This window comes from Lactuca virosa, chromosome 8 (assembly GCF_052849685.1).
Source record: "Lactuca virosa cultivar CGN04683 chromosome 8, Lactuca_virosa_CGN04683_v6, whole genome shotgun sequence".
In the NCBI taxonomy this organism is placed as follows: domain Eukaryota; kingdom Viridiplantae; phylum Streptophyta; class Magnoliopsida; order Asterales; family Asteraceae; genus Lactuca; species Lactuca virosa.
Window position 1 is genome coordinate 76,619,126 of NC_136433.1, and position 72,089 is coordinate 76,691,214.

General features: G+C 37.6%; 1 pseudogene; it reads right to left on the bottom strand.

Moving 5' to 3' along the window:
- Positions 1-32,671: 32,671 nt before the first annotated feature.
- On the bottom strand, positions 32,672-33,455 carry LOC145133449 (pectinesterase inhibitor 7 pseudogene; annotated as a pseudogene).
- Between the last annotated feature and the right edge of the window lie 38,634 nt (positions 33,456-72,089).

Sequence of the window (72,089 nt, forward strand, 5' to 3'; positions counted from 1 at the left end):
TATCCATTAAGACATTGCAAAGGTCCACATTTGAAAGTTTGAGGGATTGGCTTTTTGTAATAAGAGCTTAATAGAGTTTTTGGAATTCTGAGGCTACGCTGAGCGTAGCATCCTGTACAATGAGCGTAGCATCCTGTACGCTGAGCGTAGGAAGGTCCTCTACGCTGAGCGTTGACGGGTATGCTATGCTGAGCGCAGGTCATCCGAGGGTTTATCGTTGACATTTTTTTACCAATTTGACTTTTGGTGAACTGTGCTGGGATTTAGTCTTGGATGGGAAAATGGTATTTTTCCCCAAGGAGGATTAGCTATGAACCAAGACTCTTTAGGAGTTAGTAATTTCCTTAATTGTTCATTAGGGTTTTATTATGCGTTTAGCATAAGGAGACTTGATATCACCAACTCGAGTGTGCGGTTCATCTTGTCTTCTAATTGAGGTGAGTTTTCTTACTATACTTTGTGCGGTTGGGTTGAGGCGGTACGACTTTCTGTTGTAGGCCAACAAACCCCAGGGCAATCCAGTCTTGTGCTGTGGGCCCGGGGCGATCCATGAAGTGTTTTATAGGTTATAACAAAACATGTGATGCAGACAAGATTGTTTTAGTTAGTTGACATAAATCCTTAATATTTTAAACCAATTCAATATTCAAGGCCAGGATCTAAAATATAATTTGAAACTATGAAGAGGGATGTCGTAATCTAATTACAAATTTATTAAGGTAGGTGAAACGATTCACCAATTTCAATCTAATATGAAATTCCTAAATCATCTGAGATTCATTGAATCATACCGATGACATGCTTAATTTTGGATTATGCTTTTCAATTTGTGACTGGGATACCGAGGATCACAAACAAGATGTGAATAACCACGCAAACCCGCTCGAAAACCTCTATGTCATTTATCATCTCAAATTAACGTCCCAGTAAACCACACACGCTCCATCAACAATGATAATTTTCGAGTTATTCCATCATTTCAATTTTATAGTCCCAAATTAGTGTGCTGGTTAACCACACACACTCCACTGACGACTAATAAAGAAATAACGTGCGTTTTCATGGATTAGCATACATTTCACATTTTTCCTAAAGTAACTAGAGTGAGATTTTAAAAGAAGTTCTAGTAATTTATATCATTATACTTTTAATAAGATTATGTCCTATCGAACCCATTCGTCTAACAACCCTCCACCATGCAAATGAGCGGTGGGTGAAAAGGACACCCATTCAACGATCATTCTATATGTCGTTTCCTTATACCCCTCTTATAGAATGGCTCATACTATTGATTCGACTGACTTTTCTTTTACATATAATATTAAACGTTTTAATTTACACACACACACACACACACACACACACATATATATATATATATATATATATATATATATATATATATATATATAAGGGTGTATTTTAAAACTTTTTAAAACACAAGTTTTAAATATTAATTATTTAAATCAATCATATAATTAACTAGTAAATTTAAACCCATCATGGATTTATAATTATCTTATTAATTAATCTTATAGTTAAATTAATTATTAAATCCATAAGGATAATTTTAATTAATATTATAATTAAATATTATCTTATTCATGATTATCTCCTAACATTAACGATTTTATATTAATTATCTAAAATATGCAAAAAATCGGATTTTTGGCAGAATTCAAATTATATAATCACCAAAATTAACAACACAAATCAAATTAGGCAGAAAATCCTAAAATTTGGTTTTGAGTTGAACTCACATCGTGACAGAGGCACTGCCACATGGTGAGAAACAAATTTTCGAAAAACGTTTGTTCAATTTATCTCATGCACTTTCAATGTTAGACAACTAGGTAGCTCTGATACCACTGAAGTGTTTTATAAGTTATAACAAAACATGTGATGCGGAAAAATACACTTAACACTTAAGGGCACGTGTAACCTATAAAAGGATCTATGTCTCAACACCTTTAAGGAAACATACTATGAATAACAAAACTAACATGAACTCCAAAAAATTAAAAAAAAAAGAAATTAGGGTGACATACCTTAGAATTATTATAGCAAATAAGTCTATTGATCCTTTCCTTTGATTCTTTAGAAATCTAGCACCAAAAGTTTAGTGCATCTAATGGCTTGACCCAAACACTAGCAACTAGAAGATAAGAGGAGAGAGGTTAAGAGGAGGGAGAATTTCGAATATCCTTTTGGTGTGAGTAGTGTACGAAATAGGCTACCCAAAGGGTCCTATTTATAGCTGATAGGAAAACCTTGGAAACCTTAATTTGAAATATAATAATAGTATTTCAAATTCAAGTGATTATCCAATATCCTTATTTTTAGGAGGCTTCCAAAAAATCCTATTAAGGGCTATCCAAAACCGTCCATATAGGGAAGGTTCTGGAACCTCTCTATTGTTCAACTTTTAAACAATTATAGCGTCAGTCATCGCACCTTTAACTAATTCTAATTAACCTATAATTAAATCTAAATTAGTTTTGATTAATTCTTAATTAATTATTACTATTTTCAATTAATATATTAATCATATAATATATTAATAAATCATTCCAATTAATTTATTATTCATATAATAAACCAACAAATTATCCTCTCTCTCCAAATGTCATTCTATCCAGTTACTAGCTATGAGGGCAACCCAAAAAGGAATTTGTTTCTAATTACAAGTATATACCAATTTAGTTGTGAGGTTAAACACCTTAATCCAATAGTCTTCCACTTGGATAAGTCTATAACTATAATTGCAAGTATAGCCTTGAACCAAAAAACAAAGTATGCTTTCCGAAGCAACTGCCGAACTCTGGTTCAAATAAAACATTGGCCCTAAGATAAGTTTTCAACTATCCCTTCATTCTTCAAGATATCATATGGACACTAGACATGGATTATAATCAATCTCATTGTCCAAGATTATGTTTCCCGATTTCCCGATTTGTGATGACGTCATTAGACTACCAATTGAACACATCAATTTAGTCATGGTTGGGCCCAACACTATAATGTCAACACCAAATTACCGAGGGGCCCAAAGATATCACTTTTCTTGTTAGGGAAAAAGGAACGAATAAACTTTGACTACATCACTGTAACATTTACTCATCAAACCATACATGACACTACATTTTATATAATCATACTACAGATGCGTTTGCACAACACCAATGCACAACCGACTTGTAAATTACAAATAATGTATCTCTGTTTGAAGAATATAAGATATTATCGTCTTAGAATTACTCATGATTGAATCTATGAAGTAATCTCTAAGCGTGGGTTTATCAAATACTTAAAAATCTCTAATTTCTAAGTACTCATGAATATTGAAGCAATCCTTATGCAATGTTCAATCTCTATGGACAATCTACAATCGATTGATGAAAGTCTTAATTCACTACTTACTTCCAAAAGTATGAGCGACTGTGGAACTTTGAATAATAAATTATTCAGGAAGTAAAACATGCAAATTGAAACACAAGAATAAATAATTGAAGAAGGCGGTATCCATACTCATAAATAATTCTTTATTATTCAATCACCAAAATAAATTAAATTTATTTTGTTACAAAGTTTATCATCTCGTAAGTCAATGCTCCTAGCATGCTGGTTGTGCTTAACCCTACTCAGAGCCTTCGTGAAAGGATCTGCATGATTATCTTCTGATGACACTCTTTTCATCAAGATATGCCCTTTCACAACCCTATGTTTGATGTAATGTTACTTTATGCTGATATGCTTAGATCTCCCACGATCCTTTGGTTCTTTGGTCAAAGCAACCACACCTTCATTATCACAGAGGAGTTCCATTGGATCTTGAATGGTCGGGACTACTCCAAGATCTTCGATGACATTCTTCAACCAAGCCACTTCCTTTGATACCTTACTCGTTATGATGTACCCTGATTCACAAGTAGAATCAACCACTGTTGACTGCTTGGTACTTTTCCAAGTCATCGATCCACCATTCAACAAGAATACCCAGCCAGATTAAGAAAAAAAATTGTATTGGTCTGTTTGAAAGCTGGCGTCATTGTAACCACTCACTCTCAACGTATCATTGTCGCTAAGAACTAGAAACATGTCTTTTGTTTTTCGAAAATACTTAAGAATATTCTTGATTGTTGCCCAATGGGCTCTACCTGGATTACCCTGAAATCGAATAACCATGCACAAAACATAAGACACATCAAGGTGAGTACATGTCATAGCATACATGATCGATCCTATAGCCGAAGCATATGGGACTCGACTCATGTTATCTATTTCTTCCTCAGTACTGGGACATTGAGTCTTACTCAATTTCACAGTACATTGAATGGGCAAATCCCCTTTCTTGGAGTTCTCCATATTGAAACACTTCAATATTTTGTCCTAACATGTACTATGGCTAAGTTTAATAAGACGTATCCTTCTATCCCTCAAAGTTCTTATCCCAATAATATAGGTCGCTTCCCCTAGACCCTTCATAGAAAACACTTCCCAAGCCAATATTTCAATTCTTGCAAGGCTGGAATGTAGTTTCCTATAAGGAGTATGTCATCAACATACAACACTAGGATAGTTACTATACTACCACTAGCTTTTACATATACACAAGAAGCATCCTCACTCCTAGAGAATCCAAACTCTTTGAATTTGTCATGGAAGTAAAGACTCCAGCTGCGAGATGCTTGTTTCAATCCATAAATGGATTTCTTACGCTTACACACTCTATCAGGAAATTTTGCATGTACGAAACCTTCTGGATGACTCATGTAGACTTCCTCAGTTAACTTCCCATTTAGGAAAGCATGTTTAACATTCATTTTCCATACCTCATAATAATAAAAGGCTGCAATGGGAAGCATAATCCTGATCGATTTGATCTTAACCACTGTGATAAGGTCTATTCATAGTCAACCCCTTGGGTTTAGGTAAATCTCTTCGCAACCAGTAGAGCTTTGAGTGTGCGTATCTTTCCATCTGTGTCGGTCTTCTTCTTGAAGATCCATTTGCAACATACTATCTTTCAACCAGGTTCCTGATTAACCAAGTTCCACTCTTGGTTATCATACATGGACTGGATCTCGCTATCTATAACCTCTTTCCATTTTGCAGCCTTAGGGCTTGCCATTGCTTCCTTGTAGTTAGCAGGCTCATCCAAATTCACCAGTGTGGTATCACTAATGAATGTATCTCCATATGCAGTTATATGGAAACCATAGAACTCAGGTGGCATGCTAACTCTACTGGATCGACGAAGAGGTAATGAATTGTCAATCAGCTTAATAGGTGTTTCACCCTCTCGTTGAGTGCTAGTGTCATTTAAGGTTCATTCATTGGATGACTTATGAATTTGTTCCAGATCAATAGAACTCCCACTTGTTGGAGCATAGAAATTATATACAAATTATGAGTGATAGTTAAGCTATTATATTCCCTTTTATTGTTTGTAAGGTACATCTCTCTATAAATAAAGAGGGAGAGGTCATTTGTTTTGTGTGCTCCAAAACATGTAGTCTTTGTCTAGTTAGATAGAATGAGAGAGTTATCTATCCCCATCCAAGAGAGTTCTTCATTTTCATATTTGTAACTCTTTCTTTCTTTATAGTAAGTCATCAGATTACTCATCTTTTTGTGTTATTCATATTTTTGTTATCGTTGAAACGTCAAGATCTTATTATTCCGCACAAGCCGATCATCAAAATGGGATCCTACAATTGGTATCAGAGTCGTACCTTGAAGATCTAAGCGATTATTTCAAGGGAGTGACTCCCGATCGGCTACCTCTATCTTGAAGATTTTTTGACTTTTGGTATAAAATTTCTGGGCTCGCGGCTAGAGATTTTAAGATTAGTTTTCAATTTTTGAGTGTTGATTCAAGCTTTTTTCAAGCTTTCTAGTGTAGCTGTCGCTTCTGTCTCGTTCATGTTTCTATAAAAATCCGGGTTCACAAAGTTTTTTCTTACTGCTGGAAAAGAAGAAGAAGGAAGATGATATTTGTTGTATAAATCATTTGAAGATTTTGCTCCAGGCATCTTTATGCTGTGGAATGTAGACACAATGTCTTGGTTTTTATGGAAAAGATGGCTCTTGAGGAAGATATCCAAGAAAATTTTCAAGTTCATGCAACTTGAAGATTTTTATCTTGCAAAAAGGATTGGAGAATACCTCTTTTTGAAGATGTTATCAACATATTTTTTGAGTTCATATCATCTACATATGAGAAATCATCAAAGGTATGGAGCTCCTGTTCCTTATTTGAAGTTGGTAGATCTTTATTAAATTTCTTGGACGATATGAAGATGTTTAGAAAATGCATATGTTCTTTACTCCACCATTAATGCATTACCCATGCTTCCTGACAAATCCTTGTGACAAGAAACTCACCCTCCATACATTTTTTACTTTAAACCCATGCCTTACCCTTACTTTTTACCTTTCTCTCTCTTACATTCTGGCACTTTTCCCTTTCCCAAAAAACCATATTATCCCCATATGCTTTGAAGAACATTTCCACATTTCCATGGATAATCACGAAGTCATAGCCTTATCGGTCTCAAAATTTCATGAAAATGGCTTTTTTTTCGTCAGCCCTCTCATCCTTGGTGCTCAGCACCGAAGCTTAAAACCAGACCGAGGACCTGACCATATTGAGGAGCTACATGTTATACCGAAGATGGACTTCACTCTTCGCCTGAGCAGCCTATGCGGACCCTCTCACTATGAGATACCGAAGACTGCATACTGCAACCGACTACTTCCTTTGTATTCTGTCCTTGCTAAAGCATATACCTCATACTTTATCCACTCCTCGCAACCTCCCTCCGTCCCACTTTGCCTTGCGAAGACCTCCACTCCTCACTACCCCTCCTCGCTACCCCTTCTTCGCAATCAAACCCACCTTACCCTTCATCGTAGACCTCACCACAGATCTTCCCAATCCATAGGAGACCTCTAATCTTCGGGGACCACCACCTCATCCGCCCAACCAGTCTTCGCATCCTGCCCCTCTTCTCATCCTCTCACACCCTCCAATCTTAACCCCCCTCGCCATTTACCATAAACCTCGATATTCCTCCTATAATACTGAAACCCCTTTTTATAAATCCTTTTATCTTTTATTTTTATTGAACACTCATTTAACCTTTTATTTATAACCAATTTTTTTAAAATTCCCCCCCCCCCCATTTTTTTTCTTTTGCAAAAAACTAAACCCCAATAGATACCATTTTTTTTCTTACACCAATTTTTTAACACCATTTTATTTTTTTATTTTAAAACCATTTTTTTAACACTAATTTTTACCATCACGGCAACCTATGATCTGAAGCACTTTTGCAAAGAATAATTGTTAGAAGACTCGATTTATTGTCTTCGAGAAAGAGATTATTATTAGATATTTACTCAAGCTTCGATCGTCAAGATGGATTACTTCTTGCTGATTATATTTGAAGAATTTTATAATTCTTCGCATGAGGATTGCCCTTTAATCAAGGTCCGTCATCCAACATTCCTTGGATCAGTGTCTTAGGAACATTTATCCTCCATACCGCAGTCGGACATCATATTATTTCTTTACGAGGTTTGCACCGCAGTTGCGTCTGATCAACAAAGTCGCTTCCCAACCTTCGCTCTACAAGGATTTTTTATGAATTATTGCTCTTGATCTTCGGCTAACAAACCATGTGTCTAGAGCAAGTGGACTTTATTTATTGAAGACCACTTCATGAGTTCTGACATTACAGTATGGGTATATCAACATTTTTCAGCAGAGTAGAGATTTTTCAGGCAAAGTTCTTATTGTTACTTTGGTACTTGTTCAGACAATTTTTGCGACAGAATCAACTGGCTACAGATTACCAGAGATTATTTAGTTTACTCTCATTATCGTGTTTTATAGAGACCCTTCTTACATCTAGGGAGAGCATGCGAAGCTCTTGGTATCCGATACTCTCCATCCAAATTTATTTATTTATTATTGATATCCAGGCATTAGTTATCAAAAATAGGGAGAGAATATTATGTTATCATCTAGATTAGATTTTATGATTGTTTGAGATTGAATTATTTAGACTTCTGAAGCTGATGACTTATTTAGTGATGTGTTGTGGCACTGGTTTTTGGTCATGTTGATCAAATTTCTGTCATCAGTAGATGTTTCCCAAATCCAGATTATTTATTATTCAAACTCTACTTCAAGATGTTTCATATTTTTAGTGGGTTATTCTTTTGAAGAATTTTGGGTGTATTATGATGCGAGAACCGGAGATGTTTCAGAATTTTGATGTCGAAGTATGAATTGATTAAGGGACATTCAGTTTAGAAGTTATTGTGGTACACTTTTGAAGTTGACTAGCTTGGTTCACTTAACACATATGTAGATTGGAATCTCACTCCTCAACACCGGAGATGCTTGACTTTGTTGCTTAGAAGACTTTGACTACAAAGATTTCATCGCCCAACTTCCGACATCACAGACACTTTAGAGTTTCAGAGACATTTCAAAATTTTCTTCTCATTATGTATCATTTTATTACCTTAGTTGCTAGTTGTTTACTATATATTTTATCCTTTTATCACTGTATTTCTATCCCTCATCATTTGCGAGAACTTAGGGAGAGATTATTGGAGCATAGAAATGCTCTAGAAATTATGAGTGATAGTTAGGTTATTATATTCCCTTTTATTGTTTGTAAGGTACCTTTCCCTATATATAGAGAGGAAGTGGTCATTTGTTTTATGTGCACCAAAACATGTAGTCCTTGTCTAGTTAGAGAGAATGGGAGAGTTATCTATCCCCATCCAAGAGAGTTCTACATTGTGATATTTGTAACTCTTTATTTATTTCTAGTAATCATCGGATTACTCATCTTTTTGTGTTATTCATATTTTTGTTATCGCTAAAGCATCAAGATCTTATTATTTCGCACAAGCCGATCATCAAAATGGGATCCTACACCACTATTCTGTTTGAATATGATTTCTCTCTCTCTCTCTCTCTATATATATATATATATATATATATATATATATATATATATATATATATATATATATATATCGTGTGCGCGCGCAAAAGACTCTTCTTCAAGCCACAAAGACCACGTTCTCACTAGGCCTGTAGAACAAATTTCCAAAGGAATTTTGTGGGTTGCTAATGAGAATACACTTATCGGCTATGGGTTCAAGTTTTTAATGAGTTTCTCATCATAAGAGAGCTTCACAACCCTAGACCTTGATATGTGCGAGCGAGGGAACTTTCCCAGTCCACATCACATTAGGTGTTTTTGTAACCTTATTTATGGGAACAACATTTAGGATATGCCCGACTGTCTCTAAGGCATACCCCCAGAAAGATATAGGAAGAGAAGCCTGATTCATCATGGAACGAAACCATCTCAAGTAAGGTACGATTACACCTATCAGCCGCACCATTAAGTTGTGTTGTTCTGGGAGCAGTCAAATGTGAAACAATTCCACATTCCTTTAGATAGTAATGTAAATTGATACTAAGATACTCTCCACCTCTGTAAGATCGAAACATCTTTATCTTCCTACCAAATTGATTCTCGACCTCGTGCTTAAACTCTTTGAACCTTGCAAAAGTTCCCGATTTATGTTTGATTAAGTGGATGTATATATATATATATATATATATATATATATATATATATATATATATATATATATATGCTATAATCATCCGTAAATGTCATGCAACATCGATCGACATCCCTTGTGGCAGATCTGAAGGTCCCACACACATCCGTATGGATAAGGTCCAACAGTTCACCTCTTTCACATGTTCTGATGAAATGTGATTTTGTCATCTTGCCCAAAAGACAAGACTCGCATTCATCATTCGACCTTAAGTCAAATGATTCCAACACTCCATCCTATTGGAGTTGGGCGATGCATTTGTTGTTAATGTGCCCAAGACAATAAATAAATAAGCATGCTTTGTCTACACCACAAGACGAATCAATGTGGAATACACTATTGCCTAAGTTATCAAAACACATCACAATTTCATACACACCATTACAAGGTAAAACTTTGAATATAAAAAAAACATTTTTATAGACAAAAATTGAACTACTTTCATTATCAAATGAATATAAAAAAACCTTCTCTAAACAATGCATGAAATGAAATAATGTTTCTTGTCATTTCTAACGAATAACATCAATTAATAAAATCAACCCTAACACCACCATTCAGTACAAGTCCATAAGTCCTAATCTTGGTAACAGGTGAAGGACGCCTATTACCCATGACCATGTTCAACCTTCCATTCTCCACTTCCTCACTTTCGCTTAGACCCTGCATATTAGAGCAAATGTGAAAATCACATCCCGTATCAAGGACCCAACAATGAGAAAGTTGTGTGTTATTGATAAGAATGGTGTACCTAATGAGGATCCACATGGCTTGATTTTCCCCTATTTCAAATCTTGAAGGTACATTGGGCAGCTTCTTCTCCAATTCCTTTTTTCGCCAAAATGAAAGCAAGTGGCCTCCTTTGGATCACTAACAGCAGGAACATCAAAGTTGGGCTTTGCCTTTGACCCACTGCCAGACGCTCCAGTATGGGACTTACCCTTTCAATTTGATTGGGAGGTGGGCTTCCTCTTCTTTCCTCTATTATGACCAATGGCCAGGACAGGAGAACTTGTCGTAGAAGGGACATCATTTTTCTTCATTCACAATTCATCCGTCTGCAACAAGTTGTGGAGTTGGATCAATGTCATCTCTAGCTTGTTCAAATGATAAGTCAAGATGAATTGAACATAACTAGGAGGTAAGGAGTTAAGGAACATGTCAATGGACAACTCCTTATCAAACGACACATTGAGCTTTTCCAACCGCTCCATATATCTCTGCATTCTTTGCACATGAGCACAAACAAAGTCTCCTTCCTTCAACTTGCACGCCATAAGAGACGTGACCACTTTATAGCTTTCTTGTCTTGCTTTCTTCTAAACCTTTAGGCACATTTCACATGTTCAGTAGTCCTAATAGAAATTTTTCAGCTCAGATGCCATGGTTGCAACCATTATGCAAGCGACCTTAGTGGCGTCATCGTGATGCTTATTATAGAAAGCTATTTCATCAGGAGTAGTAGTTGTCTTACAATTTCAATAATAGGTTTCTCAAGAACATAATCATTGTTCTCATAGTGAAGATTCCTCTTCAGATATTGCATCTAGTCCATGTAGTTTGGACCGGTCAACTTCTCTTTTGATAGAATCAACAAGAGAGTGCAATTGGAGTTTTGAGTGAAGGTTTGAGCAGCAAGAGCATCACTGTTTCCAGACATCTATAATAAGAGAGATAATTTTAGTTAGTTGATAAAAATACTTAATATTTTAACCCAATTCAATATACAAGGCCAGTTTTCAAAATACAATTCGAAGTAATCTAATTACAAATTTATTAAGGTAGGTGAAACGATTCACCAATTTCAATCTAATATGAAATTCCTAGATGATTTGAGATTCATTGAATCATACCAATGGCATGTTTAATCTCAGATTATGCTCTTCAATTTATGGGTGGGATACCGAGGATCATAAACAAGATGTGAATAACCATGCAAACCTGATCGACAACCTCGATGTCATTTATCATCTCAAATTGACGTGCTAGTAAACCACACATACTCCATTAATAATGATAATTTTCTAGTTGTTCCATCATTTCAAATTTATAGTCCCAAATTAGTGTGCCGGTTAACCACGCACACTCCATTAACGACAAATAAAGAAATAATGTGCGTTTTCATGGATTACCATACATTTATAATTTTCCCTAAAGTAACTAGAGTGAGATATTAAAAGAAGTTCTAGTACTTTATATCGTTATACTTTTAATGCGATTATGTCATATTGACCCCATTCGTCTAACAACCCTCCACCACACAAAGGAGCGGTGGGTGAAAAAGACACCCATTCAACGGTCATTTTATAGGTCGTTACCTTATACCCTCTTTTATCATGGCTTCATGAATGAGGTCTACTATTGATTCGACTGACTTTTCTTATACATATAATATTAAACGTTTTAATATATATATATATATATATATATATATATATATATATATATATATATATATATATATATATATATATATATATATATATATATCATGGTTGCAGAAATCGCTAATCGGCCGCTAATCGGTGGAGTGGCGATTGGGGATTAATCGGCTAGGCGGGGATTAAGCGGGGACCATTAATTATTAAAAAATTATTCAAAAATTTATAAATCTAACTTTAATCCTACAAACTAAGCGATTAATCGGCGATTAGGTCCGACTTTTACCTGCGTTGACCAAACCCGATTAGGTCCGATTAAGTTCGATTATGTAACGCCTGTGTTTCTAGGCTAGGCATTAATATTGACATAATGGTCTAGGTTAACCTTTGTAACTCATTTAGAAGAAATGAAAAGGAATTATGTGAATTTTATGTGAATTATGTGTTTTATGGTTAATTATTAGGGTTTAATTAATTAAGAATAAAAATGAGCGTCAAAATTAAATATTAGATAAAGCCGATATCTATTAAGAAACTTGTAGTGGGCGTGACAAGGATTACGAATATATAAATAATGCTGAAATCCGAGTTATAACGAAGAAGTTATGACCTGTCGAAGTTTCGCGACAAACCGGCACGGGACCGAATGTCGTAAAAAGTGAGTTTTCGATAAACTACTTTTTGGCCTTAGTGATCTAAAAGAAACTCGTAGTGTTCGTCAAACCGAGAGTAGGTATAAAAAGAACACCCAAATCTGACTTCGTATAAGGAGGTTATGATTTTTCGAAGTTTCAGCTTAGCAGTAGACATCTAAAAACTCGAATTTTAGATCGAGTGATTTTTAGCCGACACGACCTAAACGAGAATCGAAGGTCTCGTCATTAGTAGCACAACGGTAAAAAGTCTGACGAAAACGGACGTCGGATGAAGAAGTTATAAATTTTTAACGGATTTCCTATCCCGGTCTGTTAAAAATAATAATATAAAAATTAAAATCAAAATCAGCCAACGAAGTCTAAACGAAAATTGTATAGCGTAATTTTACCTACGCGTGCATATAAAGAACGTAAAAAACGGAGCTCGTATGCGAAAGTTATGGATTTTAGAAGTTTTGGCGCGAAAACCGAGAAATTTCGCATAGGTGGCTTCGGCCACGTCACCTTCGCTAAGAGCATGCTACGTGTCCGAAAAATGGCTGAGTCATCCGAGCTGCTGAGTCATCCGAAGCGGTCCAATGCCTGCCCGACGCGTGTCCTCCTTCACGTGTCCGAGCCTTCGCGAGAGAGCCACGGATCTCCCCTACTCCGGACTAGACCTCGGTCCAGTAAGAAGAGGACAGCAGCCCCTTCGCACACGCAGACCATGTGCGAGCACATGCGGACCCTCGCCTGCGGACCCCACCACCTGAACCGACTTCGGACCCCTATAAATAGAAGGGGTATGCGAGCCTTCCCGGTTAGATTTGGAATTTTGCCATATTTAGCCCCTTTCTTCATATTTTCTTCATCTTAACATTCCCCAAAGCCCCGGTATCGATTATAACCCCAGGAATACGCCACGAAGAGCCCGAGAAGCCCGGAAAATTTATCTTTTCGGTTTCGAAGCCCGACCCTCGCAGAGCCCGGTTTCTGAATAAAACTCCCGGTTTTATTAGAAACGATCGTTTTAGGAAACGAATTGCTGCCCGGTTATCGTTAAATCATGTGAGTGTGTAGTTACTTTCACATTACACATATATATGAAGTATTTTCTTTAAAATACGTGTTATGTGTAATTATATTGATTGTTTAATTAAGGTGACTGTTGAATAGATGTTTTATATAAGTTTTAAACTGTATATATATATTTTTTATCTACAAATATGTTGGGTAAAACATGGGTAGATGAATTAGATGATGTGTGATGAAATATAAGTGATGAGAGGTATCGATGTTTAAGATGATCTAGTCATCTAGCAGAGTATAGACAACGGCCACCGACTATTTTAGATAATCCAGTGGAACGTTAATAGACTTGTAATCGGTACGTATGTTTGAACTATATGTTCATAAAGTGTTCTTGAACTATATGTTCCTTAGGTGTTTTTGAACTATGTGTTCATCCGTTAGTTCTTCTTTTTGACACTATTACGTGTCGGGGTACGGGAGCGTACGGGAGTACTTTATCAGTATTTTCCCTATACTTTTATTTGGCAGAGCTTTGGAGTCTTTGTTCTTTTATGAAGTGATCGGACGAGCTTCATGAGTTAGTGATATAGATCACGAGTTAAATAATGGGTGTGTGATGAAAGGTGAGTTGGATAGATGAGATGATCAGTGATATAGATAATGAGTTGAGAGTGAGTGGTGAAATATGAGAAAAGCCCTTACTCAAACGTCGGCGTGAGTGGTGCAATATGAGAAAAGCCCTTACCAAAACGTTGACCCCCGTCATTCAGCAGAGTATGGATGACAACCATGGACTGTTCTAGACGGTCTGTGGAACACTAGCAGTCTCGCAACCTGTAGGCGTTAATGGACTAGAGTGTTCATTCGCTGTACTCTATTCCCCTCATGAGTACCTTTAGTGCATGTATGGCTGGGGAAACCCCTTAGTATGTTCATCAGCTGTATGGAAAAACCATTGACATGTATTGCGGGGGGGGGGGGGGGGGGGAGGGGGGGAACCCGTGAGAAATACCGTCAATGAATAAGAGCTATGGACGTAGCATATGGAAAACCCATTGACATGTATTGAGGGGGGAAACACCCGTGGGAAATACCGTCGATGAATAAGAGCTATGGATTTGGCACATGGCAACGATGTGAATTCATGTCTTATTTGACATAAATTGCAGAGAGAAGCAATGTTGTCACTTTATAGGTTGTTTTATGTTAGGATGTCTTGTTTGACATAACTTGCTGAGGGAAAGCAATGTTGTCACCCCGATGTTTGTTTTATTTGACATAACTTGCTGAGGAACCCCCAAAGCAATGTTGTCGCCCTTAGTGATAATCCTTAGGCTAGGTCCCTTGTGATAGTTGTTTTAGGGACGTAAAGTGAGGATAATGGTAATGGGTAATTAGGGTTATTTGGTTGATGGAATTAATAAATTTATTGTTGATTGAGAACTTAATAAGTTTATTATTTATTGTGGGTTGAAAACCCTATATTCTCACCAGGCTCCCAAGCCTGACCCACTCAGTTTATTTGTATCACAGGTATCGATACGAAGTTGCTTTACACTGAGAGATTAAAAGAGAAGTAGATCACTAGTGTAAATGAATGTAAGTTTTGTTTATGCTTATGTTTTTGTATTGACAATGACATCCCAATGGTTTAAGTGAATAAAATACATTTCTTCGGAAATGATTTGATAACATATTTATCATGTTTTTCTGGGAACAAATTCCGCAACACTTTTAATCAAATGATTACTCTGAAATTATTTTAAAAGCATAAATCAAATCGGTCTTTTCTGGCCGTGAAATTGGGGATGTCACAGATTAGGTCCGATTAATTCTGACTTTGACCTGTATTGACGAAACCCGATTATAGTGACCGATTAGCAATAAATTGGCCGATTAGGCCGATTTCTACAACACTGATATATATATATATATATATATATATATATATATATATATATATATATATATATATATATATATATATATATATATAAGGTGTAATTTAAAACTTTTTAAAACACAAAGTTTAAATAGTAATTATCTAAATTAATCATATAATTAATTAATCAAATTAAACCCATCATGGATTTATAGTTATCTTATTAATTAATCTTATAATTAAGTTAATTATTATATCCATAAGTATAATTTTAATTAATCTTATAATTAGATATTATCTTCTTCAAGATTATCTTCTAACATTAAGGGTTTTATTAGATATGAAAAATCGAAATTTGGCAGAATTCAAATTAGATAATCACCGAAATTCACCACACAAATCAGATTAGGTAGAAAATCCCAAAATTTGGTTTTGGGCTGAACTCACGTTGTGACAGAGGAACTGTCACGTCGTGAGAAACAATTTTTCAAAAAAAGTTTGTTCAATTCATCTCATGCAGTTTTAATGTTTGACAACTAGGTAGCTCTGATACCACTGAAGTGTTTTATAGGTTATAACAAAATATGTGATGCGGAAAAATACACTTAACACTTAAGGACACATGTAACCTATAAAAGGATCTATGTCTCAACACTTAGAAGGCAACATACTATGAATAACAAAACTTGCATAAACCCTAGAAAATTAAAAGAAAGGAACTAGGGCAACATACCTTAGAATTATTTTTTCCTTTGATTCTTCATAAAACTAGCACTAAAAGTTTAGTGCCTCTAATGGATTGTACCCAAACCCTAGCAAGTAGAAGATAAGAGGAGGGAGAATTTCGACTATCCTTTTAGTGTGAGGAGTGTACGAAATAGGCTACCCAAGGGGACGTATTTATAGCTGACTGGAAAACCCTGGAAACCCTAATTTGAAATATAATTATAATATTTCAAATTTCAAGTGATTATCCAGTATCCTTATTTTTAGGAGGCTTCCACAAACCCTATCCAGGGATAGCCAAAACCGTCCACATGGGGAATGTTCTGGAACCTCTCTATTGTTCAACTTTTGAGCAATTACAACTCCAGTCCTTGCACCTTTAATTAATTCTAATTAAACTAGAATTAAATCTAAAATAATTCTGATTAACTCTTAATTAATTATTCCTATTTAAAATTAATATATCGATCATATAATATATTAATAAATCATTTCCAATTAAGTTATTATTCATATAATAAACTAACAAATTATCCTCTCTCTCCAAATGTCATTCCATTTAGTTACTAGTAATGAGAGCAACCCAAAAATGACTTTGCTTCTACTTACAAGTATATACCAATTTATTTATGAGCTTAGACACCTTAATCCAACAATCTAGTCTTATGTTGTGGGCCCGGGAGCAATCCAATCTTATGTTGTGGGCCAAGGGTAATGAAGTATTGTGCTGAGGGCTCCGGGCAATCCAGTTTTATGTTATGGGCCCAGTGTGCATGCTTTGTATGTGTATGGTTATATGGGGTATTTTGGGGAACTCATTAAGCTTTGGCTTACAGTTGTGCATTTACATGTTTTTCAGGTACTTATCGGATTGCGAAGGCGGGACTGTACACACACACATCAACGGATTTATGATTTATGATTCTACATCATTTTCCTAATAACTCTGATTTTGATATATGCTTTTTGAAAAAATGGTTTGACTTAATGTAACTTTATAAAAATGAGTGTTTATTCTATTTTAAAAATGAAAAATTTTATTCTAGAGTTTGGGACGTTACATGTTGGTATTAGAACCCTGGTGTGATGGATTTGGATGAACACTCGTGTGATTCCAAACTCAAACTAAGGATTTGATAAATTTGTATAAACTTTAAAAAAATGAACTTAAAAGAAGAAAGGAAGATGCGTTCTGTATAGTTAGCCGGAGCTCAAGGAAGTGGTCTCCCAAAATATTCAGACTGGTTTCATATCTGTTGATATGAGAATTGTTAGAAATGCATGCTAATGGATAGGCTAAGGATCTTCAGGAATTTTATCATAAAATTGCGTGATTTATGATGCCTGATAGCCTAGGGGATTTCGTGTTATGCTATATAAAACTGACATTATTACTGTAGCTATTTATTGTATGCATCATGGCTTTACATAACTAAGATTCTATAGGCTGAGAATGTTTGATTTAACCTTATTTCATGTTCCTTGTTTGGTTGTAGGACTAGGATATAATCAATTATTCGGTTGTCTATTGAATCCGGTGCTATGTATGATTAGCATACACAAGGCGATTGTAGAGTTAGTGAAGGTTTCATGAGTTGGGTGTGGATTTCTAGGAGGCCAGAGTGAGGATCTGATAGTTACTCTTGAGAGTGTGAGTATATGAATTATGTGTACCCTAGTTTCTTTGGCCTTGTGGCCCGAGTAATTCATGGCGATCCTTCGAGACAAATACGGGTAGGTGTGGAAGGTAGTATGAGCCCATACTACTGGAAGCACATGAATCATACGTGTACCAAGTAAGTCATGAGTTCTGAGGATGAGTGGTTGAGTAGTGATATGTTAGGGTTATGGTTATAGCCCATCCTCATGTTGTCGGTCTTTTGGTTATGGTTGCTCTAAAGGAGGGTGAAGTTAGTGCTTGGTCGGGCCCAAGTGGCCATGGCCGTTCATACCTAAATGGTGCAGATATGTATGAGTTAGTTGATCTTGAGGTGTTGAAGACCTTGTTATAATTAGTGCCATGTTGAGTCGCTGGAATCTTTTAGGAAGCGAATATGACAATCGAGCTGAGGATTGCAGCCTGAGGATGGGTGGTCAGACAATGGCTGGGATGTCGTCCTCTACAATGGGGTTATGTTCTTCTAGCCACCCATGTTTTAGAAAGAAGGATTTGGATGTGTGTCAGTTGATAGATGAAAGATAGGGAGGGTGTTCTCCACATTGGTTTCTGCAACAAGGGAGTATTCTTCGGTTTGTAGTGAATCATTTCTGTCTTACAACAAGAGAATATTCGAGGCTAAATTGTTCTTTTGGTCCGGTATCCTAGGTGAAGTCCATTCCGCAAGTCGAATAGGTGAAGCAGTTTTAAGAAGATGGGTGTATCCGAGGAGGGTCGAGATGTTCCTGTTTCGTAAAGGAGAGTCGTATTATATGTTTAGTTTGTCGGAGCTACTATTTGAGCACCTGTAAGGGATTATTTATGGTTTAGAGGAGGATAACGTTGTGGGAAAATTCTTCAAATTCAAGTTTCCATTTCGAGAAGTTCAGTTTGTAAGGTGCCTCTTAAATCCAGTGGTATTCTGATCGATTTTATAGGAATAAGGCCACAATGTCGGGAAAAGTTTATGAGGTCTCCATCTGAGATTTAGAGTTTCCTTATAATTGGTTGATTATTATTTGAAGGATCATCTTGTGTTGCGTTATGCATTCTGAGAGTCAAGGTTGGTATGTATCTGGTTGAGCCGATCTGAGGCTTTGATGATGAAGACGTTTGACAATGATGGTTCAAACCGTAAGTAGGGGAGAACTGGGTGTTCTGCTTAGAGGATCACTGGCTAGTGCGATTTTATGGTTTCACCACAATGGATCAAGGGAATCCACGATTTAAGTGGGCGAGGTTTTTGGTTCAGGGTTATTTTTGCGGGCAAGAAGGAAGGTAGGCTAGCCTTGAAGAGCTTGTGGTTAGGAAGTATTCTCAGTGTGTTCTCAAGGGTCCGCTGGAATCCTTTCTGGATAGGAAGAATTCGAAGGTTGGTCAGATCAAGTGTAGGGCAAGTTTACGTCAGGTTTATGTATTCCAGGACGCATGTGTTGTCCTCACAACAGAAAGCTACTGGGTAAGGAACCCGTTATGGTCAATAGTTTCTTCTAGAAACACCAGGGTCTTGAGAAATGAGTGTTTGAGTCGCTCAGGTTGGGAATCAGTTATAAAGAACAAGGTTGGCTCGCAATATGAGTTTGTTATTTATGGTCATGGGTGGATAGTTGTTGCTCTGTTGACCAGCTTCAGAGTTTGGTATGTGTATTTTCACATGATATTTGTTCAGCGGTGTAGGGGATCATTGGGTTTAATTGTCGATCTGTTTCTGATTAATTTGTTATTTTATTCCTTAGCAGTATCTGGGATTCATTCAAAAAACTCCGAATAGTAATAGTCGAAGGTGCAGTTGGTGTGTCTACCCTTAATCATAGTCTTGTCACTAGTATAACTAGGGTTCCAGGCAGTGTGTACCCTTGATGGTTTGGTTAAGGAACAGTGAGTTTTAACAGGCTCGAGTTTGGCCAGTGTCACGATAGTGGAAGTTCGAATGTTGCAACGCCATAGTTAATCTTCCAGGTGTGACCTCGAGTCTACACATGGTCCAATTATGGCATGTCATATCGACAAGGTTGGTATTTGGATTGATTCAATCAAGGCTCTGGCAACAATCTAGACAATTTTGGGATTCTTCTCCGAATTTGGAAATTCTATTAATTTGATTGCACATTGGTGGATCTGTGCAACTTCATTTAGGGTGTGGGATCTTGTTTTTGTTATTATAAGAATGTTTCTGTTAGCGATTGAGGTTCGTCTTTTTGCTAGACCCACTGCTACTTCTCCATTTGGGTAAGGTTATGTTAAAAAAGGAACACAGCCGGCCTGAGAAGCATTGTGTTTTCCCTTGGGAAGTGTGAATTGTTGACATTCATATAGATAAGGTCTTGTGGAGTGTAGTGGTATTGAGTGTGATAGCCTATGCACAATCGATCTGGTCTTATGGAATAGTTCTTATTTGATTTATTGATTTTGAGTTGGGGAAAGCGTTCAACAATTTATCTTATTTCCTAGTTACATGCGAACATGTTTTGTCCCATGATGCATCAGTAGCAGTTTAGACTGTGGAAGGGTTGCATGTTATAGAATGGTATTGCTCTTGCGGTTATTGGTAAGTGTAACGTGGGATGTTGACTGGGTTCATGTAGGTCGGAGGGATGATGGCCGTGTGCCTATAAGACCACTGGGCGCTGGTCGGGAGTCTTCATATCTGTGATTGGGTGATGGAAAGGACGGTGAGGAACCGTGAGCTTCTCATTCCAATGGTTGGATGGTGTCACAACGTTTCATGAACCATCATGGATTTCACTTATGTGTTGGGCCAATAGTTGTGTCATGGAGATCCATATGTGTGTTCATTGGTATTTGGCATAGTTGGGTATTTTGAACAGTGTGGAAATACTACTAATGGCTCAGTAGCCGATGGGTTTGGGTTGGGCTTTGGTAGGATTTTGACTTGTTGGAAAAGTCACAGTTGTTTATCGGCAGTTCCTTGTAGAGTTTTCTTAGAGGGTCCTTATTGGTTTTTGCAAGAACGGTTTCGAGTTAGTTGAGTTTCTAGTGATGGAGTTTGTATTAAGAATCTTGGATGAGTTGCCAGATGGTTGTACCCTGAGCGTATGAGGGTATGGATGTCGCACGAGATTTTCTTCCGGATTGACCACTATTACGCTCATGGGAGAGGTTGGATAGTGATGAATTGTCAAAAAGTTAAGTATGTATTTGAGAACTTTTAGGTGAATTCTGAATTTGGGATGGGTTGAAATTCTTGATCTAAATGTTTTGAGTATTGTTATGCATGGTTTAGGTGTTCCTAGTCAGAGATTTGGGGAAAGTATGACGAGTGGATGATCATCAACCATTATGTATGTCCCTGGAGTTTTAGGTTGATGGATTTCCGATCTTGTGAGGTATGAATCGGTTTAGTCGCAGCTTCAGGATTTTCCCGGTTTGACTAGTTTCTTTTGAGCGGGTTCATACCATTGGAGGAGAGAGAGAGAGAGAGAAATTTGTTGAAGTCGAATGTTTTAAAGTGTTTGGATTATTTGTTGGCATCAATTGGGTTTTGCATCGTCTCCCGAGTTTTCAATTTGGATGCGTTGATGTTATGAAGTGATGGGAGGGATCATGTGAATTGTGTTGGTTCAGTTTCTAGGAATTCTAACCTAGTCAGATTTCGAGGATGAAATCCAGTTGAAACGGGGGAGACTTGTAACACCTAGTTTTCATGATCTTCTAATTTCGGGACATCGAGCCAGAATTTGATCGAGTAAAGGTCTTGGGCTTCAATGGAATAGAGTCTAGACCCTTTCATATGTTGATAATGTTGGATTAAGTGATTAAAGCCCTCGATTTGTGCCTTGAAGCAAAAGGGTAAAATTGGAAAGGTGATATTTTAGGATTCTTGCTTGAATTATGGGTTTTAGTTCGATATGTTTTTAATCAAAATTAACTAGATATAATGGTAGGGATCATCAATACCTTTCTGTGCATATAAAGACCGTCGAAAACGGAGTTGAAACGAAGAAGTTATGATTGTTTGAAGTTGAAATGGAAATAGCGAATAAGTATGATCGTCAATACCTTTCTGTTGAGCATACTAGATATTTCAATCTCCCACTTGCATAAGACTCATATTAGATTGATATAAACAGTGATGAACATCTAGCAACATTTCACTGCCACAATACCATATGACTTTGTGCCATTCTATCAACGCCCAATTTCCTAGAAGCCCAAGGCTACAATTTGTGTGTAAGGTAAGTTTATCAGTTATCCCTTTGCTACAGACATCATGTTGAACATGAGACATAGATCACAATCAATCTCATATAAGTGTTCAACTTTACATCAAACATTAGATGTCTAACTCTCAACGAATAAGAGGAACAAATACCATCTTGACTACATACGCCTCTTGCATGGTTCACATCATACCTAATAATAGATTTTATAGCTTCCTGTTTAAAGAACAACATTTGACTACATCAAAGAATAACACTCCCCATACTCAAGTCCCATATATGCATCTTAGGTTTTCAGGATATAAAGATATTACCTTTTATCAAGTATCATTCATGACAATGATCCATGAAGTGATCGTGAACGGGTCAGTGCAATAGTTTCTCTCTAGAAAGTACCTATGAAATTGTTTACAACACTTTGTCAACCATTCCAATTCATATTAGTCTTATTTTATTACTGCACCCACAATAATAACCGACTATGGATTTTAGAGTGAATAAATTTACTCAAGGATTAAACATGTTAATAAAGAACATATCAAATATTTAATGAAAAGATCATATGCCATATATAGCATAGTCATTACAAAAGATGATGTTACATAATTTTCTAATACTTAATACTAATATGTATATCAAAGCCAATCATTAGAATATTGAAGTCCAATGCCCTGAGCATGTCCTTCAAACTTTGCTTAAGGAAGGGGCTTCGTGAAAGGTTCCGCCAAATTTTGATCAGTGTGAACTTTGTGAATACTGATTTCACCTTCTTCAACTTTATACTGAATGAAGTTGAATCTCCGGCTAATGTGCATGGTCTGCTTGTGTGATTTGGGTTCTTTTGCCAACTAAATAGCACCATCATTGTCACAAAAGACTTCTAGGGGATCCTGAATGAAAGGAACCACGCCTCGATCTCCAATGATTTTATTCATCCAAGCAGCCACTTGTGCAGCTTCTGAAGCAGCGATGTATTTTGACTATGTAGTGGATTGTGCAACAACACTCTGCTTGGAGATTTTCGAAGAAACTGCACCCCGATTGAAAATGAACACATATCCGGATTATGACTTGCAATCATCTCGATCTGTTGTGAAGGAATCACCAGTGTACCGCTTTACATTTAAGCTTTCTTCCACGCCTCCATTGACGAGGAGCATATCCTTAGTTCTACGTAAGTACTTAAGGATTTTCTTCACAGCTATCCAATGAATCTCCCTTGGATTTTGTGGGAACTTGCTTGTCATGCTTATAGAATAAGCAAGATCAGGTCGAGTGTAATTCTTGGCATACATGATGGATCCAACTGCCGAAGCATATGGATCATCTTTCATCTTGTCCAACTCAGCCTTTGTGCTAGAACATTGGGATGAACTTAGTACTGTGCCATGTGCAATGGGTACAATTCCTCTCTTAGAGTTTCCCATCTTGAACTGTTTCAAGACTTTATCAATATATGTACTTTGGCTTAAACCTATTAATCATTTGGACCTATCTCTATAGATTTTGATTCCAAGAATATATTGAGCCTCACCAAGATCCTTCATTGAGAAGAACTATCCTAGAAAAGCCTTTACACCTCGTAAAGTTGGAATGTGATATCCTATGATAAGTATGTCATGCACATACAGGACCAAGAAGGTCACCGAGCTCCTAATAGTTTTCATGTAAACACAAGATTCATCTTCGTTTCTAACAAAACCATACTTTGTGATTTCATCATCAAATCGATGATTCCAAATTTGAGATGCTTGCTTTAACCCGTAAATGCATCTGTTGAGCTTACACACTTTATTAGGATGATTTTGATCGACAAACCCTTCAGGATGAACCATATATACATCTTCTTCCAAGTGTCCATTTAGAAAAGTGTTTTTGACATCCATTTGCCATATCTCATAGTCGTGATATGCGGCTATGCCAAGTAGCATCCTAATTTATTTAATCAAAGTGACTAGTGAAAAGGTTTCATCATAATCAACTCCTTGGGGTTGAGTGAATCCTTTTGCAACAAGTCTTGCTTTAAATGTGTGTAAATTGCCATCCATTCAGTCTTCTTCTTTAAGACCCACTTACTCCCTAAAGTCTTACATTGGGGAAGAAGTTCAACCAAATCCTAGACTTGGTTTTCTTTCATGGATTTCATCTCTGCGTTCATTGCTTCTAGCCATTTGTCAGATTCAGGATCTGCCATTGCATTTCGGTAGGTGATGGGCTCATTAGCATTCATCATCATGAAGCATTCGTCGATGAGAAATGCATATCTCTCAAGTTCTTGACGAATTCTACCAAATCCGGAAACGCCTTGTGTTTATACAAGTTGAAGAGTAATGATCTCTTCATCTTTAACAATCTCTTGTTAGTACTAGTGCCAAATTGAGTTGCATCGGGTTGTGGTTCTTAATCTTCTTCAAGTTCCATGCGCCTCCCACTTGCTTCATCCATTAGAAACTTGCTTTCTAAGAATTCAGCTTTTCATGAAATAAAGATCTTATTCTCACTAGGGATGTAGAAGTAATATCGTAAACAATCTTTTGGATATCCTACAAAGATGCATTTGGTAGAACTAGGCTCGAGTTTGGTGGAAGCATCTTGTCTAACATAGGCTTCACAACCCCAAACTTTCATATAAGATAGGGATAGAGCTTTTCTATACCACATCTTATAACGTATATTGTCTACGTTCTTAGTTGGTGCAATATTCAAGATACGATTTGCGGTGAGTAAGGCATAATTTCAAAAAGATAAAGGGTGAGTACTCTTGCTCATCATGGATCGAACCATATCAAGTAAGGTCTGATTTATCCTCTTAGACACACCATTAAGTTGTGATGTTTTTGGTGGAGTAAGTTGTGAGATAATCCCACCACTCCTTAGATGATCTTGGAACTCTTGGCTTAAGTACTCTCCACTTCTATCCGAACGAAGAATTTGGATTGTCTTGATGAGTTGATTCTCAACTTCACTTTGAAATAATTTAAACTTTTCAAATGCTTCATGTTCATGATTCATCAAATACACATATCTAAAACGACTGAAGTTGCCAGTGAAGGTGATGTAATATCTCTCACCATATCTTGACATTGTTTTGAAAGGACCACATACATCGGTGTGTATGATTTCTAATAAAACACTTGCCCTTTCACTAGTGCCAGAGAAAAGGGACTTTGTTATCTTGCCACATGAGAAAGATTCACATATGCCAAATGATTCAATGTCATTTGCCCCCAAAAGTCCACTCTTTTGGAGTTCGGATATGCGCTTCTTGTTTATGTGTCCAAGGAAACAATGCCATATATATGTTTGGTTCAAACCTTGTTTGATCCTTTTGGTGTTAACATGATAAAGGGAATTATTGTTTAAAGTGTCATTTAGGCTTAATTCAGAAATTCCATTTATTGGTCTAGCCTAAAAATAGAATATTCCATCCAAGAAGGTATGAATATTATCATCAACAAATTGAAAATTAAAACCAGATTTTCTTAAATGGGAATCGAACATCGCGGTCCGAGACCACAGATACCGACACTCCGTGCCTGACCACCATTTCCCGCGCATAAATATATGCTAATTTCTCGGCGGAGATACTCTCGGAGATCGGAATAAAATGAGCACTCTTGGTCAACCTGTCCACAATAACCCAAATGGAATCAACACCCTACGCCGTCCTAGGTAGCTTCGTGATAAAGTCCATGGTGATCTCCTCCTATTTCCACATGGGGATGGGTAACGGCTGAACCTTGCCGTGAGGCCTCTGATGCTCGGCTTTAACCTTCCTGCAGGTCAAACACCGCTCAACAAACCAAGCAACTTTCCGCTTCATACAGGGCCACCAATAGCTCGATCTCAAGTCTCGATACATCTTCGTGGACCCCGGATGGATAGAAAACTTGGAATTATGCGCCTCTTCCAAGATCTTTTGCCTCACACCCCTAAATGCCGAAACCCAAATCCTGCCACACTGTGTCAATAATCCCCGACCGTCTCGAACAAACAATGGAATCTGCCCTCGGATTCGCTCAATCTTCCAATTTTCATTTTTCAATCCCTTCACCTGTGACCCCTTGATCATATTCATCAAAGGTGAGGTGACCGTCATCCTCAAGCAAACATCTCAGATCGGAGCACTAGCCGTTTTACGGCTCAAAGCATCGGCCACCACATTGGCCTTCCCAGGGTGATACAAAATCTCGCAGTCAAAATCTTTCACGACATCTAACCATCTCCTCTTCCGCATATTCAAATTCTGCTGATCCATCAAATACTTCAAACTCTTGTGATCAGTGAAGATGGTGCATCGAACTCCATATAAATAATGCCTCCAAATCTTGAGGGCAAATACCACCGCCCCCAATTCCAAGTCATGAGTATGGTAATTCGCCTCATGAGGCTTAAGCTACCTCGAGGCGTTAGAAATCACATGCCCCATCTGCATCAGAACAGCTCCCAAACCTGATATAGAAGCGTCACAATACACTATAAAATCATCCAATCCCTCGGGTTGGGCCAGAATCGGGGCCTCGCGTAATTTCTGTCTCAAGGTCTCGAATGCCAATTGCTGATCTGGACCCCACCGAAAGGTCACACTCTTCTTGGTCAAACGGGTCAAAGGTACTGCAATCTTGGAGAAATCCTGGATAAACCCGCTAGAACCAAGAAACTCCGGATCTCGGATGCGTTCTTCGGAACCTCCCAACGCATTACCGCCTCAATCTTGGCCGGATCTACCAAGATACCCTGTTGGTTGATGATGTGCCCCAAAAACTGCACCTCACGCAACCAAAACTCGCATTTGGAGAATTTGGCATATAGCCTCTCCCTCCTCAAGGTCTCCAACACCTCCCTCAAATGCTGCTCGTGCTGCTCCTTGGTCTTAGAATAGACCAAGATATCAACAATGAAAACGATCACAGATCGATCCAGCATCGTCCTGCAAACGCGGTTCATGAGATCCATGAAAGCCACTGGAGCATTGGTGAGCCCAAATGGCATTACCATAAACTCGTAATGACCATAACGAGTTCTGAACACCGTCTTCAGTATATCCTCAACCTTGATCCTCATCTGATGATACCCCGACCGAAGATCAATCTTGGAAAACCAAGATGCACCCTGAAGCTGATCAAATAAGTCATCAATCCTTGGAAGTTGATAACGGTTCTTCACCGTTAGCTTGTTCAACTCCCGATAATCAATGCACATCATGTGTGACCCATCCTTCTTTTTCACGAACAGATCGGTGCTCCCAACGGGGAACTGCTCGGATGAATAAATCCCCTGGCTAGTAGCTCCTGGAGCTGCGTAGACAACTCCTGCATCTCAGGCGGAGCTAGAAGATACAACGCCTTGGCTATCAGAGCCGCACCAAGCATCAAATCAATATGGAACTCCACCTGCCTCTCGTCAGGCACCCCATGCAACTCCTCTGGAAATACATTAGGAAAATCTTGCATAATAGGTACCCTGCTCATCTCTGACGTGGCCTCCACACTCGTATCCGCTACATAAGCCAAAAACCAAGAATAACCCTGCTGAAGGAGTCTCCTAGCCCTCACATCCGAACAGAGGGTTGGACCATGCGAGGCTCTCTCTCCATGGATGACCTGTTCTCCCCCACTTAGGGCTTGCACTCTCACCAGCTGACGGTCACAATCTATCATGGCTCCATTGGGCCCCAACTAGCCCATCCCGATGATTACTTTCAATCCTCTCAAAGGAATCGAGACCAAATCAATAAAAAACCTCTCGCCAAACAAATTCAGAACATTCCCCCGAAATACCCTCGCAATGCTCACGGTGCGGTCATCCGCAATCTCCACCTCGAGTGGGGAATCCAAGGTCCTCGGAGCATCTCGAAACTTCTTGATGAGTGCAAGAGATACAATTGATCGGGTAGCCCCCGAATCAAAAAGAACATGATCCGACAATCCATTGACCAAAAAGGTCCCTATACAAGATCATAACAATATAAGCATCACAATAAAATAAATCAGACATAAATAGATTGCATACCAGTCACGACATCTGGTGCTGCTCGGGCCTCCTCAGTGGTCAGCTGAAATGCACGACTCTTCATTGCAGGAGCCTCGTCCTTGACCGGGAGGCCATCAGTAATCCTCATTGTGGCGGGCGTAGGCGCCGCCACTGCTCCTCCCGTCAACCTCGGACAATCGGCCTTTTTATGGTCGGTCTGGTTGCAGTGAAAACAAATCAAGCCCTTCTTGGGGCAATCCGTGTTCATGTGGCCCGACTGGCCACAAGCATAACATGTGGAGCCTGCCACCCGACAGGCTCTACTGTCTAGCTTGCCGCACTTGGCACATCGGCCACGACCCTGCTGGCCGCTGCTGGGAGGATCGGAGGTCTTAGGCTTCTTAGCGTGACCCACTGCTGCATGAACCTGCTCTGGCTTTCGCTTCGTCCGGAGCTCCAACTCAATTTCTCATTACCGGGCCTTCTCCACCATGTCCTTCAGGGTCTTGCGCCCTAAAAGCTCATAAACTCACAGATATCATCCCTCAGCATGGAATGATACCTCGTCCTCTTCATCTCCTCATTCGCAGCGTACTGCAGAACCAATAGTGCCCTCTCCCGGAACTTGGCGGTGATCTCCTCCATAGTCTCTGTAGTCTGCTGCAGGTACTGGAACTCTCTCACCAAACGATGCACCTCAATGGCCGGTGCAAACTCCTGATAAAACCTCCTCACAAACTCCTCCCAAGTCATCTCAGCCACACCTGCTGATCCCACCTCGCGGGTAACCTCCTCCTACCAGTATCGTGCCCGGTCACTCAGCATACAAGATGCGAACCCCACCTTTGTCGCCTCGGGGTAAAAGCTCGTACGCTGGGCATTCTCCATGTCTGCCACCCAACGTCGACTAGTAATGGCGTCCCTGACCCCAAAGAACTCAGGCGCACCACACGCCTTGAACTCCCGGAACGAGGGAGCTCGGACCCTAATATGACCTGTAGCAATCTCGGCTCGAAAAAACCTGAGCTGCTCCTCCATGATCTCCATGATTCCCTCCTTGATGGTACCAAAGATCATCGGGGTAGCGTCAAGGATACCACGAGTAACCTCAGCCGCGATGAGATCGCACAACCTATCATCAATGGGCTCTGCACCAGAGCCTGAACCTGATCCTGATCCTGAACCCGAACCTCGCGTGATCATCACCATCCTCAACTGAAAAATACCACATAATATAAATTTATAAGGATGTTCAAGGGGATTCCTCCTTACCGGACTCCTTAGAGCTTCCTTGTTTGTCCTTGTTTTGGGTACAGGTCCTGTGCTTTCAGTAGTATGGGCCCGATACTACCTTTCTCACCTACCTGTACCTTCCCCAAGGTCATACCTGATGCCTCTAATTCACCCGAACAAAATAACATGACCCACAGAATACACCATAAACTCAAATCCTAGACCATTCTAGGATTTCTCAATCCTTATCGAACCAGAAACTTAAGTTAATTATAGCAGGTTTCCCTATGCATGCACGTTATACACAAATAAAATCACATAGACTGTCAAATAAAACTTCTACCCTAAACCACAACCAAACAAGGAACAGGTATAAGGCAGAATCCATCATTTTAGAGATATGCAATCCTAGACGTATACAACTTTGAAAGCATACACTTAGTAAATAATCAATTCAACATCAATTTCCAAGCATAACTATAGCTTGGCTAATATATTTGGAACACTTACTTGAGCTCGGCCGATTACGCGCATTACACTCTCCCCTTTTTCCTTATGAAAACCGTTTTCAAGAAAACTTTAACTTTTGGTTTATTTTGAAAAAGGGTTCACAATTTCCTCGGTTTGAGTTCTGACACACTCGAGAGTGTGCCCGAATCCCTCAAACCAAGGCTCTGATACCAACTTGTAACAACCCAAAAATTCAGATAAAAATTTTCATTTAATAATTAGAAATCTCATTCATATTTGTTTTCCGAAATTCCATTACATAAACACATAATTCAAAGACCAGAGTATCCAAAACAACTTGTGCGGAAATATTAGAGAGTGCACGCTGCGCCATCAAGCCGAGCCCTTTCCCTTAGAACCAGGATTACCTGAAACACCCAACAAAACTGTAAGCACACGCTTAGTGAATTTCCCAAAATACACAAAACATATAATCATAGAATTAGATTAAAAGATTGCATTAAACGTTATGTGAATGTTCCCAATAACACCCAATACCCCTCACAAGCTCGGAGTGTAAGAGTATGTGAATAAGACTTACACCAAATTCATTCAGTGGAAATTAATTTAGTGCTTGTTACTAAGTCCAATTCACAAAACAATTACGGATTTTGCAATTGGATAACTTGAATGACCTAACCCTAATTCAAATGGCCAATAAGAATCACAATTAGAATCAAACATTTGATTAAAGCAAAATCAAATTCACTAGATAAAAATTAAAAGCAAACATCAAGTCATATGATTGAAATCACAACTAAGAAGTTAAAACATAATGTTGGAGAAACTAGGGTTCTAGCCATCCATGACGAACAAGATCACAAATCTAGAAAATGAAATTAAAGTTCTTACAAAATGAAATCAAATGTTCCCAAGTGTTAATCAACTCCAAAATCCTCAAGAAAATCGTCTTCTCTGCTCCAAAAATCGACCCCCCAAAGTAAAAAATTGGTTCCCCATTTAAGAGAGGTGAAAAACTGCTTTAAAACCCACGTTTACGTTTACACGGCCCGCGTAAATTAACACCGTCGTTTACGCGGTCCGCGTAAACGCAAAAAGTAGAACACTAAAACTGCCTTTGTAGATTCAAATCCGCGGCCTGCGTAAACTCATGCCTTACGTTTACACGGTCGTGTAAATCCCTGGATGGCAAAAATCTTCAAATCTTCAATATCTTCATCCCTAGTGCTCCGCAAGTCCCAAAATTTTGTCCACGACTCTTATTTACCTCCTCAAGCAAGATCCTACCTCAAGAAGTCTCTAAAATATCACAAAGTGTGTGAATGAAATAGCCTCATGAAAAATCCCGAAAAACATGCAAAATGCATGAGTTTAAGCCTATATGCAATGCACTTTTATGAAATAAAGCTACAAAATGGGTGCATGAAATGCACCTAACAAGGAAATAGGGGTATTCCCGAAAAAATAAAAATAATTGAATATGATACAGATTTTGCGGTTTTCACCAAGGCGACAAATAGCGGTGTGATTCCACTGTTATTAATCTTCAGGAAGAACGATTATGAGATGTGTTTGCCAACTAGACGAAGCGGTTGGGTAGTACTAGTAACATAGGAATTCCTAATTCCTGAGGTGTGTATATAACTTATATAACACATATGGTGTATATTTGGGGAACAAGTGTGGAAGATGATAACCAGTGAAAGATTGTTGGTGATGACTTTATTGTTAGAAAAAGTCTGGCAACAAGCTCTATTGTTCAGGTAATGTGTTAGATATTTATTTGTATCTTCAAGTCCTATTACTTATAATATTTTCTATATGATTATGATGAACAGATTGTGAGAAAATGTGAAGAACCAGAGCAACTATGGAGGTATACTACGATGGAGAGAGAGAGAGAGAGAATGAGTGGGGTTATGTGGTATTTTATTTAGCTTTTGTTTTTAATTTTTATAAATAAAAGAAAATGAAAACACTAAAAGGGCAAATCCGTCATTTGAAATATTTTTAAACAGTTTTGGACAAAATCGGCAATAAAAGTCTCATTTTGGACCACTGGTGCAACTTCAATTTTTTTTGTTTGACAAAAATCATAATTTCTTACAAACCATAGGGACCAAATTTGCAATTTGACCAAAATGAATAGAAGGGTACTATGATTAATTTTATCATTAGCAAAACCAATTAAATGCATAATAAAACAAATAACTATCAAATAACCTTACCTTATCATAAACTCATTATATAATTCATTAAATTTTCTTAACATTTTTCTTATAAAAAACATTTAAATATTTTATAATCAATGTGAAGCTATAACAAGACAATAACACAAAGAAGATAAAATTTTGAATTATTTTTAAAAACCACTAATTCAGTAATTTGGGATTTGCTTACTTTACCTATTCGAATAAATATATGTATGATTAACCACATTCATTTTGTTTTTTTTTTAAATAATAAATTTTAAGTAAAAATATGTTTTTCCAATCATTTTTCTGCAATTCTTTATTGAAAAAATCACAGCGCTTACAAAAGCATAATCTCAAAAAAATTTCCGATGATTAAACAGAAAACAAATAAACTATAATAATTTTTATAAAATTTAGTCTTCTATAAATTTATTGAAGTATAACTATTTATTAACTTCATCATACCTTAAATAAAATTAAATAAATATAAATACCATTACAATCGATGTAAATATATTATTTGTATAATATCAATCAGTTTATCACCAAATCAAATATTTAGCGAATAAAAAAATAAAAAAAATACCTTATAAGCTTATTATTATATAAAATACTCTTCCCTAATTCACCATACTTGATATAAAATTAAATAAATATGCATACCATATATAGGAAACGACGTAAATATATATTTTTTCAAGTATCATCAATCAATTTAATTATCACCAAATCAAATATTTAATGGAGAATTAAAAAAAATTTGTTTCGCTCAATTACACACACAAGTCCTATAACACTTTTAACAACCGCTCGTCACTACGCCGATATCTTATCGGCATAACTGTTAACCAACGCCAAAGCGTTACTCGTCACCATCATAACCGCCGCCACACGATCACAAACGTCCGCCTTCATGTTGCCGTCGTCCACCTTCTGAAACCCGTCGGTACATGTGTCTTCGTTGGTCAAGGCGGCGCTCATCCATGTCTGCACGTTGCTGAGCTGGAACTTCACCGATTCTCCGGTCAAACCCAGACGCTTCATTTCCGTTCGCGACTTCTTGATTTCGTCTACAGCGTCTTCAAACAGCGATGAACAGTCGCTGATTGCGGCGGATTCCCTGGTGGTGTTGTTGTTTTTGTCTGCTGCGTCGCGGGATATGTTGGAGACGTAATTGGCCATGTGGGTGGCGTTGGAGAGAGCGACATGAATAGCGACCCTAGCGAGGCGGCCGGAGTCATGTTGAACGGCGCTGGAGTAGTTGGAGAGAGAGGTGAAGCAGGTGTCTGGGTACCGAGTTGACTCGCAGCTTTGACGGATGAACTCGGTGTCAATATCGTCGGATGTTTGTTGGCCGGTGGTGGTTGCAGCAAGTAAAACTGTTGTTGAGAGGAAGAGGAAAAAGATGGTGGACAGTTGGAGTTCCATATTCTCTAATGATTTTTGGTTCATACTTCAAACTAGGGGTTTAAGTAGACTATTGCCTTTGATGAATTACTATTTTGCCCTTCCACTATCGATTTGCAATTTTAGTTGCCTTTGTTTAAGTCTATGGTTGATGAGATATTATAGCGATTTGATCATTTGCTCATGAAGATCTATTTGGGTCCACTAAATAATAATTTTGATTAATCTAATCATTGTAACTTACAATAACAAATGAAAAAAAGATATGTTTTCTATATTGTTCATTGAAGAGGATAACATTAACCTACAATAACAAATAGAAAAAAAAAGTATGTTTTCCCATTTTGTTTGTTGATGTGGTATACCATATATGTAACTGTGTATGGTTTGGGTTGACGTTTAATATCTTTTCGATTTATGTATTGCTTTTTTATATATTTCATTGTAATTACTATTTGAAAGATTGAAAGATAAGTAAGTTATAATATTAACATGGTATTAGATACCAAAGGTTAAACTCTCAGCAAAATTCTTTGGAATTGTCTTCCTTGTCCAAAATTTTCCCTTATCAAAATTCTTCTCCTCTTTCTCATGCTAAAGAAAATTCATATCTTATGAAGAGCCACCGAAAACGCCTTCTCCCTCCATTGCTGCTAATACCCAACCAACCACCAAACTAGAGATCATTTCCTTCTCCGGTTCTTCTTCCTCCTTCGATGGCTTCTACATCTCTGCCACAAAATCCTCCGTCAGAGATGCCTTTTCCCTCTAACGTTGTGAGTGTTAGTTTCCCTTCTCCGTCTTTATGTCGCTCTTATCATCTTCGGAGTTCCGGATCTCGTCGGAAACTTAACTACTTCTGGTGCTGATTTTATCGGAACCCTAGCTGGCCTCGCTATAAAAATGTGTCGTCTTCACCGGAGCACCGATTCTTGCTTTGCGTCGCTGCATCAAGATCTAGTCACCGTTGTTGTCGACACCATATGCAGATCTAGCGCCGCTTCCTCTAGATGTAGTCGTCGTTGCTACCTCTAATTCATGATCTATGTCTCTCCAACATCATAGCCATTCGAATTCCCAAGCTATTCCACAACCTCACTACTCCAGACCACACCAACACCAACGTGACCTTGCATTAACTAACATTCCAAGACCAAACAATCTAGGTTACACACACCTCAAAACCAGGATATACACTTCATTATACTCGATGAAGATTGACGCATCCAAAGCACTTTCCACTAATATATCTCCAAAGTCCTACAACAAACTTAACCGATGACAATGAATGAATAAACCAACGATAAAAAATTAATAGATAACCAATCTAATGATCCACTTACTACCGAACAAAACCTATGCGAAAATGCATCATCCACTCCTTGAAGTTGGTTGATAGTTTAACAACTCTTCCACTACATACGATATCGATTGGTTCAGTGAGTTAACCAACCCTTCATCTGAACTTCCACCTGAGCGGCTTAAGTGCCTTTTTGCCTAATCTTCGATGTTCCAGCAAGGAAAAACTTGCTACAACAAGATCCCCTTCTACCAGCTCCCGATGCGAGGACCACACGTACATTCCTGAAAGCATGAACCTGACAACAACTAACCATACACTCGCGGTCTGACCAATTACTCATTACCTCGCAACCATGAAGGATCCCTGCAAATCCCAAAATCAAAAATCTGGGATACTTACACTGCAACTTCCTCAGACCCAGTGCACTCACATAATCAAAATCAATATGTTTGCTGATCCTCCAAGCAGGACACCCAGTTCTCCTACACTTAGGGCTCACTTTACCATTGTCAATGTCTCCCACGTCGAACCCCAAAACCGACTTATCCAGATACACTCTACACATGGCTTTCGGTATGCAAAATGGCATATGATAATTCCTCGAATGATAATAACCAGATAGTCATAAAAGAAACCATGAACCTTAGGTGGAGACTTAAACACCATAAACATTACGTCTCACATACAATAATCACATAATCATAAACATGAATAATAAATGAAGAAAGTAATTGAATTTGATATGTACCAGCGACAATATCTAGCCGAGCTCGGGCCTCCTCGTTCTGCAACTGAAACACTCGGCTCCTCACCACTAGAGCCTCCACCTTGCCCTCATGACCATAAATAATCCTCAGTGTAACTGGAGCAGGTACCCTTACCGATCCACTCGTCATTCTCGGGGAAGTCGACCTTCTTGTGGCCCACCTGATTGCAGTGAAAACAAATCATACTTGATCCCTGAGGACAATCCCTGCTAATATGATTGACCTTGCCACACTTGTAGTGGCCTACACCTCTAGATCGACACAGTGTCGTGGGAGCACGGATTTGTACAGACAAGGTTTGAAAACTCAAACCTTGAGTTAGATAACGTCAATGGTTGTTGGCAATCATAAGTCCAGTAAAGTTTGGATGAATCAGTCAAGTCTTGAAGAATATAACTCAACAAAGTGCTCAAATAAATTAAAGTAATGTATGAACATTGAACAATATTTAGAACGAGAAGAATGTTATAGAAAAATGATTGATTGGATAACTCTTGATTTGATTAAAGTGAAGTTATTACAGTTTACAAGGTTGACACTCCTTTTATAGCCAAGAAGTTACAAAAGAAAAATACAAATAAAGTACGCATGGACTGAAGATCAACAGCCTAACACAACCGTTGCTATTGATTTTGTCGGTTGTACGACACTAAGTAAAAAACAGTAAATAACAAAGAAGTACTTTCACTTATGACCTATCACTTTGAACTAATCTCGGAAATGACATGATCTCTAAACTATATTCTTTTCGGAACCCTTCTCATCTCAGAACATACACAATCTAGGAAATAGACATAAGCTCGGATTGACTAAGGGTCACTTTTCATGCACTAACAATCCCCCCTCCCCCCAAAGTGGCCTTATCAATCCTCAATCTTCCTACATGAATCTTCAATGGCAAAGAGATAGGCTTTCTGCATCCAACTTCGAACTTAAATATACCACTTGAGTTGCTCAACGAACTTAATTTTGATTTCTTTTGGAGCATTATTCTTATTAGTTTTGGAGATGAATCTATGAAGAACGTTGGTAAGAACTAAATTCTTGTCTTTAGTTCTTAAGAACTCCTTCTTGTTCAAGATTTTTACAGATAAGGGTTGCTCTCTTTCATATGGTAGAGAAAGCACCACTGATAGATTCCATCTTATGCATCTTTTAGGGTACTTTTTATTATCATTCAACATCATATTTTGTACATTTGCATGTCATTTGTTTAAATAATATTCAACTCATGTCTTTTATCAGAATTCCCGTACTGCTAGCATTTTTTGTGTTAAGTTCAGATAGTTCGAGTGAAGCAGTATTTTGGGAGAAACTAGATGCATATTTTGAATCTAAATGGACTTGGAACTGAAGGAGGAAGTTGAGGAATGCTTGGAAAATCTTTTGGTCAAGAAACATTCGATCGAATTGATCATACAAAGATATATTGCTACAATCTAAAGCTAAAGGATGTTGATGGCAGCTCTGACCCCCTGTTAGTATTTTGACCATATCTCATGAATCACAACTCCAATGGACGAAATTGAAAATCAACTGTAAAATAGACACAATTTCGGACAACTTTCATGTTTGTGAAAAAGGCCAAATCTGTGATTAAATAAGCCAAGAATGCAATCACATGTTTTTCCTGCGATCACATGTTTGCCAGGAAGTTTCTTAGGGTGAGAATAAGTCGTCTGGAAGTTATCTGAAGTAAAAAATCAAAACCTGCGATCGCATATAGCATACATGCGATCGCATAAATTGCCCGGAGTTCCAGTAACGTTGAAAATAGCATCCTGCATCATTTTGGGGCAAATCTGGAAAAATTTGGAAAACCTGCGATCGCATATTTCGGTTTCTTTCTCCGAAAGTTTCAGTCTTGCATATAAATACGACCCTCATTATCATATTCGGAGGTAAGATGATTCTAGACGACATCATACCCTTCTGAAGACCATTCCAGACGGCAGAATACCCTTCTGAAGACGATTTCTGATACCTTTCAACGATTTCTGAAGATCTGAAGGCTGAAAATCATCTCATTCGTTTAGTTTATCTGGATTTATCAGTTAATGTTTCTTTTATCTAGTTTAGATTCGTTTTTAGCCATGTCTTCCTGAACCTTAGTTTTCAGTTCTACATAGACTAAAATTTTTCATGTGATTAGTTTTCAGATCTGATTTTCGTTTTGTGTTTCTATCAAAAAAATTCAGTTTTGAGCTTAATGAACGTTTGATTTTTAATTCTTGTTAGTCTGATCACCTAGCTAAGGTTTTATCATTCCAGTTAATAAGTAAATAGAATCTGTTATTGTTCTTGTCAACTGGTAATAAGTAACAAGTATCAGATTGGTTCCGGGTTGGGATTTAACTATGATATAAACTGTAAAAATCATATATTTACGCTTCCGAGCTTGAGAGAAGTATTAGGTATTACTGGGTATTTTGCACAGATCATAAAGTTGCTTTTCTGATTTAATTAAGAGCTTGTTTAATTAAACAGTAAAAAGTTAGAGTTAATTCAAAGAGCTTGTTTTGGTTAATTAATTTAGGTAAAAAAGATTATACTAGAGTTTGTTAGTTTTTCTCAGTACCAGCTTTGATAGAACGCATTTAGAATAACCAGAACTAAACTAGTTGCATGTTTAGGAAAGTCGCAGCAGAATTGAAATCGTTTTTACTATTGATTTTCGTTTAATTTAATATCACTGCAAATTTTAGTTTTTTTTTTAGTTAATTCAAGATCCCCCTTTTATATTTTCTGTTTATTGACTAGAATATGTATGATGCAAAAAGACATTGAACATTAGGTTATGTCCCTGAGGATTCGACAATGCTCCCATGTGCTATATTTTTAGTGCAACCATCAGTGATTATTTTTATTTGTTTAAATCGGGTGCGAAAACCGGTCTAACAAATTGGCGTCGTTGCCGGGGACACGGTGCTTTTTAATAGTTTTATGCCCAAAAAAATTCGTTCAGGTACACCTTTAGTTTTTTATCCCGAAATTGAAAGAACTGCAAGGAAACTGAAGAAAGAAGCAGCAAAAAATGAAACAATCAACTGGTTTCTTTGGTTCATCATCATCCTCCCTACCACCAGAAATCACCACACCAAAAGGCAGTCCCTTGTGAAACGAACCAGCTCTGAATTTTCAGTCTTTTCCGAAAAGTACCCCATCTTATCCTTTAAAAAGTCCCTATAAAACATACTCCCCACCACCCTCAGTCAAATATGAACCCACATATTCTTCAGAATACGAATCTGGAGAATCAGCCATGAGTGGAGACGAAGCAGAAAAGACTCTTAGATAGTGGGCCACTCAAGAAGTTAATTAACAGCCTCTTTGTATTACTTTTCCGGAAGCCCAGAACTTCGAACTCAAATTTGGGTTGATTCATCTTATTCCCACATTCCGCGGTCTGGAAAACGAAGACCCAAATAAATCCATAAAGGAATTTAATGTGGTTTGTTCAGGAATGAAGTCACATGCTGTCACTGAAGATCAGATAAAGTTAAGGGCATTCCCCTTTTCAGTTCAAGATTCAGCAAGAGAATGACTACATGAACTCCCATCCGGTTCGATTAATACTCAGACAAAACTCATGAAGCTGTTCTTAGAGAAATATTTTCCACAAACGCGAGATCACAAACAAGGTGTGAATAACCATGCAAATGTGCTTGGTACTCTTAATGTTACAAATCACCTAATCAATGTGTCTTTTAACCACACATGCTCCATTGATATATGATTAACATCAAGCTATCCTTTGCCACGCACTGTCAGTCCCATATTAGTGTGTCGGTTAACGACACACACTCCACTGACGACTTAACAAGGTGCAAAGTGCAATTTCATGGGTTAGCACCAAATTCACATTTTTTTCCTAAGTAACTAAGATTGTGAATTTATAAGTATTTAGTTACTTAGTATTTCATTATACTTTTAATGAGAATTAATGTCCTATCCTACCCGTTCGGCTAAAGACCCTCCACCAGTCAAGGAAGCGGTGGGTGAGAGTGGACACCCATTAAACTGCCATTTTATAGGCAGTAACCTTATACCTCCTTATAGAACGACTTCGTGAATGAGGCCTACTAACGGTAAAAATGACTCTTTAACTTATACATATATAATTATTAAACTTTTAATATTATAATAGTATAAGGGTGTATTTTACACATTTAAAATACTTGATGGTTTAATCTATAAATTATACTCTTAATTTAATTAAACTTAAACCATGTCATTATGGAATTCTTAATTCTATTTTAATTAAACACTTTAATTAAATTAATAAAGTCCATAAGGTGCAATTTGAACTACTCAAATACTTCAAAGTTCTAAATATAATAATTCAAAATTAAAAATTATCTAATTAATTTTTTAATTTATGAACCCAAGAGTTACACCTTTTAAATCACAAGAGTTTCTTAATTTGAGACTTTTCAAATACCAAAACATGAGGGCAAGTTTTGTAACTCTTGAAAAACCTTTGATTTCCATAACTTATGAGTTTAACGTGGTTTTTATGAAAAAAACTTTTCATGTTCCATAACTTGAGGACAAGTTATGGAAGACTTTAAAAACATTTAAGATCAAATTTACCAATCAAAATATCATATAACTTTCATGATCTAATTAAACTTATAGGTGAAGATAATTCACATCAACAATATTCAAGAAATTAGCCTAACATATAAACTAATACAAATCTTGAAATTGTGACAATTATCTTTTAATTGGATGAGGATAATCATTACCATACCAACAAAATCAAATTTTATGAACCAAAACATTTTGTGGTAATGATCCTTAACCAATTCTGACCAAAAAAACTCGAAATTCTGCAACCAGAAGCACCAACTCGGCGAGTACATGAACTAGACTCGTCGAGTTGGTCTGTTTCTGAGTGGACTCGGCGAGTCAGCCAGTGGACTCGGTGAGTTCACCAGTCAGAAGCTAGAAAATCGGTTTTTTCAACTTTGAAAACCAATAAGCATCAAGTATAACAGAAAACAATCGCAGGCTCTGATACCACTGTTGGGTTTTACTATACTACAACATCCTATGGTGCACATACAACCCTAAATGCTTTGGATCTATGTTTTCTCTAATTATACTTGCAATATTATTTCCAAAGCATTAAACCTACAACTAGCAAACAATTGACATAAACAACATAAAATACTAGTTAGGAGTTTACCTCTTTATGTAGCTTGTAGAACTTGTTGTATTTGGCCTTTAAGAACTTAGCACCCCAAGTGTGATGCCTCAAACGGTTCACAACACACCTAGGACAAAGGAGAACTTGAGAGAAGGGTTGCTAGCTTCAAAATCGGCTCCTATGAACTCCAAGAACATGTCTAACCGATTTTAGGGTATAAGAAACATATATATAGTGTAGGATTCCAAAGGTCATGGGTAAACCCTAATCCATACACATAGGTTATGATCCATGGTTCATGTGCGCTAACTCTTTATGGATCCTTACATAAACTTAGTCCAACATGGATCAATAGCCCAATCCATATGTTTCACTAATTACCATAATTAGTCCCCATTAATTTAATTAGTCTCTTTTGATCACAAAATTAATTCCAAATTAATTCTTCATCAATACTAATTAAATCATATGATTTCATATTAATATATTAGAACTTATAATATATTAATAAATCATAAATAACCTATTCTCAAAAGTCCATCCTAACAAATTGTCCTGGTGATATGCAACCCGAAATGGACCATGCTACTCTCAGGTCAAGTACATACACATTATAGTTATGGGCTTAGACACCTAATCCAACAGTGTCTATGTCCATGATGTTCCAAAAGAATTTTGTGAACATGTGAACATATGAAATAAATTTACATTTAAGTGAAATGTTTCATCAAATGGCAAGATAAGAGTAATTTAAAGAAAATCATTAAAATTTCCTAATTGCATTCGAATTGAAGAAGAGAGTTTGTATGACAAACTCAAGATCCCAATGTTGCCCTTGACAAGAGTCTTGCTATGCATCTTGTGCTTGGATCTTTCATTAGTTCTTATGATAACATCGACTTAATTTATCATATGAATAGTTTGGAGGAAAACATTGATGAGATTCTTAAACCTTCTCTAAATTGAGAGAACTGGAAAGAAATTAGAATTCTTATCCAATTCTAGTTGTCATTTTTGGATGTTGGTGGAATGAATAGGAAACGTTCAGATCCTAAATGAAAATGAATGGTTTAAGTTGGAACTTCCCATTATGAAGGAATGGAATTGGTATGCCCTCTAATCCACACAACCATGATTCAAAAGAGGCAAATTGAAATTAACGCAAAGAGAAGTTGCCCTAAGTATTTTGTGATGGTAAATTCAAATGCTTGACTCTACATCAATTACTTGAATAATCAAACTCCAATTACTTTCAATTCATGTTTCCTTGATGCATCATGTGGTAATCGCATTTGGATGGCATAGTAGGATCTATAGGAAGAACGAAAGTAAGCATAAAGAGCTAAACTGTATCATTGGAATGGATGAATGCCACATGTCTCAATGTTTGAGGGTTTTGAGCTTGTGCATAGTAATGGATTTAGGATAAATCTAGTCGCTGGCTATTACTCTTCAGATATGTCTAGAAATCAAAATTTCATCTTATGCGTTGTATAAACATGAATTTCAATTTTCATTTCATAATGGAAAAGTGACAACTCTAGTTTATAAAGATGATAGTTTTATGTCTAAAACATCTTCTTGCAATTGTCATTCATGATATTGTAATTTGTGTTTCTAATAATAGTAGTGATGAATTGATTATTGATTCCTCTAAATAGTTTAGATGTGATCGCGCTTGTGGCATGACCTCCTTGGCCACATAAGTGAGAATCGCATCACCAAGCTAAAATTGGACCGGACTTGGTATCATTCGACCTTGAGTTGGATGATGTATATGAGTCTTGTATGTTGGCAAGACATCATGGTTACTATTCACATAGACATGTAATGGTGATAAAGGATTGTTGGATCCTTCGCAAACTAATATGTGTGGACCCATCAGATCCACCACAAGGGACGACATATACTACTATGTCATATTTATTGATAGGTTCAGTAGATGTGGTTATGTTGATATGATTAATCATAATTCTGAGACTTTGAAAAGTTTCAAAGAGTATTAGGACAACGTAGGGAATCAATTGGGCAAGAATATAAAGGTTCTCTAATCTGAAAGGAAAAGAGAATGCCTTAGTATCATGATCTACGATCATCATAGAGATTGTGGAAAGGTTTCCATAATTGGCTTCTCCAAGGACATCATAATGTAATGATGTTACTAAAAGGAGAATTAAACGCTGTATGGTTCGATCTATGATAAATCGTTCTTCTCTACCGTTCACGAATTTTTGGGAATATACACTTGAATCAGTAGAGCATTCTTAATCCTTGTATCCAACTAAGTAGGTTTTGATGAAACCTCATGAAATGTGGAGTTGGAAAGTTCCATCACATTTAGATCTAGTGTTGTGAGGTCTTTCGTAAGATGAGAAACCAATGACCAACTTGAATCGAGATTTATGAAGTGTTACATTTTCTGGAATTCACTGAAGACTTTTGATATATGTGCTTATTAGCTCAACAGGAATGTTCCTTGAGAGAAAGAACACATAGATATCAAGAAGTCAGTGAGCCCTATCGATGAAGGATAACTAAACTAGGAAGCAATGGTGAGCCCTATGGTTGCCACTAAAAGAGTCTTAGGATAGCGAAATTCTATCCATGAAGGGTAAATAATTTTGAAATTGGTTGATCCTAAACCTACTCTTATGACAATAGGTTGCGATTAGATCTTCAATGTAAAGAACAACATGGATATGAATGTACACACATTCAAAGCTAGTATGGTAGAAATGGTTTTCTCTTAGAACTCAAGAAATTGATTATGAGTAAACATTATCACGAGTAGTTGAGAAAGGTCTATTTGGTTATTTGTCACCACTGTTTCCATTCTTTTATATAAGATATGGTAAAGTGGATGTTCAAACGACTTTCCTCAATAGGAAACCTTAAAAGGATATATGACATATGTTGAAAGGATTTAAACATACAAAGTGTCAAAATAAGGTGTAACATCTATTCATTGATTTAGACAAGCATCACATAGCATGAATTTGTTCTTCCATGAGAAAGTCAAAGCACATGTCAAAGCTAGTGGGAGTATCGTTATCTTCCTAGTATTGCATATTGATGACAATACTGCTCATAGGAAACATTGTCCTTAAGTTTCAAGGTGCAAAAGGTTGGGAATTTTTTTGCTATGATGGACAAGAAGAAATGACATTAATACTTGGTATTCTAAAAGTATATATTGAAATGATTAATAGGATTCAGTCAAAGCAGAACATGTTGAAAGGTTTCAATAATGAAAATTCCAAATGGATTGTTCATATGATTCATCGCAAGGAGTTGAGTGAATCTCAAATGTCCTTTATACTAATCACAAAAATGATAGGATTAGTCGAGTCCCATATGCAGTGGATATAGGATTGGTCATGAATGTTATGACTTGTGCTTAGATGTCTCAGATGGTTTGAGCATCGCTAGACAACTGTCAAGAATATTCTAAAGTAGTGAAAGATACCAAGGAATGGTTGCAGACAGTAAAGAACATGATTGAGAAGAGTTAGGGTGACATGAATTTTAGAGATGAATTTGATTCTTAGTCTAAATGGATATTCGTTTTGAGATGTAACATGGAAGATTTCATGTAGGAGATGGTGGTAGATTCGACAATGTGGGTAAGACCACATTAGTACAAGTGAAGTATCCAAAGAGCATACCTGCACTAGAAAACTTCATAGTTGACCTTTTATCGAAAGTGCAGTCATGTTGACTAAGGATTCTTGAGATCACAGAAGGTCAATGCATAGAAGAAGGAGATTCCACTACATCTAAGATAAAGTTGATGATGGAATTCTTGTTGTGAAGTGAATATCTTTATGATAATTCATTCACAGTAGTGATTACCAAAGGAAAACATGATATGCGCACTAAGAGCATTGGCATAAGAAATGTTAACAATGTTAGAATCGTTACTAGTCCAACCATGCTCAACATAGAAGAAAAACGAGGTTCCATTTTCTAAAACCAATTGGTGATAGAATGGATTAGCCATTGCCTTATATGCTAACATCTAGTTTATCTTTTTACCAATGTGGGATTGGGTTTGCACTCCAACAATCCTCCCCTCAAACCCAAGTTCCGCCCTTGGCCTCCCCTCAATGATTGTTTATCATATCCAATCCTTTTTTCATACCGTTGATACGCTCAGGACAAGCTCACCTGACCTGAGTCCATCAGGAAGACATTTGATACAAGGCTTCAGGATTAACTTCGTTGGACTGGGAATTACTGGGGATTATGCCACCTGCACCGACCATATCATTTGGGCTATGCCATAGCTCTGATACCACTTGTTAGGATCACTACTAGCCTAACCATGCTCAATATAGAATAATAACGAGGTTCCATTTTCTAAAACCAATTGGTGATAGAAGAGATTACCCATTGCCTTTTATGCTAGCATCTAATTTATCTTTTTACCGATGTGGGATTGGGTTTGCACTCCAACAAACAAGTTTAGTCATTAAGTCAATTACCTCAAAACATGTATCCAATAGATTAATCTGTAATTGTTATGGTGATTAGATAATATGGAATTATTGATATTCATATAGTGTGAAGCCATGGAACAATGAGTTTATTATTGTGTTTCATTTTTCTTGTTACTTCCTGAATATTAATTGTTTTAAATGCCACAGTCAGTGAACACTTTTGGGAGTAAGTATTGACTGAAGACTGTCATTAATTGCTTGTAGATTGTCCATATGGATTGGACATTGCATAGGGATTGCTGCAATATTCATGAGTACTTTGAAAATAGGGATTTTAAGTATTGGTTAAACCCACGATTGGAGATTACTTCATGGATTTAATCACAAGTAATTATAAGACGAGAATATCTTCTATTCTTCAAACAGAGATATATAATTCATATTTTTCAAATCTATTATGCATTGGTTTACTCCAGTGCATTTCGTAACTGGATGTTATAAAGCGTAATTCCATGCATGATTTGGTGAGTGGAATTGATGATTATATATTTTAAGTTTATTTATTCCTTTTTCCTTAATAGGAAAAGCGATATCTTTGGAACCCTAGATGATTTTTTGCCGACATCTGAAGTGCTTGACCAAGCCCAGACTAACTTGATATGTTCAATTAGTAGTTTGAATTTAGTCGTCATAAATCGGGAAATCGAGGAACATAATCTTGGACAATAATATTGATTCTAATCCATGTCTTGTGTCCAGACGATATCTTATAGAATGAAGAAATAGTTGATCACTTATCTTAGGATCAACGTCTAATCAGATTTTGGTAGTGTCTTTGGAAAACACTCTTTACTGGTTATTTAGAGTTGTATCAGCAATTGTAGTTAGCGGCTTTTCCAAGTGGGAGACTGTTGGATTAAATGTCTAACCTCCTAACGAAACTGGTATGATTTTGATGAATCAAAAGTAAATTCCTTTTTGGCTTGCCCTCATAACCAGGAAATGGCTTGGACTGATCAAATGAGGGAGAGATAAAATGTTTGTTAATATATTATGTGATTAATATAATAATTGGAAATTGTTAATTAATGATTTGTTAATTTATTATATGAGTATTAAGTTAATTAGAAATGGGTAATAATTGATTAATTATTAATCAGAATTAATCTGGAATTAATTTGGAATCAATTGGAGTTAATTAAAGGTGCAAGGGCTGAATTGTAATTGTTCAATAGTTGAACAAAAGAGAGGATACTAGAACCTACCAAGGCTTGGATGGTTTTTGAACCATTCTTAGGGTTTCCAGAAGCCTCCTTATGGTAAATAAGGAAAGGATTTAGATTGGGATTAAATCTATTATTTAATCCTTTAGATCTCGCTTTGTCCCTAAGTTACCTTAGACAACAAATAGGACCCTTGGGTACCTAATTTTCTTGGCTCTCGCATACCTAAAGGTGGAGAACACATTTCTCCTCCTCTCTCCCATCTCTCTCCTTCAATCCTAGGGTTTCTTGCGTTTTGGGTATGAACCATTAGAGACCCACACACTATTGGAGCTAGGGTTTCCAAGGATACTACAAGAAGACTTTGATTAGCTTGATTGGGATCTACAAAAGATAAGTAACCCTCTTTTAATGTAAATTTTGATTTCATCTAGGGTTTATAAATTTTGTTGTTCAGTAGTATGTTGCTTCAATAGTGTTATGACATTGATCTATTAGGTTGCATGTACCCTTAAGGGTGTAAGGATTTTTCCGCATTATTACATGTAAAACCCATCACTTACAACTAGAATTGCATACAAACTCATGGATATTTTGTTAAATTTGGTGTCTAAGCCCATAACTATAACTAGTATGTACTTGAACCGATAGTAGCATGATCCTTTTGGGTTGCCTTCACCAGTGCAATTTGATAGGATGGATTTTGAGAATAAGGTTATTTATGGTTTATTAATATATTACAAGTATAATATATTAATATGAAATTATTTAATTAGTATTGATCAAGAATTGATTTGGAATTAATTTTGTGGTAAAAAGAGACTAATTAAATATATGGGGATTCATTATGTAAATCAATGATTCTTGTAGTGTGGGCCAATGATCCATGATTTTTTAGATGGGCTAAACCAATAAGTTAATCCATGGATAGTCCATGGAGTTTAAAACCCATGGAGCATAAGAATGTGGAAAGTCACGGAGCATTAGGGTTTACAAAGTGTAACCCTAGCATGTGCAACACTATAAATAGAACCCCCCATGGACCAAAATCGGTTGCCACATCTCTTTGAGACAAATAACTTATTCTCTTAAAGCCTCCTTTTGCATATTGGTGTTTGTGAACCATTAGAGGCATCACACTTGAGGTGCTCAAGCTTTCAAAGGTCAAAAACTCTAACTTACTCAAGAGGTAAGCATCCAAACTACGTTTTATTATATAGCTTCAATTGTATGCTAGCTAGGGTGAATGCTTTGGAAAAACAAAATGCATGTATAATTAGAGAAAACAGAGATCCAAAGCATTTAGGGTTGCATGTGCACCATAGGAGTGTTATAGTGCTCAAAACCCAACAGTGGTATCAAAGCCTAGGATTGTTTTCTATTATATTTGATGCTTGCTAATTTTTCAAAGCTGAAAAAAGTCAATTTTCTACCTTCTAACTGGTGAACTCGCCGAGTCCACTGGCTGACTCGATGAGTCCACCCAATAATGGACCAACTTGACAAGTCCAGTTCATGTACTTGCCGAGTTGGTGCCCCTGTGTGCAGAATTTCGAGTTTCTTGGCCTGGTTTGGATTGGGAACACTACCACAAACTGTTTTGGATCATTGGAAATATTTTTTTATGATATGGTAGTGCTTGTACTCATCCAACCACAAGATAATTGTCAAAGTTTTAAAATAATTGTTGTTTTTATATGATAAACAAAATTGCTTTCAAATTGTTGACTTGAAATTATTTTGATTATGAGTTTAGTTAGATCATGAATTATGTGATAATTTTAGTTGTTAGAAAATTGATCTAAATGAATATTAGTGACCTCCATAACTTGTCCTCAAGTTATGAAAAATGAAAAGTCTCATACATTAAAATGGCATTAAACTCATATGTTTTGAAAATGAAAGGACAATTGTCAAATATTAAGATAATAGGTTAATTATTTGTATTATTTGATATAAATTGTCTTGCTATATGAGTTAGATTAGATCAATAGAATATTGTATGATAATCTTCCTTGTTAAATTGATCTAAATATTCCTTAATGAGTTCCATAAGTTGTCCTCAAGTTATGGAACATGAAAAGTATTTTCTTAATTGTTTTTAATGAACTCCATAACTTGTCCTCAAGCTATGGATTATCAAGAGTATTTTCATTAAACACACATTAAACTCATAAGTTATAGAAATGAATAGTTTTGACAAGTTTCAAAACTTGCCCTCAAGTTTTGGAATTTGTAAAGTCTCACTAATGGAACTTTAATTCCAAACCCTACAGTTTTAAAAATAAAAATTCAACCCTTATAATTTATAACATTATAAGTATAATAAATATATATATATATATATATATATATATATATATATATATGTGTGTGTGTGTGTGTGTGTGTGTGTGTATAAGACAAGTCAGTCTTACAGTTAGTAGGCCTCATTCACGAAGCCGGTCTATAAGGGGGATATAAGGTTACTGCCTATAAAATGACAGTTTAATGGGTGTCCACTCTCACCCACCGCTTCCTTGACTGGTGGAGGGTCGTTAGCCGAACAGGTAGGATAGGACATTAATTCTCCCTCATTAAAAGTGTAATGATAAAAAAAATAAAGTAACTAAACTTTTATTAAATTCCCAATCTTAGTTACTTTAGGAAAATGTGAAAATGGTGCTAATCCATGAAATTACACTTTGCACCTTGTTAAGTCGTTAGTGGAGCGTGTGTGGTTAACCGACATACTAATCTGGGACTGACAATGTGTGGCAAAGGGTAACTTGGTGTTAATCATAGATCAATGGAGCGTGTGTGGTTAACCGGCACATTAATTAGGTGATCTGTAACATTGGGTGTACCAAGCTAGTTTGCATGGTTATTCACACCTTGTTTGTGATCCTCGGCATCCTAGTCACAAACTTGAAGGGCACAATCGAGATTTAAACATGCCTTTGAAAATTTCAATGAATCTCAAAGATCTAGAATTTCAAACCAATTAAAACTTAATATTTTATTTTGTTTTTCATGGTGGAAATTGGTAAATCGTCATTTACCTACCTTCAAATATTTTACAATTAGATTACGGCATCCCTGTTCGCAATTGTAAAATATTGTGTTGGGTCCTAGCCTTAATATTTCGTTTTAGGTGTTATATTAAGGCCTTAAATCAACTAACTTGAATTTCTCCCTTGTCGATGTCTAGTTCAGACAACTATGGTCTTCCCGGATCTGTTGGAAAAGGCTTTCCACATGAAGATGATATTCCTCAATATCATACTTCACTTCCTCCACCTCCTCCAATTATTCTCCCTGACCCACAAGTTCGAAGACTTGAAAAGTTCAAGGTCACTTAAGCCCTATTGGCTAGTAAACACCAAGATGGAAGGTATGTGTGTGCATATGTCTTGGATATAAAGTTACACATTAACAAGCTGGGAATGTTGGGTGTCGTTTTTCCGAGGAAGTTGGCTATTGACTTGGTTCTTCAGTCACTTCACGAGTCGTATAGTCAGTTTCTTAAAGACTACTATATGACAGACCGCGATATGACCCTTATTGATCTTACCTATTTGCTTATTGCTGCTGAGTCAACGATGATTTGGTGCAATGGTCAAGCAAATTTGATTGGAAGATCTACTTCCCAACCTATCATGGACATTGACAATGGAAACATTGGAAGTCCAAAAAAGATTTCTCTTTCTGAGAGAAAGGGAAAGGCTAAGTTTGATATTATCTGTGTACCATTCCCAAAGAGTCCATTTGTTTGTATTGCCAAGAGAATGGACATTGGTTGCGAAGCTGCCGTATCTACTTGAAGGACCATAAGGATGGTAAAGTCAAAAAGTTTGACTCTGCTTCAGGTAAATCCACTATCTAACTCTATTAAGTTTCTATTTGGAGATTCTTAATACATGATGTGACAGGGTCGCATTTTGATGTTTTGTAGGATCAAAGAAAAGAAAGGAAGCTTAAAAGAAGAGTGAGCTGAATCTGATCATGAAAAGATGGATTTTGATCGCCTGATTCGATGATCGGATTTTTGAGCTGCTGCTTAGGAGTTATGATACATTGCTTATAAATATGTAGTAACATAGTTTTCATTTGTAATGGCATTGTAAAGAAAAGTCTTTCCGCACCTTTTATAAATAAATAATTTTTGAATTTTTTTATCTTATTTATATTTCCTTGCAATGGTATTTGTGCAAATTGATGTTTGTATGTTTCTATTTTAGCAGTATGGATTTGATTCTTTCGTTTGTGGTAGTGTCTAAATTTACCAAACAAGGAAAGATTCTCATCACCCAAGTTTCAGTTGGATAGAAACTTGGGATCATGCAACTTGTATTGTATGATGAATGAGAACCTTCATCTTTGGGAAATTAAGACTAATTTCTTGTTCACATGTATATGTGAGTTAAGTGAAGGATTAGGGGATCGGGTACACTTGGTTGTGCGCTGGTCAGGTCCACCACAAAGAACGATAAGACTATCCGTTATGGTTTACTAAAGTTAGTAAATATGGTTATGCTTACAAGATTAAGTATAATTCTGAGTCATTGAAAAGTTTCAATGTACAGCAGGACGAATGAGAAGAATGAAATTAGGCAGAAATATAAAACGTTTCTTCAATCTGAAAGATGGGAGAGTACTTGAGTATCGTGTTTTATGATCATCTTAATGATTATGAAAACCATATCACAATTTGATCATCTATGGACGCCTTAGTGCATTTGTTTGGCTAAGAAGAGGAATCAGGAATTGTTGAAATGGTTAAAGCAATTAAGATGAATCATACTTCTTTCCAAAATCAAATATTAGAGTCGTACTCCAAGATTGTATATTGAGTGACATATCAGCAAATGTAAAATGTTTGAAACTGGTAAGTTGTAATGTTTTGGATAAAACAAATATCAACTAAGACCAATTGTCAAAAAAATTTGTCTTGAAAAGAAATCGCACTAACTCTTGAATATTTGTTTGTCAAGTAATGTTTCTTGACAGAGAGAAACTTATATGTCAAGAGGTTAGTGGGGTTCTTGAAGATATTGAAAAGTTTCGAGAACTAATCAAGAGTAAACCCATTATTAATCACTGGCACACGACTTGAGGTTTGTAACCTATCGTGTTGACATATTCTTGTTTCTGTGGCCATTCCAGTTAAAGTTGACTATGCATGCGAGTTCTATGAGTTCTCAATTGTTTGCATAACAACCTGGAAGCAGTGGAAGGACCTTGTGCTGTGAGGTGGCAAGAAATTAAGATTGAGCAAGTTCAGTCCATATGAGTTTGGATTTGTCACTAACCATGTCCTAAGATTATGGTTATGACAAATTCACATGGATAGGAACACATACACCATACAAAAACCTAAGTGTCATAAGGTTTCTCTCTAATTCATGAAAATGATTATGAGGAAATGCTTTCACTAAGTAGATTTTAAAGAGTTAGCAATTGTGATATTTGCATTCTCAAATTCGATTATGACTACGACATCCATCTTCACATTTCGAATTGTGAGAAATGGCAAAAGGTCTAAACATTTGAGACTTATTGATGTAAGTTCTAAAATTATTTAGACACACATGTGAGCTATCTAAGGAAAGGTGTATGCGTTTGAGAAGCTTAGATAAAGGCTTATCGAAGCATCTCGTGTCAAAAATCTGAACTTTTGTAAGAAAGTCAATAAAGTATTGATTTCTAGAAGTCCAGCTGGTTTCTGGATTTATGTCACAGCTAGTGGGAGCATAAATGTTATGCAGGTAACAAAATAATTGTTATGCTAGTGGGAGCATAATTATTATGGTAAGTGTTGCAAGTTAGCAATGTTAATTATAGAAAACAAAGTTTTCAATTCGCAAAGTTGCAGGGTTGAAAAGTTGTTTTGCTATAATTAAGGGAGAGGAACTTATACTTCATTTCAATTCTAAAAGTTTAGATTGAGATTTTAATCAAATTTAGTCAAGGATTTATATGAATACCATGTTGAAATGCTTCAACATTGGAAATTCTATATATGGAAATATTATAGCAAAAGACTGGTCAAGTGTCATGTCTTTATGTAAGACATTATGAATCGTATCCCATATGCTTCGGGTATAGGATCGATTGCATATGCTATACTATTAATGTGTTCTAATTTTCCAAATGCCTAGGGAATTAAGAGGGGAAAAGGACTAGAACTGGATATGACTAAAGTGGTTAAACCACTGTCAAGGACAATCTAAGGTTCGCTAAGGATTGGTTGCTTATGGATAGTTGGAAGTATGGTAATGAATGGACCATGTTGATATAATTCTGAATAGATAGGATTCTGTTAAGAATGGATAGTCATATGGCAATTATGGAAAAGTTTCCATAATAGGAGTTAGATATCAAGAATCTATGAGAAAGTTAGAAACTTTTATGCAAGAAGGATGTTCAAAGGAATATGCTTTGAATATGAGACTTCGGATCTATGGAATTGTCTTGTAACAATCTCCAATGGAAAGTTTTTTAATTGACAAAGTCTCTGTGACTTGTGTACATAGTCATTACAAAAGGATCTTTGCATAATAGTTTAGAACTAATACATTCTAATAGTAGCAAGAATTTGGTATTCTTACACTTAAAGATTTGGAATTGTGAAATGAGTTTAATTGGAAATCAAATTGATTTATTTCACAAAGTAAGGACCATAGGTAAATATAGTGTGCATGCTTGGAGCATGGGATAACTATTGTTTTAATTCAAGTATTAGTTGATAAATCGAAACAATATACAATGAATAATGTGTAATCAATATGGTGATTAAATAAAAGGTGTTTTATTTACACTTAAAAGTTTTGGGGCCATATAGGGTTAGTATTATTCTTGTGTTTCAGTTTGCACGTTTTGACTTCCAGAATAATAAAAATATAATTATTATTATTATTCAAACTATCCACAGTCGATCATACATTGGAAGTAAGTATGAAATAAGATTGTCATGAGTTGGCTTGTAGATTGTCTAAGGAGTTAGCCATAGCAAAAGTGTGCTACACCATTCATGAGTGCTCTTGAAATAAGATTTGAGTATTGGATTCAACTCGCGCTCACTTGAATCACTTCATGGAATTTATCACGAGTGATCGTGAGACGATAATATCATATAAGTCTTCAAACCAAGATATATGAGTTGTTGACTACGAGTTGGTTATGCATTGATGGCACGAAAACGCATCAGTAACTTGATGTTATAAAACGTGTCATTGTGCATGATTTGATGAGTAGTTAGTACAAGCATATAATGTCGAAGTTTATCTGTTCCCTTTTATCCTAAGAGGATTAAAATTGATATCTTGGGCCCCTCGATGATTTTGTTTTTGACTATGTGTCGGGAAACAAACTGCTGGACAATGAGTATGACATTGTTCCATGTATTTGTCCAGCTGATATCTTGAGAACAGAGGACTGTATGATCCCTTATCTAAAGGATGCGTCACTGACTGGGTCAGAGTTGACAATGACTTTTGAAAGCTTACGATTGCTAAGTCGGATCCTGAAGTCGCATTGCCAGCTATAGTTATTAGACTTATCCAAGTGGGAGACTGTTGGATTTGGTGTCTAAGCCGATAACTATAACTGGGATGTACTTCACCCGATAGTAGCATGGTCCTTTTGGGTTGCCTTCACCAGTGCAATTTGATAGGATGGATTTTTGAGAATAAGGTTATTTATGGTTTATTAATATATTACAAGTATAATATATTAATATGAAATTATTTAATTAGTATTGATCAAGAATTAATTTGGAATTAATTTTGTGGTCAAAAGAGACTAATTAAATATATGGGGATTGATTATGTAAGTCAATGATTCTTGTAGTGTGGGCCAATGATCCATGATTATTTAGATGGGCTAAACCAATAAGTTAATCCATGGAGGTTAAAACCCATGGAGCATAAGAATGTGGAAAGTCATAGAGCATTAGGGTTTACAAAGTGTAACCCTAGCATGTGCAACACTATAAATAGAACCCCCCCCCATGGACCAAAATCGGTTGCCACATCTCTTTGAGACAAATAACTTATTCTCTTAAAGCCTCCTTTTGCATATTGGTGTTTGTGAACCATTAGAGGCATTGCACTTGAGGTGCTCAAGCTTTCAAAGGTCAAGAACTCTAACCTACTCAAGAGGTAAGCATCCAAACTAAGTTTTATTATATAGCTTCACTTGTATGCTAGCTAGGGTGAATGCTTTGGAAAAACAAAATGCATGCCTAATTAGAGAAAACATAGATCCACACCTTAGGAGTGTTATAGTGCTCAAAACCCAACATCTTTATCCTTAATATATCATGGTAGAAAGTCATCCTCATCTCCTCTATCTTCATTCCATGGGCAAAGAAAACGCTCTCTCTCTCTCTCTATGAACTTGGCGGTGATTTCAGCCACCGTCTCTGTAATCTGGTCAAGTGTCAAATACTCCGACACCAACTGTTGAACCACAATTGTCGGAACAAACTCTCTCTGGAATCTGGTAAAAAAATCCTCCCAAGTGTAAGGTCCCGAATTCTAAGATCCAAATCAGTGATCAAATGATATTGCAATCAATCAGAGTGTAGAAGGAGTAGAAGAAGAATTAAGCCAAGCATGCACACATTTATATCATATAAACGTCAAATACACCTTAGAAAACACACACATACGTCACCCTAAGACTGACACAGACACCTATTATTTATAGCACACCCAGCAGTACACGAGTGTACAGCCGCACACGCGTGTACGGACGTACACAGGGTGTACGGCCGTACACACACGTCCGACCGTACATAGCCACACAAAGGTTACAAACCCCAAGACCCTACCAAGACCTATACAAGATGGATGCCTAGCCCAAACCACTATATTAGGACCTATCAATCTCCCCCTTGCTTTGAGGCTAGTTGTTGAATCATGAAAAGTGACCCTCTTAAACTTCAGCTACCGCAGTCAAGCTCCCTCTTCAGCATCCGAAGTCATCAAAGCCAACCGCAGTCACTCTTTATTTAGTTTACTTTGTCTTTTTATAATACTCTCTATTGTCCAGTATGCCTTGCATGGCTACTCTTAGAGAGTGAATCTAATGTAACTCCTTGAGTCTCTATAAATAGAGCTCATTCTCTTGTATTCATAACAGATCTATCATTCTGAATACACATCTCTGAAGTTATCTTTTCTATCTCTAATTACTCATCTCTTCTTACTTACAAATCTTACTAGAATATAACTGATTACAATCTCTCTTCGGAGCAAGTCTTGTGTGACTTAATCACTAAGTTTGATCTCACTTATTAACTTGGCTTGAATGCATTCCTCGTTATGAATCAACTTATGTGTATACTTGATATAACAATTGTTGTCATTTCCATTTCTTTTCTATTCCGCAACTAACTCTCTAACTCTCTAACTCTAACTTATTAATATTATTGTTGAGCTTTTAGATCCTTCGAGATTAACTATTCCGCAACTATACTTGTTCTAACGTTTGTTCAAGTGTGTCTCAAAGTTTTTCTCTCAACAATTGGTATCAGAGCCATAGTGGTTGCTTTTTGAAAACGGAACTCTGATTTTCAGAGGGCCTTCTATACCACTAAAGCTCATTTCTTAAAACAAAAAAAAAACTTCAAAAAATATGGCACAATCGTTATCTCTGAATGTTTCCAACAGTGTTGGTGGTTCTAATCGAGCCCCAATACTGGTAGCAAATGAATATCATGACTGGTCCCAAAGAATGGAAATATACTTAAGGAGACTTGGTAGAGATGTATGGCGATCCGTAGAAGAAGGACCACATGTCCCAGTCCTTACACCAGTCCAAACTGACGGCGCTACAACCAGACTAGGAGGAGGTCAACCAGTCATGAACCGTCCCACCAAGGTGTTGGATAAGATGTCTAAGTCCATAACTTATTTGGTATATACTTGACCCGACCCGGCATGGTCCATTTAGGTTGCACTTCACCCAAACTAGTTATGGATAATTTTATGAGAGTTGTATACTTACGATTTATTAATATATTATAAGTTATAATATATTAATATAAAGTCATGTTACCGAATTAGTTTTAATCTTGAATTAATTATGAATTAATTTAGTGATTAAAAGGAAGACTAATTAAATCATGGGCTATTATATTTATATGGTGTGGGCTAACACTCATTTGGGAATGGGCTAAGCTTATATGGAAGTCCATGGATGATCCATGGAGCTTTTACCCATGGATCCTTGGAAGAGGAAAAGACATGGGTTATTAGGGTTTCACCCTAACCATGTACACTATATAAACAAGCTTATGTTGCATGAAAAAGACACTAAGGTGTGTGTAAGTGTGGTGGCCAAAATCAAGAGTTAGTATACTCTCTCATATATTTTCCAAGTTTGTGGTGATTTGTGATTTCCATTTGAGGCATTCACATTATTGGTGCTTGGCTCTCAAACTCCAAGGAATCAACAATCAACAAAAGGTATGTAATTCATCTAGTTCTTTTATGGATAAAAGTACCCCATGCCATGCTAGATAGGTTATAAACCTTGGAAAATAATATTTTGCATGTATCTTAGACAAACATAGATCCAAGGTTTAATAGGGTTGCATGTACACTTAGGAAGTGTTAGCATGCTCAAAACCCAACAGTGGTATCAGAGACTAGGCTTGGTTGTTTGATACTTGATGCAAAATAGTGATAAAAAGTCGATTTTTTTGCTGTCTGACTGATGAACTCGCCGAGTCCATGGGGGGACTCGCCGAGTTCATGTGTAAACTCATCCTACTCGCCGAGTAGGTTCGTGCACTCGGCGAGTATGAGCCTCAGAATGCAGATTTTCGACTTTTGCTGCTGGAAATGGACTAGAAACATTACCCTAAACTGTTTTGGTGTTTTAAAACTTGTTTTAGTTGGTGTAATGGTTGTTCTAATCCATTTACAATAGCTTATATCAAAATTTCATGCTTTGTATGTGTTCATATAATTCTTGAAACTTTGATGATCATGTTCATGTTCTTATGAATTTAGAAGATGATAGGAATTATTTGCTGAATTGTTTAGGATTAATTCTTGATCATTTATGTGTTTTAATGGAGTCCATAATTTGTCCTCAAGTTATGGATATCCAAAGGTCACTTCTTTTAAACACACACTTAAAACACATAAGTTACATGGAAATGAAGAGTCTTCATTTTATGAACCTTTAATTCATAAGTTATGAAATGAAAAGTTTTGAATAGTTTCAAAATTTGTCCTCAAGCTTTGGAATTTGTAAAGTTACACACACTTTAATATACTTTAATTCCAAACCCTTAGAGTTTTAAAAGTTAAAATTCAACCCTTATGCTATTTATAACATTAATGGTTAATTATTATATATATGTATAAGATCAAAGTCGTCTTACCGCTAGTACGCCTCATTCACGAAGCCAGTCCATAAGGTGGGTATAAGGTTGTTGCCTATAAAATGGAAACTTAATGGGTGTCCACTCTCACCCACCGCTTGCTTGACTGGTGGAGGGTCGTTAGCCGAACGGGTAGGACAAGGACTTATAATTCTCATTAAAAGTATGATGAATATTATAAAGTAACTAAACCTTATATAAATTCCCAATCTTAGTTACTTTAGGAAAATGTGAATATGGTGCTAACCCATGAAATTCACACTTTGTACCTTACCAAGTCGTTGGTGGAGCGTGTGTGGTTAACCGGTACACTAACTTGGACTAGTAAGGATCACGAAGGGTGACTTAATGTTTATCATAGATCGGTGGAGCGTGTGTGGTTAACCGGCACATTGATTAGGTGATAATATTAAGGGTACCAAGTGAATTTGCATGGTTATTCACACCTTGTTTTGTGATCCTCGGCATCCCAGTCACAAAACTTGAAGGGCACAATCGAGATTGAAACATGCCATTGAAAAGTTCAATGAATCTCAAAAGAATCTAGGAATTTCAAAAAAACCAATTAAACCTAATAATTCATTTCGTTTTCATGGTGGAAATTGGTGAATCGTCATTCACCTACCTTCAAATATATTATAACTTAGATTACGGCATCCCTCTTCTAAGTTATAATATATTGTGTTGGATCCTAGCCTTAATATTACATTTTGGTGTATTATTAAGGATTCGAAATATCTAATCTAAACTTGTTTTCTTCTTTTCAGATGTCTTCCAACAACAAAGCTTCGGGCTCTAACCCTACTGGCTCCTTTTCCCTCATGAACCTTTGTGGGAGGGTCATCTTTGATGGTTCTAACTTCATGGATTGGATCCGGAACATCAGGATGGTTACTCGTTACGAGGACAAGGAATATGTCCTCGATAAGGAGCTAAAGGAGCTTGATGAGTCCACTACTACTCCTGAGGAGGTCGCTAAGTATTAGGCACATGAAAGAGATGCCACCAAGGTGGCATGCATCATGATGGCCACCATGACAGCTGAACTCCAAAAGTCCTATGAGGACTTTTACCCTTTTGAGATGCATCAGGATCTGATGGAAAGGTACCATCAGAGTGCTCGTCAAGAGCGGTATGAAATAATCTCCTCCATGATCACTACCCGTATGAAGGATAGCGAACCAATCACGAGCCACATGCAGAAAATGCAAAGGTATGTGGACCGTCTAATGAAACTGAATGTGAACTTCCCTGAGGAGTTGGCAATTGATGTCATTTTGCACTCCTTGCCATCGTGTTATGATCAATTTCGTATGACATACCACATGAACAAGGAGGAAGTCACACTCAGTAAGCTTCAAGGACTTCTGAAGACTGCCGAAAGTGGTCTTAAAAGTAAGTCGGTTGCTACTCCTACTCCTACTACTACCCCTGTTTTGGCTATCGGGCAAGGCAAAGGGAAGAAGAGGAAGCACCCTTCGAAGGGTACCAAGGGAAAGTCCCTTGAAGGCTCCTCATCTGGAACCAAAGGTGGTTCTATCACTCCTTCTGCCATCCCTAAGGATGCTGAATGCTTCTACTGTCAAAATAAGGGGCATTGGAAGCGAAACTGCCCAAAGTACTTGCAGGATGTCAGGGATGGGAAAGTGAAACCATCCCATGCAGGTATTTACACTATATTGTCTAATAACTCACCATATTCTAATTCTTGGGTTCTTGATACAGGTTGTGGTATTCACATCTGTTGTGACTTGCAGGGCCTAAGAAGAAGTGAGGATGTGGAGCACGGAAGGATAAACTTAATCACGGGGAATAAGAAGGTTGCACCTGTTACCAAGATTGGAGTTTATACTTTGTTGCTAGATAGTGGGTTAAAGTTAGATTTGAATAAATGTGTGTAATCGTCTGAAATGGCGAGGAATATTATTTCCTTTCATGCTTTGTACAAACAAGGTTTTACCTTTTCTTTTGATAATGAAGTTGGTAGTATTAATGCTTTCTTTAATAATATTCTTTATTTTAAAGCATTACCTTGTGATGGTGTGTATGAAGCTGTATCGGTTGTAGATAATTTAGGGAATAATGTATTGTGTATTGATTCTTCTACTAGCTTTGATAAAGCATCTTTGTGGCATTGTCGTCTTGGACATGTAAGCAAGAAACGCATAGGCCAGCTCCAAAAGGATGGAGTTTTGGAGTCGTTCGACCTCAAGTCGGATGATAGTTGTGAGTCTTGTCTACTTGGGAAAATGACAAAATCACCCTTCACTGGTACTTGTGCAAGGGGTGAGAGTTTGTTGGACCTTATACATACTGATGTATGTGGACCATTCAAAATCGCCACAAGGGATGCTAATCGCTATTATGTGACTTTTATTGATGATTTTAGTAGATATGGTTATGTCTACTTAATCAAACATAAGTCAGAAACTTTTGAAAGGTTTAAAGAGTTTAAACAGGAAGTAGAAAATATATTGGGCAGGAACATTAAGATGCTTCGATCCGATCGAGGTGGTGAGTATCTTAGTACTGAGTTCCTCGACTATCTTAAGGAGTGTGGGATTGTCTCACAATTGACACCTCCCAGGACACCACAGCTGAATGGTGTGGCTGAGAGGCGTAATCGAACTTTGTTGGACATGGTTCGCTCTATGATGAGTCGAGCTTCGCTACCAATCTCTTTTTGGGGGTATGCCTTAGAGACTGCCACCCATATCCTTAATCTAGTCCCTACAAAGAAGGTTGCCAAAACACCTCATGAAATGTGGACTGGGAAAGTTCCTAATTTGGACCACATCAAGATTTGGGGTTGCGAGGCTTTCGTGAGGCGTGAAACTCATGACAAGCTCGAACCTCGCAGTGAAAGGTGTATTTTCATCAGCTACCCACAAAAATCCTTTGGTTACCTCTTCTACAGACCCAATGAGAATGTGGTCTTTGTGGCTAGGAGAGGGGTCTTTCTAGAGAGAGAATTTATAAACCAAGGAGACAGTGGGAGGCAAATTGACCTTGAAGAAATTCAAGACTCAATTGGTGAAGGAACCTCAGACACTAGCAATCAACTTGAGGAGGAAATTCATGTTGATCCAGCTGACGAATCTATACTTCCGAGGCGTTCCACAAGGATTAGGAACACACCTGAGTTTTATTATGGATTTCATATTACTACGGAAGGTGATACATTTATCAGTGACAGTACACTGGTAAATCTGGATGAACCTAACAGTGTTAAGGAAGCCATGGCAGGCCCAGAGTCTGCTAAATGGAAGGAGGCTATGGACAGCGAGATACAGTCCATGTATGATAATCAAGTTTGGAACTTGGTTGACAATGTACCAGGCCGTAAGACAGTCGGGTGCAAATGGATCTTCAAGAAGAAGACCGACATGGATGGGAAGGTGCACACTTATAAGGCTCGACTGGTTACGAAGGGGTTTACTCAGACTCAGGGAATTGATTATGATGAAACCTTTTCACCAGTAGCAAAGATTAAGTCTATTAGGGTTATGCTAGCCATTGCTGCATTTCATGATTATGATATATGGCAAATGGATGTCAAAACCGCTTTCCTTAACGGAAAGTTGGCTGAGGATGTTTACATGAATCAGCCAGAAGGTTTTGTCAGTGCAGAGTACCCTAATAGAGTGTGCAAGCTTGAGAAATCCATTTATGGATTGAAACAAGCATCTCGAAGTTGGAATCTTTGTTTCGATGAGAAGGTCAAAGAGTTTGGTTTCTCAAGAAGTGAAGATGAGTCTTGCGTGTATGTCAGAGCTAGTGGGAGTATAGTTAGCTTTTTGGTACTGTATGTGGATGACATACTACTCATAGGAAATGACATCCCAACCTTGCAGGAGGTTAAGTCCTGGCTTGGGAAGTGCTTTGCTATGAAGGACCTTGGAGAAGCTACCTATATCCTAGGGATAAGGATATTAAGAGAAAGGAGTAAAAGACTAATTGGACTTAGTCAGAGTATCTACTTGGATAAGGTGTTGAAAAGGTTCAACATGCAGAATTCTAAGAAAGGAGAATTACCAATCCAAAGTAATGCCAAACTGAGCAAGGCTCAGAGCCCGAGTACAGAAGATGAGATAGCTGAGATGAGTCGATTACCTTATGCTTCCGCTGTTGGTTCGATCATGTATGCTATGACTTGTACCCGTCCTGATGTGGCCTTCGCTTTGAGCATGGTCAGCAGATATCAGGGGAACCCTGGCAAGGCTCATTGGACTGCGGTAAAGAATATTCTCAAGTACCTGCGGAGGACTAAGGATTGGATCCTTACCCTTGGTGGGAGTGATGACTTGAGACTAGTAGGGTATAGTGATGCTAGCTTTCAGACTGATAGGGATAACTTCCGCTCTCAGTCGGGCTGGGTCTTTACCTTAAATGGAGGGGCAATCACTTGGACGAGTTCCAAACCGGAGACTGTAGCTGATTCGACTTGTGAATCAGAGTACATAGCAGCGAGTGAAGCGGCAAAGGAGGCGATATGGCTGAGGAACTTCATCGGAGACCTTGGAGTTGTACCAGCTATTAAGGAGCCTATGGAGATTTTCTGTGACAGCAATAGTGCGGTTGCCTTAGCCAAGGAACCAAGAGATCATGGCAGATCCCGACACATTGACAGAAAATATCACTTCATAAGACACAAGATAGAAGAGGGACTCCTCGTGGCAAAGAGGGTATCGTCAGATGAGAACCCTGCGGATCCCCTTACGAAGGGACTGACGAGGGTGAAGCATTTGCAGCATGCGAGGCGCATCGGGCTGAGGGACGATATTAGTTTTACAGATTAGATAGCCTTTTCTGAAACTTGTAAAATGTAATCGACGTTTGATGACGAATAAAATTTGTGATTTATTTATGAGTAAAGTGTTGCTATCATTGTCAATTATTTACTATTGTTTCAGTTTTGCATGTTTTGACTTCCAGAATAAATAATTTATTCAAACCTCCACAATCAGTCATACGTCGGAAGTAGGTATGAATCAAGATTGTCATGAATTGGGATTGTAGATGACTAAAGGTGTTTAACCATAGCAATGGTTGCTACAACATTCATGAGTACTCATAAGTTATGAGTATTGGAATAAACCCACGCTCACTTGTATCACTTCATGGAATTTATCTCGAGTGATCGTGAGACGGTAATATCATATAAGTCTTCAAACCTAGAGATATGAGTTGTTACCTATGAGTTGGTTGTGCATTGATTGCACGTAAACGCATCAGTAACTTGATGTTATAAAACGTGCCTTTGTGTGCAATTCAATAAGTAGTAGAACAAGCATATGAGTCGAAGTTTATCTGTTCCTTCTAGAAATAGAAGCGATATCTGGGCCCCTCGATGATTTTGTGTTGACCCATGTACCGGGCCCGGTCAGAACTAAATTGATGTGTTCAGTTAAGTTCTTTGTCAAACAAATCGGAAATCGAGAAACAACTGCTAGACAATAAGTAAGACATTGTTCCATGTATTTGTCCGGCTGATATCATGAGAGCAGAGGATTATACGATCACTTATCTAAAATGGCGCTTCATAGTTCACAAGAGTTTTCGAGAGCTACGATTGCCGGTTGGTTCCTGAAGTAATATAGGCAAATACAGTTATTAGACTTATCCAAGTGGGAGTCTGTTGGATAAGATGTCTAAGTCCATAACTTATTTGGTATGTACTTGACCCGACCCGGCATGGTCCATTTGGGTTGCACTTCACCCAAACTAGTTATGGATAATTTTATGAGAGTTGTATACTTACGATTTATTAATATATTATAAGTTATAATATATTAATATAAAGTCATGTTACCGAATTAGTTTTAATCTTGAATTAATTATGAATTAATTTAGTGATTAAAAGGAAGACTAATTAAATCATGGGCTATTATATTTATATGGTGTGGGCTAAAACTCATTTGGGAATGGGCTAAGCTTATATGGAAGTCCATGGATGATCCATGGAGCTTTTACCCATGGATCCTTGGAAGAGGAAAAGACATGGGTTATTAGGGTTTCACCCTAACCATGTACACTATATAAACAAGCTTATGTTGCATGAAAAAGACACTAAGGTGTGTGTAAGTGTGGTGGCCAAAATCAAGAGTTAGTATACTCTCTCATATATTTTCCAAGTTTGTGGTGATTTGTGATTTCCATTTGAGGCATTCACATTATTGGTGCTTGGCTCTCAAACTCCAAGGAATCAACAATCAATAAAAGGTATGTAATTCATCTAGTTCTTTTATGGATAAAAGTACCCCATGCCATGCTAGATAGGTTATAAACCTTGGAAAATAATATTTTGCATGTATCTTAGACAAACATAGATCCAAGGTTTAATAGGGTTGCATGTACACTTAGGAAGTGTTAGAATGCTCAAAACCCAACACAAGGATGATCTCGATAAAATGGAAAATGATGATGTTGCTTTTTAAGAAATCTCTTGTGGAGTTGCTCCTGACAACTTCGATATTATCATAAATTGAAAATAAGTAAAAGAGATCTGGGAAGTTCTCAAGAATTTGTACGAAGTCTCAGAACAAGCACAAGACAAGAAGCTTACTACCGCACTCAATGAGTTCAACAACTTCAAAGCTCATACTGGCGAAAGCTTGGAAGACTCCTTCAAAAGGTTCAACCTGATAGTCACCAAGTTATCCAATGCGGGCACCATCCACAGTAACCATGAAACAAATCTTCAGTTTCTTAATGGTTTGGGAAGACATTGGACTACGGCTAAGATGATAGTCCAAGGCGATAGAAAGATTCATTCTTTGTCACTCTACAAGCTCTATGGAGAACTGCAAGCACAAGAATCCACCGTACTCAAAGACTGTGCTGACTTCGGAGGACCACTTGCTCTCATAGCACAAGCTCCACATAATCAATCTTACTCTCCCTCGTATGACACACCACCGCAGTCATACGAAGCTGACTCAGAGTATGACGATGAAGAAGATTTTCAGAAGGCTATTGCTCTGGTTAGCCAACAGTTCAACCGTCTACCACCTCCTTCCTTCCGTAAGAATCAACAGTTCAACAAACCTCCATTCAACCGTAACTTTAGTCCCCAGAATAACCATTCTCGATATCCCAAAAGTTCTCATCCACCACCGCAATCTCAAAATACTCAACCAAAGGAGACATCGCAGTCTACTCAAACCACTGACTCTGGTACTCCCTCAGAAGACAAGACTGATGTTGTAATTTGCCACAAATGCAACAAAGAGAATCATTTTGCTAGAGATTATAAGGCCAATGTAGTAAAAGACAGAGCATTCTACCTTAGAATGGCTCAAGAGTTGGAAGATAAGGAAAAGGCAAGGGCATACGTAGCCCATGTCAAAAGAGACCATCAAGTTTGGTCATCCGGAGACGAAGATGAAGCCATCAGCAGTGTCAAAGGAAAAGGGAAAATCTGCATGCTGGCAACTGTGGATGATGATGGGTCTACAAAGCTGGACAAGAACTACTGCTACATGGCAAAGGATGGAACTCTAAGCATCGTCGAACAGGTAAAATTCATGATCCAAACTCTAAACTATAACATGCATGACTATCAACCTTACATAGATGATCTTAATGACACATGTGTTGCCGTCCTTACAGACTATAACAAAGCCTTATATGAGAAGAACATTGCATCTCAGGAGATGTTCCATGTGAGAGGACGACTGGATAACAAAAGACTCAAAATGGCTATGTTATAAAAGGACTTAGAGTTAGAAAAAGATGCAAGAATGTTGAGTGAAACACAATTAGAGATAGCTTTGAACTAGAGAGATTTAGCTCCATGAGAAATTGTACGCCTAAATCTCTTAATCGAAAAATTGTTCAATGAAAGTGAAGCTATTGAAAATTTGGTAAACAATGGAACCGTCGACAATACATACAATTGGGGTTGGTCAAATGGATATCCTACCGCAATGGGTTCCTCACCCCAGTTCAACAAAGACAGACTGTATGTCCCTCCAGACCGAGAATTTCATTTCCCAGTCAATGACAAGACCTTTCCCGAAGACATCAAAACTCATTTCGGTAGACTGCATAATCTAAGCAATAATTGTGTCATTGAGGAAATTGTGCCTGAGGTTTCGGGTCACACATGTGATCAAATTCCTATCTGTGGCACCATTTACCCAAATTCTCAAACCTCATCCGTAATTGATGAAGAAATTGTCATTGAGGGCCCCGAAGTCTCGAAAGACTTTCCATCTCTGTCCTCAGACCGCAGTGTCTCACACTGTAGTCAAAAGTCCCACTGAAGTCCCAACTCAGACTTACTCTGCAGTTGTCAAATCATCACTACCGCAGTCATCAGTAAAAGGAATTGTGACTCTTCAGCCAATTCATCATGAATTACCCATAGAAAACTTTGAAGTAGGTCAATTCTCTCAAACCCCTGAATCTTCAAGTTCGGATGACTCAAGCCCACGTTTTCAAAGTTTTTCTAAGAATTCCAGGAAACCGCAGTTGAACATCAAGGACTGCGGTTCTCCAAAAACTTTAGCAAAAAAGGCTTTCAAAGAGGAAATTCGCTCCCGAGGCACAAATAGACAATTTTTTTTCGAAAAACAAGAAGCATGTCAGATTTCAAAAGTCCAAAAGTCCAGAAAAATTTGTTTTCTCACACTACTTTTTGAAAAACTCTCCCATCAAGAAAACATACAAAAAGGAATGTATAGTTTCTACAGTCATTCCTATTTCATCTGACACAACCCAAAAAGGTGTAAAGTCTTTTCGAAACAATGGTTTTCAAATCTATTTCTCAGATGATCCGAAATGGAAAGGTATTTTACCCACTCCAACACTTTTAAAGTCACATCAAAATTTTAACAAGTGGAAGGGTATTCTACCAAATCCAACAAAAAGAACACAAAGATCTACACGTGCTAAACCTTTTTCAAAACAAACTTTTTAGAAACCAAACAACACTCATGTCAAATCTTTTCAACCTCGGACCGGTCACAAGCCCAACTCATCCTTTAAATCGCTGACCAAACGTATTGTCAAAACAAAAGACAAAATCTCAACCTGCAAATGTTAATATAGTTGCCAAAAAGATTCATCCTATGTCAAATCTAGTTGGAGTCAGAAACCTCGTAACTTTTCAAACACACACAACACTCCAAAACTACACAAACACCTAGGATTAGGATTAAAAGCTGACAAGAAACCTGTCACTGCAACCTCGGTCCATGCATCATTCAGAAACTCATATGTTGTCCCAGGCTCCAAACTAGTTTGGATGCCTAAACTAACCGTGTAATTCTCAGGCTTTGTGTAAGGAGGAACAAGAAGAAGAATGGTTAATCGACAGTGCCTGCTCCTTGCACATGACCGGAAGGTTAGAATACCTTCGGGATTTCAGGCCAATTTGCAACGGTGGAAATGTTACATTCGGCAACAATGCGAATGGGATCATCCGAGGTTACGGTGTTCTCACTACGGGGAACTTCTCTATTCAAAAGGTTGCTTATGTAGAAAGCCTTAAACACAATCTCATCAGTGTTGGCCAACTATGTAAGGCAGGCCATCGAGTTGAATTTGATGATCAATTTTGTTATGTAATGACAAGTGATAGGAGCACATGTTTGATCAAATCACGATCCGAAGGTACTATGTATCCTCTGGATGTCTCTCTGATCATAGGCAAACCGTAGTTATGTTTCCTATCCAAAGCAGTATTCGAAGTCAGCTGGCTATGGCACCGCAAGCTAGGTCATCTCAACTTCAGATACATCAAAAATTTGGTCACTGGAGAACTAGTCAGAGGACTCCCTATTCTCAAGTTCAGCAATGATACTCTCTGCCCTGCATGTGAATGTGGGAAGTAATCCAAAGCAAGTCACCCCATGGTGATTGACTCTTCAATTTCTGAACCACTAGAGCTCCTTCACATTGATCTCTGCGGTCCATCAACCATAGCCAGTCTCCATCACAAGAAGTACATACTGGTTATAGTAGATGACTTCACACGCTTCACATGGGTTTTCTTCCTCAGACTCAAGTCAGAAACACCACAGATTCTCATCAATTTCATCAAGGAAATAGAACTTCAGATAAAGCTGCCAGTACGACGCATCCGTAGTGATAATGGAACCGAGTTTACTAATCATCTCCTCAACAGTTTCTTGGTGTCCAAGGGTATCACTCACAACTTCTCAGCTCCCTACACACCATAACAAAATGGGGTAGTAGAGAGAAGGAACCGCACTCTAGTAGAAGCAACCAGATCCATGCTCAACTTCGCACACCTTCCTCTCTACTTCTGGGCTGAAGCTGTAGCCACCGCATGCTTTGTTCAAAACCGAAGCATTGTGTGCAAACGTCTCAACAAAACACCATATGAGGGCCTTAACAACAGAAAGCCAAATGTCCGCTTCTTTCATATCTTTGGGTGTAGATGTTTTGTGATCAACAACCGCGATCATCTTAACAAGTTTGCACCGAAGTCTGATGAAGGCATCTTCCTCGGCTATTCCACTAACAAAGTTGCTTACAGGGTCCTCATCAGACGTACAAGGCTAATCATTGAAAATTTCGATGTGAAATTTGATGATTCTCACATCCGCAACGCCCCTCCATCCACTGAAACCACAGCAATCCTAGAAAGTGATATTCCTACCTCTTCGGGTCCATTAAATCTTGTTGAAGTCAATTATGACGATCTCTTCGACCCTGTAGAAACAGCCAAGTTATCCGAAGTTCTTGTGTCTCAAGAAGCTCAACAGCAGCACGCTGATATATCTGGTCCTTCACTATACGAAGTAGCATCTCTCAATACTTTCACCTCTCCGGTTGAGGGGGGAAGCTCTACTCCGGATCAAGCAACAACCATCGAGGTTCCAGTACTTGATACAGCTCAAGTTCCCATCCGTAGAGAATAATTACCATCCATTGTTTCTTCCGACTCGGATGATGAAAACATAGAAAACATCGACACAAGAACAGACTCTAGGATTATCACTCTTCCATCCGCAGTCCAGGGGGAACCTTCTCAGGTTCCAGAGGAACTCCCATCAGCAATCCAGGGGGAACCTCTTCCAACTGCTCAAGAAAATTCCATTCTCGTTCCAACAAACCAAGATGATTCCGCAGGATGTTCTCAAGTCCAGGGGGAACTGCCATCTCCAACCGAAGAATATTCTGATATTGAAGATATTCCCTCTACCGCAGCTGCTGATCATCTACAACCCCGTCTACACGTATGGACGAAGGACCACCCACCAGGTCAAATCATTGGCAACCCATCCGCAGGTATCCAGACTCGATCTTCCAAGGACTTATCTGATCATTGTCACTACGCAGCATATATGTCCTCAGTCGAGCCCCGTTCGATCAAAGAAGCATTACTAGAACCTGATTGGATATCCGCAATGCAAGAAGAGCTAGAAGAATTCAAAAGGAACAAAGTGTGGAAGCTCATCCCGAAGCCACATGGTCACACCATTGTTGGTACTAGATGGGTATTCAAAAACAAGCTGGATGAATCTGGTGCGGTAGTCAGAAACAAGGCAAGATTAGTTGCAAAGGGCTACAGTCAACTTGAAGGTGTTGACTATGATGAAACGTATGCTCCGGTGGCACGAATGGAAGCCATCCGAATCTTCTTAGTATACGCAGCCCACAAGAACGTCAAGGTACACCAAATGGACGTTAAGAGTGCATTTCTCAATGGGGAATTAAAAGAATAGGTTTATCTTCAGCAACCTCCAGGCTTTGAAAGTATTGAATTCCCAGACCACTGCTACAAATTTGAAAAAGCAGTCTACGGTCTGAAGCAAGCCCCAAGAGCATGGTACGAGACTCTCTCTGAATTTCTTGTCTCATCCCGATACAAAAGAGGAGTGATTGATCCCACTTTATTTAGAAAAGCAAATGGTGACCACCTTATGCTTGTACAAATATATGTGGATGATATCATCTTCGGATCGACTGATCAAGGAATGGTGGATGAATTTGCTAAGCTCATGACCAACAAGTTCAAAATGAGCATGAATAGAGAGATTAACTTCTTTCTAGGACTTCAAGTGAAACAAGTTCTGGAAGGGATATTCATTCATCAAGAGAAATACGCCACTGAACTATTAAAGAAATATTCTATGGATAACTGTTCTTCGGCTAAGGTCCCCATGGCCTTCGGATATAAGATCTCTGCTAATCCCTCAGGCGAATCTATGGATCACAAGACTTATAGAGGTATCATAGGCTCTTTGATGTACCTCACCGCAAGCAGGCCAGACATTGTCTTTGCAACAGGTGTATGCGCAAGGTATCAGGCTGACCCAAAAGTGTCACATATGACCGCAGCTAAATAGATACTACGGTACCTGAAATGAAGCAAGTCTCTTGGATTATGGTACCCCGCAGGCAATGATTTCAGCCTTCAAGCATTCACAGATGCGTATCACGCCGGATGCAGACTAGATCGAAAAAGCACCTCAGGTGGATGTCAATTTCTGGGTGGAAGACTCGTCAGCTGATCATCAAGGAAACAAAGTTGTGTATCTCTGTCTACCGCAGAAGCTGAATATGTGGCCGCAGTCAGCTGTTGTTCACAAGTCCTATGGATGAAGACACAACTTATGGACTACGGATACAGAATATTGCGGATACCAATTTACTGTGACTCTGAAAGTGCTATAGCGATTTCTCATAATCGTATTCAGCACTCAAAGACCAAACATATTGAACTACGGTATCACTTCATCAAAGACCACATCCTGAAAGGTAACATTGAACTCATATTTGTCCATACTCATGAAGAGATTGCTGATGTATTCACAAAAGCACTTGACTCTACAAAGCTCAACACTTTCTTATAAATGTTAGGAATGATGAATTCGGACCCATAATTCTTCTTGAATTGATAGGTACCGCAGACCATCCTTGGTCTCTGTTGCGGTCCTAACTGAAGTTACTTATGATAGATAGTTTTGGTATATCCTGTGTACCGCAGTCTATGTACCGCAACCATATATCATATTTATCTTTCACTGGTCCTTATTGTTTGTTGTTACTAACTTCTTGTACAAAGTGCTCTACTCAGTTTCTTCTACTGCAGTCATACATCTACCCATCCGCAATGAATGATCCATCCGCAATAGCAAAGGATCCATCCGCAATGAAGTTTCCATCCGCAATCACATTAATAATTTCTCAACAGTTTCATTAATCGTTGATTCATGGTGTGCTATTTAATGATACTTCATTAAATAAAAACATTCCTTGAGAAACTGTCTCATTCTCTTTTTGAATAAACCTTGTGTCAGACCTATTTTAGGTATGATGACAAAACGAACGTTTTTCCATAAACACATCCTTAATCTGTCTTTTCCTCTTACCCAGCACGTCCCATCCGTTACAACTTCTTTTCCCCTCACCATACGATCACCTGACATGATGATGTACGTCTGACTTTTCATTAAATGCAAATCCCTTTTTGGTAAAATCCAAAAAAAAATTTAAACCGTTTCATCATGTGTGGCTGAGATTTCATCTCCCAAAATCAAAAGAACCCCCAATTTTTTTACCCTATCTTTTTTTTCACCTAAGGTAAATAAATAAAAAAAAACGTTTCCCGCTCCTATAAGCCCCTATAAAAACCTTTATTCTTCCCCAAGCACAGTTTACGTTCTCTGAACATTGAATCCTTTCTCCATTATCATACTATGTTTTCTACACTTTCTCTCAAACTCCTACAATGGTGAAATCCGGTGTATCCAAGAAACAATCCAAGGCATCTGGATCAGTGAACCCTACTGGTTCAAACTCTGCTTCACGTCATCTCACACCTTCAATTGCTTCAAGCAATTTCAGAGCCGTGTTCGAAGATCATTCATCCTACAATGCTCCGATCAAGTTGATGATCAAGTTTCTGAAAAATCACCCCCTGTTTGGCCCCTTCGATGCTTTCACAGACGTTGTCCCACTCTCAACCCTATTCAAATGTGCCTTTTCAGCCTATCGACCACTCGAAAATCCACAAGAAGTACATCTTAACCTGGTTAACGATTCTTTGGTCATTCTGTCCAAAGAAAAGTTCCTTTCTGCCATTAACCTCCTTGTTCATCCTTCCATCAAGATTTTCACCCCATCCATGGCGGACATCACTTCTGCACTATACCAAATGGGATATCAGAAGAAGATTAAAGGGATTGGGGAATTCAAGAAAAACCAACTTCCTGCGGTCTGGCAATTCGTTTGCCATTTCGTCATCCGCAGTCTATCCGGCAGAACCGGAGGCACGGATAATATGGGACTCAAACTTCTAGAGCTGGTGTGGAGTATCTTCACAGGTCATGACATGAACTACGGTCAGATTCTATGGGACGACTTTTTGCAATACATTCCCAAGGAGAACCCAAGGGAGAACCCAACCGAACTC